The sequence below is a fragment of the Phocoena phocoena genome, chromosome 12 (assembly GCF_963924675.1).
Source record: "Phocoena phocoena chromosome 12, mPhoPho1.1, whole genome shotgun sequence".
Classification (NCBI taxonomy): Eukaryota; Metazoa; Chordata; class Mammalia; order Artiodactyla; family Phocoenidae; genus Phocoena; species Phocoena phocoena.
The window spans coordinates 74,796,361-74,868,449 of NC_089230.1; positions in this window are offsets into that span (position 1 = coordinate 74,796,361).

Sequence of the window (72,089 nt, forward strand, 5' to 3'; positions counted from 1 at the left end):
TTAGGTTGTATGGAATTTAACAATAGTAATTCTTGTAATCTATGAGCATAGAATATCTTTCCACTTATTTCTGTCTTCTTCAATTTATTTCATCAGTGCCTTATAGTTTACAGTATACAGATATTTCACTTTATTAATTGTATTCTGACGTATTGTATTCTTTTTGATGCTACTGTAAATGAGGTTATTTTCTTAATTTCTTATTCTTATAGTTTGTTGTTAATGTTCAGAAATGCAACTGATTTTATATATTGATTTTGTATCCTGCAACTTTACTGAATTTATTAGTTCTAACATTTTCTTGGTGGGGTCTTCAGGGTTTTCTATGTATAGCACCATGTCATCTGCAAATAGTGACAGTTTTACTTCTTCCATTCTAATTTGGATGCCTTTTATTTCTTTCTCATGCTTAATTTTTTTCACTAGGAATTCTGGTACTATGTTGAATAAAAGTGGCAAGTGTGGACATTCTTATTTTGTTCCTGGTCTTAGAGAAAAAGCTTTTCACTGTTTAGTATGATGTTAGCTGTGGGCTTTTCATACATGGCCTTTATTATGTTGAGGTATGATTCCTCCATACACAGTTTGTTGAGAGTTTTTATCCAGAATAGGTGTTGAATTTTGTCAAATGCTTTCTCTGAATCTATTGAGATCATACGATTTTTATCTTTCATTTTGTTAATGTGGCATATCACACCAATTGATCCATGGATGCTGAACCATCCTTGCATGCCTGGAGTAAAGTCCACTTAATTATAGTGTATGATCCTTTTAATGTACTCTTAAATTTGGTTTGCTAATATTTTTTTGAGGATTTTTGCACCTATGTTCATCAGGGATATTGGACTGTAATTTTGTTGTTGTTGTTGCATCCTTGTCTGGTTTTGGTAATACTGGCTTCATAAAATGAGTTTGGAAAGTGTTCCTTTCTCTTCTGTTTTTTGGAAGAGTTTGAGGAGGGTTGGTATAAATTATTATTTAAATGTTTAGTAGAATTCACCAGTGAAAGCATCTGGTTCTGGACTTTTCTTTGTTGGGAAATTTTTTATTAGTAAAATCTCCGTACTAGTAATTGGTCTATTCAGATTCTCTATTTCTTCATGATTCAATCTTGATAGGTTGTAAATTTCTAGGAAATAATCTATTTTTTCCTATGTTGTACAATTAGCTTTTTTATAATTGTTCACAGTAGTCTCTTACAATCCCTTGTATTTGTGTAGTATCAGTTGTAATGGTTCCTCTCTCATTTATAAGTTTTAATGTTTGAGTCCTGTCTCCTGTTTTCTTGGTGAGTCTAGCTAAAAGTTTGTCTACTTTGTTTATCTTTTCAAAAAAACAGCTCTTAGATTCTTTGAACTTTTCTATTGTGTTTTAGTCTCTATTTTATTTATTTCCGCTCTGATCTTTGTTATTTTCTTCCTTCTGCTAATTTAGGGCTTAGATTTTTCTTCTTTTTCTAGTTTCTTGAGGTGTAAAGTTAGTTTTTTAATTTAATATCCTTTTTTCCTTAATTTAGGTGATTAATACTACAAACTTCCACTGTAGAACTACTTTTGCTGAATTCCATAAGCTTTGATACATGTGTTTCCATTTTCATTTGTCTCAAGATATTTTTTTGATTTATCTTTGATCCTTGGTTGTTCAAGAACATGTTGTTTAATCTCCACATATTTGTGAAATTTCCAGTTCTCTTCTTGTAGTTGATTTCTAGTTTCACACCATTGTGTTTGGAAAAGATTCTTGATATGATTTCAGTCTTCTTAAATATATTAGTACTTGTTTTGTTCTCTAACATATGATCTGTTCTGGAGAATGTTCCACTTGCACTTGAGAACATCAGTAAGGACAGTTACTTTAATGGATTTAAACACATATAATATATTTAAATGCATGTGTTTATAGTACCTAAAAAAACATTCTGGCCACCTTTGAAAGTGCCAACTCATTATTTTGAAAACTGGTAAATAAAGAATAATATTTTTTTAAAAAGAATGTGTATTCTGCTGCTATTGGATAGAATGTTCTGTAAATGTCTGTTAAGCCCATATGGTTAATGTGTAGTTTAAGTCAAATGTTTTCTTACTGCTGTCTGGGTAATCTATACATTGTTGAAAGGGGAGTATTGAAGTCCCCTGCTATTACTGTATTGCTGTCTAGTTCTCCCTTTAGGTCAGTTAATATTTGCTTTATGTATTAAATGCTCCTATGTTGCATGCATGAATATTTACAAATATGATATCTTCTTGATTAATTGACCCTTCTATCATTATATAATGGTCTTCTTTGTCTGTTGTTCCAGTCATTGGCTTAAAGTCTATTTTATCTTATATAAGTATATCTATTCCAACTTTCTTTTGGCTTCCCTTTGCATGGGATATATTTTTCCATTACTTCACTTGTAGTCTGTGTGTGTCTTTATGTCTGAAGACAGTCTCTTGTAGACAGAATATAGGTTTTCTTGTTTTTTTAAAAAAAATCAATTTAGCCACCCTAGCTCTTTTTATTGGTGAATTTAGTCCATTTGCATTTAAAGTAGTTTTTGATAGGTGTGGACTTCCTATTTCCATTTTGTTAATTGCTTTCTGGTTGTTTTATAATTCCTGTGTTCCTTTCTTTCTCTCTTATTCCTCTCTCTCTCTCTCTCTCTCCCCCTCTCTCTTTGATTTGGTGATTTTCTGTAGTGGTAGGCTTTGATTCTTTTTTCTTTATCTTTTGTATTTCCGTTATAAGCTTTTGCATTGTGGTTACCATGAAGATTACATAAAACATCTTATAACAGCCTGTTTTAATCTGATAACAACTTAACTTTACATGCTCTACATTTGTCCACTCCCTCCCACATTTTATGTTTCTGATATCACAACTTACATTTTTTTACATTGTGTATCCCTTTGCAAGTTGTTATAGTTAATTTTATTACTTTTGTCTTTTGACCTTTATACTAGAGTTATAAATGATTTACCCAAAACCATTACATTAGAGTATTTTGAATTTAAATATATATTTACCTTTACTCATGAGTTTTATACTTTCATATGTTTTCCTGCTACTAACTAGTGTCTTTTCACTTCAGCTTGAAATACTAACTTTAACATTCCTTGTAAGGCCAGTCTAGTGGTGATAAACTCCTTCAGCTTTTGTTTGTCTGGAAAATTCTTTATCTCTCTTTCAGTTCTGAAGGACAACTTTGCCAGGTATAGTACAATATTCTTGGTTGGCAGTCTTTTCTTTCAGCACTTTGACTGCATCATGCCACTCCCTTCTGACCTGCAAAGTTTCTGCTGAAAATCCATTTATAATCTTATGGGGACTCCCCTGTGTGTAACAAGTTGTTTTGTACTTGCTGCGTTTAAGATTTTTTCCATAACTATTGACAATTTAATTATAATATGTCTTGTTGTGGGTCTCTTTAGATTAATCTTATTTGGAACTCTGAGCTTCCTGGATTTGGAAGTCTGTTTCTTTCTCCAGGTTAGGGAAATTTTCAGCCATTTTTTTTCTTTGAATAAGCTTTCTGTCCCTTGTCTTTCTCTTGTCCTTCTGGGACCCCTATAATGCATATATATTGTTCCTTTTGATGGTGTACCAAAAGTCTCTTATGTTATCTTCACTGTTTTTCATTCTTTTTCTCTTTTTGCTTCTCAGATTAGATGAATTTCACCATCCTGTCTTCAAGTTCACTGATCCTTTCTGCTGCTCATCTAGTCTGCTGTTGAACCCCTCTATTGAATTTTTTAGTTTACTTATTATATTCTTTAGCTCTGTGATTTGCTTGGTACTTTCTAATATTTTCTATCTCTACTTTAATATTCTTACTTTGTTCATGTCCTCAGTGAACATCTTTATGACTGTTATTTTGAACCCTCTAATAGGTAAATTATTCATCTCTATTTCATTATTATCTGTTTCTGGGGTTTTATTTTGTTCTTTGGGATATATTCTCTTTCTTCATTTTTCTTACTCTCTGTATTGGTTTCTGCGCATAGATAAAGCAGCTACCTCTCGCAGTCTTGACAGAATGGTCTCATGTGGGAGATGAACTCCATCAATCAGTCCAGCCTGAAGTCTTGTTTGTCTCTTAAATTTTTGTAAATACAAAGCCACCTTCTTTGTTCCTGATGCCTCTCAGTATTTGAGGATGTGCCAAGACCCATCAGTGTCCCAAAGGGGAGAAACACAGCCAGCACTTAGATGCCAATTGATTAGAAACTGAAGTCTCAGACAGCAGCTTGGGAAGTATATAGTTAGGCCACACCCAGGAAGAAACCAGAAGGTTGGCCTTTTGCCTGCTCCCCCTGTGCTTGGTCCAGGTGTAAAGCTGTGTGTGCAGAGGTGCTTCTATACCCATTTAAAAATGCTTCTTTGCTGCAGTCCTGTGGCACTTGAGAATGCAAGCCCTGTTGGTTCTCAGAGCCAAGTAATCCAGGTGTGCATCCTTGGCCTGTGGCTAGAAAAACTGGGGAGCCAAATGTATGTACAAGCTTCTTCCAGAGAAACACTGGCATCTTGAAGTAGGCTAGAGAGAGTGAGCAGAAGGGGTTCCACAAGCTTCCTGGTCTCCAGGAAGGATGTCATTCAGTCCATAAGGTGTGTGCTAAATTAGAAATCTGATGCTCAGGCAGCAGCTTTCAAAGTACGCAAATAGACCTCTTTCAGAGACAGACTCATAGATGAGTGTTTCTGTTTGTCCCCTCTGTTCTGAGCTTGGGAAGATAGCCAGTTGAGAACTGTTTCTTTGTTTGCTGCAGTGCTGTGGGAGTTGTGAATTCAACCCCTGTTGGATATTAGAGCCAGGCAATCCAGGAGCCTGACTCTCACATGACAGCCACCTAGCCTCGAGTGCAGACATATGTACAAGCACCTTCCAGGGAGATACTGGTGATTTATAGTGGTCCACAGGAAGAAGGCAGAGGAAATATCCACTGGCTTCCCTGGTCACCAGGTAGGATGGCAGTCAGACCCTAGATACGTGCTAAATTAGAAGCCTTTCCATCTTTGTGCATGGAGAGTGATTTCATTTTCTTAAAACTGCTGAGAGATATTAATTAGTTTTCCCTTTATTTATGGACATTTATGTACATTTACTTTTTTCAAAAATCTGCAACAAATTCCCATATAATATGCTGTCTTGGGCATGTATTTTTCTCTCTTTCTCTCTGGTACTGCCGTAACTGGATCATAAGGCATATTTAATGTTAATAAACTATGAAAAATTACCCAATAAAGTAGTTCTGCCCATTATCTATTTACCAACATGTCATGTTACCAAATTTTTGAAAGATTTAAAGGTGTTATGAACTCATTGATTTAATTTGCATTTCCTTGATTACTGCTTAGAAGCATTTTCATATGTTTATGACTATTTATATTTCTACCTTTGTAAACTGCCTGGATTCTATTTGTTTATTTGGTATCTGATTTAGAAAGTCTGTTTTCCTCCTGAGACTAGTGGAGTATTCCTTGAGAAACCTGAGAATGTGTTACGTTCTCTCTTAGGCCCACAACTTTTGGGTATAGACAAGTGAGAATGAATTCTTTTGAACAATATTTTAAATAAGAATTAGGATGAGCTCTTAATTATAAATTTAAACAGCGCTATTCAAAGTGGAGCTGGCAGCATCATCCTTACAAAGAGTTTTCAGACACGTGCATTCTCAGGCCCTCTTCAGACTACTTTGTCAGAACTCTAGGGGCAGGTCCAGCAAGCTATGTTTTAATTTAACAAGCCTCTAGGTGACTGAGAAGCACTAAATTAGACCATTAAAAGAAAAAAAAAATCAGTTAGTGATTCTAAAGCTAGTTTAAGATTATATTTGTCTTATTAATGTTTTAAAATGTATTACTAGTATACACAACTTGAATGAGTCTCAGGAGAATTATATAGAGCAAAAAAAAAGTCATTCTCACACATACTGTATGATTCTATTTATATAACATTCTAGAAATGACAACATTATAGAAATGGAGAACAGATTAGTGATTGCCAGGAGTTAGGGAGGGTGGAGGGTAGTGAAGGGTTGGGAGGTGGGCTTGATAATAAAAGGACACAACCAGGAATCTTTGTTCTGATGGAACTTCCTGTATCTTGACTGTGGTGGTAGATATACAGACTTGGACATGTGGTGAATTGCCCAGAACTAATACACACACACACACACACACACACACACACAAATTAGTGCAAGTAAAACTGGGGAAATATGAGTAAGACCAGTGGATTACATGAATGTCAATATCCTAGTGGTGATATTGTACAGCTTTGCAAGATTTGCTGAAAATTGGGTAAAGGATTTAAAGCATCTCCTTGTATTACTTCTCACAACTAGAAGTGAATCTACAATTATCTCAAAATAAAAAGTTCAATTAAAAATGACAACAAAAGTTTTATTAGATTTAATTGCCATCAATTCCCTCCAAATATTCACAGGAAACTGGGGAAATGGCTCATTGTCATTTTCATTCAGAATTTGGCAAAATGTTCCAATTCTCTTAGTCATATATTTAAAGAATTAGATAAATTCATAAACATGCTGGGTGAAGAACATTTAATTTCATATTGAAAAAAACAAGAAAAAATCATTTTTAAACAAATATTTAATTATTCTTCAAACAATATATCACTAATGTTTTAATCTTATGTTAACAAAGACATGCTTAAAGAGGAAAAAGTATCATATGTTTTAATTTTTAGGATTGGGCCAATTTTTATTTGAATGACAATCCACTTTGGGATAGTAAAAAACTGAAGTTAGAGTGTAATTTATGCAGAACAGACTTAAAAAGAACCATGGGAACTCTTGACTACAGATTGGATTTTAGTTTTCAGATAATTACAAAATAAGGTTATTTAATAGTCTCAAACACCTAAACACTTGCGCTGGTAATTAAAGACTCCAAGAGGAAGAATGTTCATGGATCTTTGGTAAATCATTGCAATTTTCATGTTGACACAATTTCCCATGTAACCAACCTAAAATACTCCAGGCTATCAATTTTGTTTCTTTTTCTCCCCAGAGGTGACCTGGAGGTTCTCATGATGTACCTATAGGAAACCATTTCTACTGTCCCTTTCCTAGAATGTTGATCTTCTGAACCTTATTGACTTTGATTCATATATTTTAAAAAGATTATCTGAATTTATCCAAAAGTAAAATTTAGAATAGTTTGAGGATTAGCTATCTGGCAGGAATTATTATATATTCACTAAAATTCATATTCTCTTCAACTTGCTGGGCATACACCTTGTGTGTATAAGCAGTCTTCCTTGCAGTTAAGTGTGGCCATGTGATTAAGTTATAGGTATTGGAATGGGATAAAACTAAAGCTTCCACTTCCAAGCCTCATTCACAAAAATACTTCTAAGCATATTTATTTTTGCTTTATTCACCTTCTGGTTGCTTGGGATGGAGAGGAGTGCAGTGATCTTGTGAACTATCTGTTATGACCCAGTTCTAGTATCAGTCTTCCCTCTGTGATTGGCTGACATTTGTTGAACATTTATTTCAGTCTTGGGTGGTATATTTTAACACAGACTTTTCCCCTGTGAACTATTAAACCAGTCAACAAAAGTTGAAGGATGAAAGAGGATGGAGTTGTCTATGTTCTAATTAGAGTCTTTTCCTTTATTTGGCTGTCTTATTCCTGAATTGACCAGGTTAGGTTTCACTCCACTCAATATTCTCTTTCACCTGGGACTTAAAAGCTGACAAAAAATTTATCAGGACTGTGAGTAGAATTTATCAGATTTAGAATCCTTAAACCATGTGATTAATTCCAAAAATTGTTTAAGCATTTTCACAAGTTAAAATCAGTTAAATGTATATACAGCTAACATGATCTATCATTATAAATCATGTTTTATGTCTTTTCATATATTCATGTCCCCTGGTGTCCTGGGAGGTAGGCATGGATTGCTATCTTAGAAATGGATATTTGATGAATATAGCATAGAAACTGGAAGAAAGCATGAGCTGGTAGCTTTACGTTGGGATGACTTTCTTCTTGAATTCTATTCTCAGAAAACTTTTGGAAATATATTTTATGTGATGTCTAGTTTGAGGGAAACTGCATTGCAGTATTTACTCAAATAATAAGAAAAATCCATATTCTAGAAATTTGAGACCAACTTTTATTTGTAAGTCTATGTGTTTTTTCCCTGCATTTTGGGAATCTCTCCACTTGTAGGCAGCAGGAAGGTATCTAACATGGGCTTTGAGCTCCCCTTAAAACCATAGGGAAAGAAGCTGTCTTTTGTAATTCCTGCATAGTGAGCCATAAGACAGCAAGTTGCTGGTGCCAAAACCCCACACTCACTCACCTTAACCTGTCTCTACGAGCAGGTCAGTGAAGGGTTCCTGGAAGTATAATTTATGGTGCTTCGTGCAATGATAAGAAAAATGCTGGACTGAGTTCAGAAACAAGGGTCAAATGGTGACAATGAGAAAAAACCATTTCAAATTATTTTAGTTGTAGCTGATTACGAGGCTTCTGGGAGGGAATGCATATCAGGGAGAACCAAACAGTCATAACTAAGCCAAGTGTGTATGTATGTATGTATGTATGTATGTATTTGAACAATGCTTTCTTTGATCTCTTGGCTGGGTGGGGGGCATGGGCGGGGAATCTAATGTATTTCTTTCTCCTAAAATGTTTGGTTACAAAAACTGGGAAAGAGCTCCTTTTTGTCACAGATTTCCAAGGAAATTGGTAAGACTCAATTATGTGAGTTGATTAAAAGCACAAAATATATATTTATACTTTTGGCCAAGGAAAGAGTGACCCTCGGCTGTTTAGTTACTGATGTTAGCCTGATCTGTGCTTGTTCTGTCACATAGCAATGCAGTACAGTTTCATTCTCTTGTTTCCAAAATAATACAATCTTTCTGTATATTGCCACCTTATTACTCACCATTATCTGTCACCATTCAGATCCTTCCTTATTTTTAGCTAATAAAGTCTTTAAGATTCTTTAATAAAAGTAAGATAACAAGTTGAAAGGGGAAAAATAATGTCTCAAGTCTTATTTACCTAGGAAGAGACTGAAAGTCTCAGTAGAATTTCTAGGTGATAGAAAAATCTCAAATATTTTGAAAAATGCCTACATTACTAGTCTTTAAGTTGAAAGGGAAAAAAACTATATGTAGCCATACCTTTCTGAAATTAAAAGAAAATAGCTGTTATATGTCCTGGTTCTTCTTCTGTTCAGTTTGTGACAGCTGGATCACACTGCTTTCAGTCAGGGCAGTTCTCCCAACCTACTCTGGCAGAATTTTCACAGGCTTTTCTCTTATCTTAGTCTCTCTATGAACCTTACCTCTATTTCTGTTACTTTATCTAATTTGGGAGATAAGCAGGGTCAAAAACAAACAAAAAGAGCTGCCAAAGAAATAATAGAGGCTTTTGTCTCTCTCCTCAATGGGAACATTCCTACCCACTAAAAGTAATGTAAATTGAAATGCAGTGAGTCATCCTTCTGTTGTCATTTCCATGAGTATCACACCTGTTGTCCACCTTTGCAAGAAAGGTCACTCACTGAAAATAATGGTTCATGTTGCCCACCCCTGTTCAAGGACTTTCTAGCTGTCCATGCTCATCAATGGCATCTGTAAAATTAATTCCACTTGGTGCTTTCTACATCCTAGAGATCACTAGACCTGCCCTGCCTCTGAGCAAGGATCTTCTTACCTGACTTAAACTCACCTGAACAACTCAGGCACATGATGCTGACCCCAAGTGCCCTAGAAAGAGCCCTGAAATTCAGTATGTATAAAGCAAACCAAATTTGATTTGTTAGTAATAGAAAAGGCGACATCATTCTGCATCCTTCATTCTTTGTCAAGAAAGCTTGAACCTCCTCTGTTATTGTTTAACAGTAGTTTGATATTGTGATAAATTTTCATTTTATTTTGTTTATATGAATACCATTAAGAACTGTTGGGGAACATAGCAAGTTACCAAGTACTACATAGCCACTACTGTGTTAAATGTTTCACAGGCATATTTGACCTCATCCAAAGAGATAGGTGCTTTAATCTTCATTTTTCAGGAACAGAAACTGAGGTGTAATTAGATTAAACAAGTTCTCATCATGCAGCTAATAAGAATTGGAGGAGTAATTGAATCAAAGACTTCTATCCTTCAAAGTGTGTGTTCTTCTCCACTTTGCTATATCACCTCAAGAAAGAAGAATTATACTAATTCTGAATCTGCCTGATAGAATTTAAGCAAAGCAGCCATACACACTTATACTCTGATGATAAATCTAATTCAACAAATATTTACTGATGAGAGTTACGTACCAAGTGATTCCTTTTTTTTTTCTAAGTTCTTCAAGTATTTTTCCATTTTAGTTATGTGGAGACCTGTTTGGGAAGATAATACTTATTTCCCAAGCAGAAATAAAAGACAATGATTCATCTTTTGTCAATGTTAGAATGTTGGGCCTATTAGAAATCTTTAATATTTACATTCTGTTTCTTCTTTCAGGCTTGAGTTTGAATCTGAAGTAACATACTTCTCTTTGAAAAAGACCTTTTTAAAGACCGGGATTCCTAGTTGTTAGGAGAAAGTATTTTAAACCAGCATTGTTGAAATATTTTGAAACTTAACAAAACACTTAGATTCCATAATAGTGTTAAAATAAAATAAAACAGAGACCAGGCTTGCAAATCCCTCAAGACAAAACCATTTAAGCCATGTTAGCAAAACTAAATCTAACTTATTTCATGAACATAAATGAAACTTAGGCCATTTCTTATAAATGTTTTCCTCTGATAATCACAAAAGAAACTTAACTCATTTTCCTAAAATGTTGTAAGATAAATCACTTTTAACCAGTCCTCTGCCATCTGCAAATCCCCATTGTAATAGCCAATTATTGTAAGGGCTAAACAACTTCCTCATTTTCACTTTATAAGCCATCCTGCAATGTCATGCCTCTGAACTTAATTACAGTTTTAGTCTGAAGACTCCTAGTTCATGAACTGTTCTTATGAGCACAATAAACTCCTACTAATACCATTTTACTTATCTGGTTTTAATTTCTACTGTTTCTGAATTTTTGATAGTTTCTGGGGTCAGAAATGGGAACCAAAGGAGACCTCCCTCAGTGACACTGAGACTTATGTGCAACCATGTGCTGGTACCCGCAAAGCCCATTGCACTCACTGCTTTCTCACCAATCTCAGCGTCCTAGGATAAGTTTCCACTGGATTAAAAAAAAAACTCTGCTTTTTTTGTGTGATTTGAACTTCTGACTTTATTGTGCATATCTGAGTTTTATTTGTTGAAGCTTCTTAGTAAGTCATCCTTCTGTTCATAAGACAGAACTCAGTATTTCTGGTTTTGGGGATTAATATTTATATCTGTATATAGATATATAGATATAGATATGATTGTAGATATATAGATATATATGATTGTATCATGTGCAAATGAAGAAAATTTATTTTTCCCTTCTGATTTGGATGCCTTTTATTTCTTTTTTCTTTTCTAATTGCTGTGGCTAGGACTTCCAAACCTATGTTGAATAAAAGTGGTGAGAGTGGATATCTTTGCCTTTTTCCTGATCTTACAGGAAATGCTTTCAGCTTTTCATCATTGAGTATGATGTCAGCTGTGGGTTTGTCAAGTATGACCTTTATTATGTTGAGGTAGGTTCCCTCTATGCCCACTTTCTGGAGAGTTTCTATCGTAAATGGGTGTTGAATTATGTCAAAAGCTTTTTCTGCATCTGTTGAGATAATCATGGTTTTTATTCTTCAGTTTGTTGATGTGGTGTATTAGACTGATTGATTTGCATATATTGAAGAATCCTTGTATCCCTGGGATAAATCCCACTTGATTATGGTGTATGATCCTTTTAATGTATTGTTGGATTCAGTTTGCTAGTATTTTGTTGAGGATTTTTGCATCTATGTTCATCAGTGATATTGGCCTGTATTTTTTGTCTGGTTTTGGTTTCAGGGTGAGGCTGGCCTTGTAGAATAAGTTCAGAAGTGTTACTTCCTCTGCAATTTTTTGGAAGAGTTTCAGAAGGATAGGTGTTAACTCTTCTGTAAATGTCAGGTAGAATTCACCCGTGAAGCCATCTGGTCCTGAACTTTTGTTTGTTGGGAAGTTTTTGTTTTCTAGTTTTATTACTGATTCAAGTTAATTACTGGTAGCTAATCTATTTGTATTTTCTATTTCTTCCTGGTTCAGTCTGGGGAGTTAGTACATTTCTAGAAATTTGTCCATTTCTTCTCGGTTGATTTCATTGGCAAATAGTGGTTCATAGTAGTCTCTTATGATTCTTTGTATTTCTGTGGTGTTGATTTTAACTTCTCTTTTTTAATTTCTGATTTTATTGATTTGGGTTCTCCCTCTCTCTCTCTCTCTGATAAGTCTGGCTAAAGGTGCATTAATTTTGTTTATCTTTCCAAAGAACTAGATCATAGTTTCATTGATCTTTTCTATTTTTTTTGTCTCTATTTCATTTCTTTCTTTTCTGACCATTATGATTTCTTTTTGTTTTCATTTGTCTCCAGGTATATTTTTATTTCTTCTTTTATTTATTCAGTGATCCATTGGTTGTTTAGTAACATATTGTTTAGCCTCCACATGTTTCTGTTTTATGCATTTTTTTTCTGATTTCTTATTTCATAATGTTGTGGTTGGAAAAGTTATTTGATATTATTTCAGTTTTATTAAATTTATGAGACTTGTTTTGTGGCCAGCATGTGATCTATCCTGGAGAGTGTTCCCCATGCATTTAAAAAGAATGTGCATTCTGCTGCTTTTGGATGGAATGTTCTATTTATATCTATTAAGTCCATTTGGTCGAATGTATCATTTAAGGTATGTTCTTATAGACTTTCTGTCTGGATGATGTGTCCATTGATGTAAGAGTGGTGTTAAAGTCCCCTATTGTTATTGTGTTACTGTCAATTTCTCCCTTTATGTCTGTTAATATTTGCTTTATGTATTTAGGTGCTCCTGTGTTGGGTGCATACCTAGTTACAACTGTTATATCTTCTTCTTGATCTTTTGGTCATTATGTAATGTCTATTTCCTTTCCCAGGTCAGGGAATTTTTCAATCTTGATTTCTCCAAATATGTTTTCTGCCCCTTCTCTCTCTCTTCTCCTTCTGGGATCCCTATAATGCAAATGTTAGTATGCTTGATGTCTCAGAGGTCCCCTAAACTATCCTCATTTCTTTTCTTTTCTTTTTTTCTGTTCAGTTTCCATTACTATGTCTTCCAGCTCACCAATCTGTTCTTCTTTATCTTCCATCAACTGTTTATTCCTTCTACTGTATTTTGTATTTCAGTTTTTTTATTTTTCAGCTCTGTCTGCTTCTTTTTATCTTCACACTATTTGATAAACTTCTCACTATAATCATCCATTCTTCTCTTGAATTTTTTGTTCATCTTTACAATCATTACCTTGAACTCTTTATTGGGTAGATTGCCTATCTCTTTTCACTTAGTTCTTCTGGCATTTTATCATGTTCCTTTTTTTGGAACATGTTCTTTTGTCACCTCATTTTCCCTAATTTGGTGTTTTTATTTCTATGTATCTGGTAGGTTTGGTTATGTTTCCTGATCTTGGAGAAGTGGCCTCTCTTAGGAGATGTCCTATGTGTCCCAGCAGCATACACCCCTCTGGTCACCATTGCTATGTGTTCTAAGGGTACTCCCTATGTGGGTGGCATGGGTCCTTCTATTTTGGCAGGCTGACTATTGTGAGCATTGTGGTAGGTATGACTGGCCCCTTGTCTGGTTTACCATGGCTATTTCTAAGTCTTTTATCATTCACAGACAATTATTGTTTTACACTTGATTCTCCTCTGAAAGTGTTTACAATCAACTACAGGCAAAAATGTTTCACCTTCAAGCAGATTCATGGAAAAGTCCCTGACAATTACTCTAAAATACAGGTTTCTATTAACTTTAGCTCAAAATGCTGAATTCAGTAAGAATTTTTAGAATTCTAATGGAAAAATTGATTGATTCATATAACTGTTAATCCCAGATCAAGAAAAACAAGAATTATTTACATAAAACTGAATGAACTGATAAAGATGTTTATAACTTTTATGACTTTGTTTGAAACATTGCTGGTACTTTGTTTTGTTTTCCAGATTTAAAGAAACTCCTTTTCTCCTTTCTTTTAAGCTGTCTGTAACTTACAGCAATTTGGTAAAATATACCTATACAAATAAAGATTGAAACATTTATCTTTTTCTCCCTGTTTCCTCTAGAATTCAGAAACAATTATTAAATATTCTTATTTTCATGACAATATAGGTATTTACATAAGTTCATAAATAATCTGTTCTCCCTATAACAGGACACAATTGGGCAAGTCCTTAACTTGGCTCCTCTGCCTAAAGAGACTTTTAAAGTTCTCATCTGAGATTTATTATTACTTGAGAATTTTAAATACTGAAGGTTAGCTTTGTGGAGTTAACAAACATCCTTGGATACTACCACAGCTTTGTTTGGAGTATTATATTCGAGAATATACAGGTCATCACTGTTATTGCTACATTCATGTAAATAACCAGGCCGTATTTAATGCAGCCAGACTTATTTTATAAACAAATTAGTCTCACTGTAATTATCTTTGATAAAAATACCTTTACAAAATGTAAACAAAAATATATAAATATAGACAAAAATTGTTTTAATAGAAAACTATAGTATACCTGTTATCAGATTCCAGTCCTATTAATTGTCTTTGAGGTATTGTTATCTACCTGTCAACTTCAGAGAAATCATCATAACAGATCATGTATGGACAGCCCCTTCATGCTTGCTGCTGTATGGGACACTCAAGAGAGTTCACCAGAACATCCAATGACACCCTCAAAGACAGTCAAACTGCAAATCTAGAAGCTCCTTCAGATTGAAACTGCCACCGCATTTCACCATCTAAAATGCTTTGAACTCAAATCCAGACATTTTTCTCAATTGGCACCTCTCCAAACTCAGACACTGAGTTTATATTTTGCTCCAACTATTAACCTTTGTTTTCCTTTGGTTTCCATAGAAATTCTTCTTAGTAAATTACCTGATGGCTCAATTCATATAGAAGCCTAATTTAGGTGGAAGCCCACCTGCAACACCACCTCCTGAAGTAAAACATCCTCATGTCATCCTTCCCTAAGTAATCATGAGGATATGTGATTGCTAATACATGTTGTGCTATGTAAATAACTCAGAAAAAAATGGAAACCCAGTTGCATGTTATCCCCCAAATGTAGGTTAACTTAGAAATGTGAAACCTTAATATGATTATAACTCATTTGATTTATTTAAATCTTGGCTCCTGTGAATGTGCTCTGGGTTATTTTAAATCCTTGGCTATTATCCTCCTCATAGTCATCGTATTAACAACCTCCCTAGTGCATTGTATCCTCTCAAGGCTTTTAAATGCCTTTCAGCAGCCACTCACATCTCAAATGGTATTCATCAGGATTAGACAAGTCAAAGGACTCACTGAACCAACCACATGTATCTGTGATGATGATGTATCTGTTGGTAACAGTGGCTACATGACCATTTGTCTCAATGACTATGTCGATAGTGGTATCTGAGAGTAACACTATACTAGTTGGTCATACAGTCAGCTTTAAGAGAGAGTGACCAAAAGGGAGGAGTTGATAAAATAAAATAAAATGGAGACCAGGCTCAAAAATCCCCCAAGAAGGTAAAATCGTTTAAGCCACATAAACAAAACTAAATCTAGCTTACTTCATGAACATAAGCAAAACTTCACTTTTTTTATTTCTTGGATACGTATTCATCTCATAATCATAAAAGAAACCTAACTCATCTTTCTAAAATGATATAAGATCTGCACTTTTAACCAATCCTCTACCATCTGGAAAGCCTCATTGTAATAACGAATCACTGTAAGGGTTAAATGATGTCCTTATTTTCACGTTATAAGCCATCCTGCAGTGTCATGTCTCTGACCGTCATTCCACTGTTGGTTTGAACGTTACCAGTTTGTGAACTGTTCCTACATGCATAATAAACTCTTACTAACACTATTTTACTTATCTGGTTTTAATTTTTACAGTTTCTGGATTTTTGATAATACTAATGTTACAACATATTTTACTTGAATGTCTTCTAACCATAAGCTACATTAAAAGTCCCTTTTTCCATTGAGATGTAATTAATTTGTTTTTGAGTTTTTCTACTCCAGCTTTTGAATTTTCTGCAATCTCTCTGTAGTTTTTCTCAATTTCTAAAATATGTTAAATGAGATTTATGAGAAGAATCAGAGGAAGAATAAGTAAAGTTAATAAGCAGGAGAACAAAGGCAGAAGGAAGAGAAAATTTCCTAGGAAACAAAAGAAATTTTTTAAAAAGGGGAAGTGGGAGTAAAGAAGAAACAAAGTAAAGCTAGAGTTCCAAGCAAATGGAACGTTAGGGACAGCTTACAGGAAACCCTTCCTTGCCTTTGCTAGCATATTTTTGTGCACAGATGAACATTTGGAGGTTGATCAGTGGACACTTCATTTTTGCTCGTTCTTTCTATGGACCAGGTAAATGGGTCGTGGCCCACTGGTACTTGATAACATTGGTAGTACAGGATCTCCTCCTTCAAAGAGCTCTGCTAGGGCCTTTCTCTACTTGAGGTGCTCATGAGCCAACCTAGAGGATGGTGTAAAGGAAAATTATGAACACCTCTCTGCTATTTGGGAACCTGAATGCAATCATTCACTTATGCATTCCCTCAATCATAATTACTCATTCAAGTAAGTGTTTATTGAAACTAAAGGCTCTGTGCTGAACACTACAGGAAATAAAAGGAAAGTTACACACAGGCTCTTGCCTAAATTCTTTCATATTGAATGCCTTCTGGGGTGTTCCACAAGATCTTCAACCTCAGTATATACAAAACTAAGCTCAGCATGCTCTTCATATCACATTTGCATCACTAACCACCCAGCTCTTCCACCTGCAACCAAATCTATTCTTCCTCTAATATCTCCTGTATTTGTTATTGATAAAAACCATCCAAACTAGAAACCTCAAGTCTTTCTCTGTCCTGTCAGCTTCCTCATCCTATTCTCTAATCAGTCATCAAGTACCTTCAACTCTTCCCTTGATTACACCTCCTTTTCTCTACCTCCTTTTTATCTCTCACTTGGACTTAACTGAGATAGGCTTCTGTCCAAATTTTCCATCAGTCCCTTTTTATTATCCCTTTTATGTGCACTATAGTCTGAATGCTGCCCCTAAAATACAAATAGTATATTACTTTCTTACTAAAAGTTTTGCAGTTACTCCTCATTGCCAAACAGGGAATAAAGCTCCTTAAATTATAGAGAAATAACCTTCATATCTATTCTGTTAGCTCTCTATGTATCTAATCTTTCTAGTTTCATCTTGTATGTTCTTTTCCATGAGCACTTGGTTTGTTCTATGTTATATTTTTCTTGAAATATTTGTTAGGAGCCTTTTTTTTTTTGTACTTCATTTTATAGGACATAGAAAACTATTGGATTTATTTTAGTAAGAAAGAGATAAGATCAGGATATGATTTATAAGGATAAATATAGTAACAATTTGAACAATGAAAAAAAGAAGGGGGACTGGCTATAGTAGGTGGTTACTGCAATGGTGATGAGGATCTGAGCCTGGGTAGTAGAATAGAAAAGAAGATGCAATGAGATAATGTGTGAGATAAGATTGCATATGAATATATATGAGCTGTTATCATTCATCTTATCAGCCTGGTTTCTAGGCATTACACAACGGACAACTGAAGGAATAGAAAGAACAAAGAGTTTTAGATTTTTCTTAAAAGTCAATGTGAGGAATTCAGTAGAGAAGTGAAAAGTAAATATGCAGAAGACTACAGTACAAATAAATCAGAACCACTGCTATTTAACATAAGAGTAGTATAAAAATATTACTAAAACACTGGTGTATCTTTTGGTCACTATGTATTTAAGCCATCTCCTGATTTAATAGTACAGTATTAATTTGTTAACAAACATTTTATAAAATTTTCAAGAGTGAGTAAAATCTAAAGTAAAGGGTCACTTTTGTAGGTTTTTTTGTATTTGTTTTTGTTTTGTCCTTTTTCCTTTGAAGCCATGTGTTCTGCTCAGCTCTGTATGGGGCCCTGCAGAAAAAAATAAACAGAGATAATCCCTACCCTCAAAGGAAATTACAAACTTGTTGAGGGTTTATAACCAGCAAAACAAAAATCTAAAATTTAATCAATTAAATAGAAAATTTAGGTCCCAAACACTTTCCTCTGAAATGTGTATAACCAAAGCATGAAAAAAGGGATATTTAATTTGTTTTGCTTAATTTATTGGTTACCTACTAGAACCAATGGAGCCCAAACACAAAACAAAAAGAAAGTATTCATGGGAAATATTCAACATGCAAAACATGCTTGCCAAGAAACCAGACAACCCACACATAGCCAATAAAAGTGAAGTCTTACTTCATACTCTGAATGTCTCCAGACTGAAACTGTGTCAGCAAGAGAACGTTTCACAGCTGTAGGACCTCTTCTTTGAGAGATGTTTTTCTGCCAGTCTCGAAATTCTGCAACACAAATCATTACTTGGAGAATCACACCCAGACTTCTTAAATAATGAAGGAAATGAAGAGGAATGTTGTTATTTTAAATTTTCGGGGAAGAGGAGGCTCTGTTGGGCATACAACTACTTTGCAGCCCTTCGAGTTGTATAAAGATCACCTTCAGAGCTGTGGACAGGGTTCATGCAGTCTAATTAGGAAGATTAAAACCCGAGAGATCTTTGAGCTAGAACCCTAGCAAGGACAGATAACTCTGTACAGTTTGGCTTTCAAATCTTTAGTCTAAATAACTGTCAGTAAAAAAATCAGAATATTTTAAAGTGCTATGCCATAAACTATAGATATGGGATTTTTGCAGTTCTACAAAATTCAGGTTTTTTTTTGTTTTTGTTTGTTTCCTCATATATAACATAATCAGAACCATCACATACTGACTTGAGGATGAACGACTAATGTCATTTAATGCAATTTTGACAGTAGTTTCTATTCTGCTTTGTCCTTTAATGATGATTAAATGTTTTTACTTCTCTCTCATGTTTAAAATGTTTCCCGAGGTGGGCCTAAAGAGAGAGAAGTATGGAGTAAAGAGGCATTTATTGGGAAATAAATTTTTATGAAGAGTCATAGAGATTTAAATTTTAAAAAAAGTCATATTTATATTGAAATTTCCAAAATGAATTTTGCCACTGGGTAAAATGTTCATAATAAAATGTGCCCTGGATGCACTTGAGTGTGTGCTGGGTATAGTGACTTGCATCTTATCAATAGAGTATAGGAAAGGAAAAAAAAAAGAGACTTTACAGTGCAGAAATCTAGCAGACACCACTTTAAGCAAATCATAAAGGTTAACACCATCAGTAGTAATTCATGCTGATATCATGTACCCCTTGGTATGATGTGATGAGAAGTCGGCTCATCTTGTATTCTTAGCCTAATCATGAGAAAAACATCACACAGCCTAAATTGAAGGATATTCTACAGAATAACCACTACTCCTCAAAATTGCTATGGTCATGAAAAACAAAGGAGGACAGATTGGAGGAGACTAGGAGACCAGATGACAATGCATTGTGACATTCTGGATCGGATCCTGGAACAGAAAAAGGACATTCATGGAAAAACTGGTAGAACCTGAATGAAATCTGAAGTTGAGTCAAAAGTAATGTACCAATGTTATTCTTAGTTTTGACAAATGTATTATTCTTATGTAAGATGATAACCTTAGGGAAAACTATGTTAAGGGTATATGGAAACTCTCTGTACTGTCTTTGCAACGTTTCTGTAAATCCAAAATTATCCCCAAATAAAACATTTATTAAGCACACACATATACACATACCCCACAATCAAGAGTTAATTACAATTTAAAAAAGAGTAAGAAAGACTAATTACAGCAATAGTACCCTTTTTTTCATGGACACACAAAATAGTATTTTACTAGTTTATTGATATTTAAACCTAGGCTTGGTGTTTTAAGTCTAGGCTCTGAGATTTTAGCTGCATTAAAATTTTAAGCAGTCCAAATGAGACTTTTTTTTACCTTATATATGCAGAAAAACAATGGTAATGACTCATGAAAGTAATATTACTTAGTTTTTCTTCCAAGTGTTATTTATTGAATACTGGCAGGACATAAGGAACTCTTAAAAGCATTACATTTATACATAGAGGTGCTGATACCTAGAAAATTTATTATCAGACCTGGAACCAGAGTACAGTCCTTCTGAGTCCTGGGCTCTAATTCTTTCAACCACACCTTGGAGCCTACTAGACATCTCCCACAATTCCAAGGGGCGTGTGAGATATTACGTGGGAAAAACATTTTTCTCAGTGAAATTTTGAGATGGCAGTCAGAGGGCAGCTTCTATACCAAAATCCTATTAAATGGTCAGAGATTGTGGAAATTTTTCCATCCTGACTTGTAGAACTCAATGTCTGCATCTTTGATGGGGATTTTGATTATCCTTTTTACCACTCTACCTAGTGTAATTGCTGGGATGATCAGAGCTGTGAATTAGTATAATAACAAAATTGCTTGCAACGTTCTTTTTCAGGTTGATGTAGAAAGCTTCTGAGATGGCATCTAATGATCTTCATATAATCCTTCTGTGTGATACCCAGGCAATTAGTGTAGGCTTGATTTAGTGACTTGCTTCCAGTGAATAGAATACAGCAGAAGTGAGGGGCTGTCACTTCCAAGATTGGGTTTAAAAGATTGTGGCTTTCATCTTGCGGGTGCTTGAACTCTCTCATTCTCACTGGAATCACTCAGAGCTGGGGGAAAGTCACCTGAAGTCATGAGGTAGCCCTATGGAAAGACCCACCTGGTGAGGGCCCAAGGCCTGTAACAATGACATGAGTGAATTTGAAAGGGGTTCTTCTTCAATACCTCCCTACCCAACTTAGTTGTGACTGCAGGCCATGAGGAAGCTTGAGCCATAGCTGTCTAGCTAAGCTATTCCTGAATTTCTGATCTGCTGAAACTGTTATATTTTTTTACTTTATTTTTTATTGAAGTATAGTTGATTAACAATGTCGTGTTAGTTCCAGGTGTACAGCAGAGTGATTCTGTTATATATATGTGTGTGTGTGTGTGTGTGTGTGTGTGTGTGTGTGTGTGTGTGTGTGTGTGTATATATATATATATTCTTTTTCAGATTCTTTTCCATTATAGGTTATTACAAAATACTGAGTAGAGTTCCCTGTGCTATATAGTAGATCCTTGTTGCCTATCTATTTATTATATATAGTACTGTGTATATGTCACTCCCAAATTCCTAACTTATCCCTCTCCCCAGTTTCCCTTTTGGTAACCATAAGTTTGTTTTCTGTGTCTGTGAGTCTCTTTCTGTTTTGTAAATAAGTTTATTGGACCTAGAGATTATCATACTAAGTGAAGTAAGTCAGACAGAGAAAGACAAATATCATAGGATACCACTTATATGTGGAATCTAATGTTTTGATGAGATGAAAACATGTTTTATACCTAAAACTTTTTCTTGAAAAATTTAGTAACTCACCTGACTTATATTCATTTAAAAATATCAAAGGATAACACATAAGTATCTCCATTTATAAGAAAACCAGATTAACACATTAATTGGCACAGCAGCTCATGTGATACTTTGAAAAATGCCTGTTCTTTCTGTTTTCTCTATTATGATTAAATCATTTTTGTACACATTCAAAAATTTTTGATATTATTTCTTTTGTATTTCACATTTCTAACTCTTGGGTTTAAGGCCAGATAAAATGTCTCAGTACTATTTATATGTCATCTACCTATTTATTTATCAATCTATAAATATATACAAATATAAATATGTACATACATATTTATCTATCTATAAATATGCATGTATATGTATACATGTATAGTATGCAAGTAAGTGTATGCATATATTTATTTCTTCATTGCCTTTGTGATTGTAGCACATTAAAATTAACCAAAAAAATCAAACTGAATCTTTTATTACTATGATTTCTAAGTCAGACTCACATATAAGAATCTTCTGGAAACTTTCTTTAATGATACATATTCAGTGTGGAGAAGGTGGGTATGTGACCTTGAACAAATCTTCCCAGATAATCTTGCTGTTCAATCTCAAGTAGATGAATGTGGCTCTAAAGGAATTTTCTGTTTCCTCTGAAATCAGAGATTTTTATGAATTTGTTTTCTTGAATTCAGAAAATACACCCTGGGTGTTATTATTATGAAACAATTGTGATGGGATGTACTGGAGACACTGAACATAGATTCTGCACTCATCTAACTCACAGACTGATGGACGGAACAGAAAGAAAGCAACTTACCTACAGTTTTGTGCTTTATGTATAGCATCTTTCAACTTATGGTCCAAAAGAATAGTGACTCAGGTCTGCCTACCCTGACAGTTGGCATGAGCAGGGAAGTATGAACATTTTAGTCCCTGTCACCACATTTTGGCTAGATTACTGTCTTAGTCAATTTGGGTGGCTATAACAATATATAGCCTGGGTATATCACAAACTGGGTAGCTTACAACAGGACAACAGAAATTTATTTTGCACAGTTTGGGAGGCTGGAAGGCCAACATCAAGGTGCTAACATGGTAGGTTTCTGGTGAAGGCCATCTTTCTGGTTGCAGACTGCTGACTTCTTGCTGTGTCCTCACATGGTTAAGGGGCATGCGATCTCTCTGGAACCTTTTCTATAAAGGCACTAATCCCATTCATGAGGGCTCCACCTTCATGACCTAATCACCCCCAAAGGCCCCATCTACTAACACCTTCACCTTGCACATGAGAATTCCAACATATGAATTTGGGGGAGACACAGACATTTAGACCATAACAAGTACTATGATTTTTTTCAGGTTTGCCTTTCATGTTGAGATGTTGGCCATTATTAATTCTGTTATGGTCAACAGGTACAAAAGCAAGGAGAGTTTTAAGAAGAGGCATTATGATGGCAATGGAAACAAAAATGAGCTCATTGGAAGTGCAAAGTTATTTGAGTATAGGAAAAATTCAGAAGGACAAACAAAAAAAAATCATTGAACAAGTGATGTATTTATCTATGCAGTCAATAATTCCTTATCTCAAGAAAAAAGATAAGGAATGGTTACAGGTGAAATAAAAAAAGTATTCATTTAAAAATATTCACTGTGGTTAGAAAGATCAGCATCAATATGGAATGCCTATTGACCTGATACTATCTCAAGAGAGGATAAGACTTTGATAAGGTAGAGATGAAAGAGCTGATGATGAAATTTTTTTTCTGGAAAAATAGAATGATTCACAAGCTCAAAGCCAGTTGTCTTTTCTATATATCATCAAATTATGTGGTGGTGCCTACTAGCTGCTGAGGAAGAGACTTGCTATATACTTCATCAAGAGAGGCATTACCCACATCAACAGATTTTCGTATGGATGCAATAGCTTATTTTGAGAAAAAACTATGGCCAAATATGCTATCAGCAGAAGGAGAAGAGTGTGCCTTGTTTCAAAGCTTCAAAGGACTAAAATAAGCCCACACTCATGTCCTGGAGATGCAACTGGAGGCTGTAAACCAAAATCCCTTTCAGACACTGTAGGCTTAAACACAAAGGTCTGTTGGAAGCCCTGCTTTGTGAAGGAGGGTAGGCACAAGTTTCAGAGAAATATAGTTTGAAGAAAACAAGACTAATCTTTAGACTACTCTCGCATTGGGAGGTATTAAGAGTCCCACTGAAACCCCCATCTTGTAGCTCAGACCCCAGCATGACCAGTGGTCTCTTCTTGAACACTTTGTCCGAGATTCAGCTCCCTAAGCCTCTCCTGATGGCTCCACATCCTTGTAGCTAAACTCTGACCTGCACTTGATAAACTCCGTTATCTGTTGCACTTCACCTTGTCTTCTAGTTTTGGGGTGTTTCCTAATTCTTGAATCACAGATCCCTTAACAATGCCTTTAAAACTAATGGAATATGTTTGAGGAGGGTGAACCTAGTGGTCTCTATTCTCCATTGGATCATAAAATGTCCACTAGATAAAAGTATACTTTGCATAGTTGAAGTCATGGTTTCTATGAGTCATTAATGTGTTGTAAAAAGCAGTAATTTCTCATATCATATACAGTGAATGCTTATCACATATGATCTAAGGAGATTATGTAAACAATATAGTGTTTGTGTTATAAAAAGATATAATGGTATGGATGTAATAATCTCGATGAACATACAATTTAGCTGTGGTCATGTGTACATTTTTTATAAGAGTAGGAAACATGAAGATAAAATGCAAAAGCCATAGAGTAAGTCTTTTAACTCACAAACAGATGTGACATTGTTTAATCTACAAGTAGCTTGGAAGGAGTGGGTGGGTGTTTATCATATTCCTTTTAAAGTTTCCAGCCCAAGTTGTAAGGGACTATGTAAACCTTCTACATTTTTGTCAGTAAAAATTATTTTATCCCTTGCTAAAATTCAGTCGGTTCAAGGGTGAAAAAAAGCAGCTGTTAATACCATGTAACTGCTTACTCAGTGGTTGAGGATACAGCATGGTGAAGGGCCTCTGCTGTGATGCAGGGAAGGCCCAATACTTGAACATGAACTAGCACAAGTATTTGTGATGACTAATGCACTTTTACTCATTTACTATCCTAAAGTAAAAGTGATTTACACTAAATTACCCACATCGACCATCTTTAGCCAACCAAGTTTGAGCCTTACTAAAATTTCAAGGAAGAGTAATAAATACCAAAGGTTTGGTCAACAACTCTTATGGAGGAAAGAACGTCAACAGGATCTGTTGAATGAGGGAAAAACCGAGTTGTGGTAGATGTGTTATAACTTTCATCACTTCCTACAATTCCTACATTCCTGTAGTCCATCCTGTGAACTGTAGCCTCCTTGGTCTCCTCAGCTCAGGGAGTCTGTATGGTTCTAAAGATGTACCCCACTTTGTGTTGCACCCTGGAAACTCTTCCAAGACCCTATGTGGGGAAACCCTACGCCTCACCTGCTTCCGTTCCCTTCCCTCAGGGATCACTATTCTTCACTGCCTCATGCTTAATGTGTTCAGAATTGTTATGTCCTATATTTTGATTGTTTTTTGGTTGATTCAGTTAGGAGGGTAAATCCAACCCCTCTTTATGTTGGTCAGAAGTGGGAGTCTTGTTTTCTTTGAGTTCAACAGTTGGATTCCCCTGGTTTGCACTAGTTCTCAGTCAGCTGCCAGTAATGATCCATTTCGAATTTTTATGTTTGGAATGAAGTAGAGGTTGAGATTCATTTTCTTGTTCTATAGATAATCCTGTTGTTCTAGCACCATTTGTTAGAAGGTAAAATACTGCATGGTTTCACTTATATGTGGAAACTGAAAAAAAATTTTATAGCCACACTCATAGAAGTAGAAAGTAGAAAAGTAGTTGTCATGAGTTGGAGAGTGGGGATGATGGGGGAGGTTGATAAAAGCTTACAGATCTTTCAGTTATTAAATGAATAAGGTCTGAGTATCCAGTGTATCACATGGTGACTGTAGTTGTTAACACTCTATTGTATAATTGAAATTTACTAAGAGAGCAGAACTTAAATGTTCTCAACAAGAAAAGAAAAAGGTAAATATGCAAGGTAATGGATGTATTAATTAACTAAATGGGGGAATCCTTTCATAATGTATACATATACTAAATCATCACATTGTACACTTTAAACATCTTACAATTTTATTTGTCAATTATATTTCAATGAAGCCGGAAAAAAGAAGATTTTTTCCCATTGAATTTATTTGGCATCTTGGTTGAAAATCAACTGACCAAACATATGTGGGTTTTGTTTTACAGTTTTTAATGTAGAACTATTATACATATTTCATTAGATTTATTCTTAGACACTTGAGGGTTTTGATACTATAATAAGTAGTATTTTAAAAACTTCATTTCCATTTGTTTGTTGTTAGCATGTAAAAGTACAATTCAATTAGTCATACTTTAGTAGTTACACTGATTTCTCTACACATATAATAATGTCATCAGTGAATAGTGAGTTTAACTTCTTCCCATGTCATAGATTTTCCTTCCATTTATTTATTTTTCATGGACAAGAATGGAGAATCCTTATCTTGTCTCAATTTTAGAGGAAAACTATTTACTGCTTCACCATTGCATTGAATATGACGTTAGCTGTAAGGCTTTTTATAGATAACATGTGTCTGATTGAAGTTCCATTCTCTTCCTAGTTTGTTAAAAGTTTTTATCAGAGCTGAGTGTTGAATTTTGTCATATATTTTTCTGCATCTATTAAGATAATCTTATCATCTATCTGTTATCTACTAAGATAATTCTATATTCTCTTTTATTCTGTATAAAGTAGTCATTTATACTGATTGAATTTTCATTGTTAGACCAGTCTTGCATTCATGTGATATACCTCACTTGATCATGAAGTATTGTTCTTTTTATTTGTTGCTGGATTTGATGTGCTAATATTTTGTTAGAATTTTGCATTTATTTATGAGGAATTAGTCTGTAGTTCTTCTTCTGGTGACTTTTGGTATCAGAGTAATACTAATGTTCTAAAATGAATTGGGAAGTATTCCTTTCTATTCTTTTTTTGTGGAGGAGTTTAAGTAGGATTTGTATCATTTCTTTCTTAAATACGTGATAAAATTTATCAGTGAATACTTCTGGGCCTAAAGTGTGCATTGTGGGAAAGTTTTTAATTATACATTTAATCCCTTTAGCAGTTATAGGTTTCTTTAAGTTAAAAAAAAATTTGTATTAGGTGTGATAATTTGTATCTTTAAAGGAATTTGTATATTTTATCTAAGATGTCAAATGATATCTAAGATGTCAAATGTATCTACTAGAATCTGTAGCAGTAATCCTTGATTTCTTGAGATCGACAGTTTGTGTTGCCTGTACTATTTTTCTTGGTCAGTCTAGAGATTAGTTAATTATATTAGCCTTTTCAATAAAGTAACCTTTGTTTTTGTTAATTTCCTCTGTTATTTATATGTTTTCTATTTCATTACTTTCTTTTCATGTTTTTGTTATTTCCTTTCTTCTACCTACCTTAGGCTTAATTTGCCCCTGTTTTCCTAAATTCGTAATTGGAAACTTATTTTGCTGACCTCACACATTTTTCTTTTCTTTAATGACTATTTTATAAAGCTATAAATTGCCCTCTAAGCACTACTTTAACTGAATCTGACATATTTTATATGTTTTGCTTCCATTCTTTTAGTTCAAGTATTGTGTGTTAGTTCAAAGAATTTTCTAATTTTATGTTTCTTCGATACATAGATTGTTTAATGTATATGGCTTAATTTTAAAATATTTTGGAGATTTTCCAAATCAAGATGACTTGTTATTTATTTCTAACTTAATGTTACTGTGGCTGAAGAATATACTCTGTATAATTTCAACCTTTTTATATTTGAGCTTTATTTTATGGCCCAGCATATGATCTAGTATCAATATTACATGTGCACCTAAAAATAATGTGTATTGAGTGTAATGTTCTATAAGCATCATTTAGTTCAAGTTGGTGTTTAGTGTTGTTCAAATGTTCTATTAAGTGCATGGGCCTTTAGAATTGTTATGTCTTCTTGATGGGTTAGTTCTTTTATCATTTTGGAATACTCCTCTTTATCTTTATCTTTGCTTATCTTTTCTTTGTCTTTAAGTCTTCTTTGACTAATAGCAATAAAGCCATACCGGATTTATTATGTTTAGTGTTTGCATGTACAGCTTTTTCTACACCTTTACTTTCAACTGTTTAGTCTGTCTTTATAAGTATCATGTGTTTCTTGTAAATAGCATTTATTGGGCTTTACTTTTTCATCTAGTCTGACAAATATTGATATTGTAGTGTTTAAATATATAAAACTGCTATTTTTTTCTACTTATCCATTATTTAATTTGTTCCTCCTTTCTTACCTTTCTTTTGGTGAATCAAATATTTTTCATATTGAATTTTACCCTCTTTTAGCTTTTTGTGTATACCTCTTTGTGTGTGTGTGTGTGTGTGTGTGTGTGTGTGTGTGCTTAGTAATTACTCTATAATATAAATAAGTATCTTTAATTTATCACAGTCTACCTTCAAATAATTGTATACTTTTTCATGAATCTTAAACACTATAATCTCAGTTTTTGTGTTCTAATTACATTATATTTTATTTTGCATATGTTATAAATACCAAATATATTATTATTTTTCTTTTAGACAGTGAAAAGGTTTTAAAGATATAAGGGTATATATAGCTTAAGAAAGGTATTTATGTTTCTCATGCTCATCATTCCTTCCTGTAGATCCAGGGTTTCATCTATTATTTCCTTTCTGTCTTTTTTTTTTTTAAAGCATTTTACAGAGAGCATTACAGAGAGTGAATGTCCTTTTTTATTTTTCTCTTTATATTTCAGTGTAGATATTTTCTGTTCTCCCAGCCTCCAGTGAACTGATCTTTTCCTCTGTACCCAATTGTTAAGCCATGAATTCTCCATTTCCAATAACATTTTACATTTCTATCCATTCTATTAGTTTTTCTTCAGAGTTTACATTCCTCCAATAAAATTCCTCATCTCTTCACACATGTGGTCCCTCTTTCCCACTAGATGTTTTAGTATTTTTATTGTAATTATTTTATAATCCCTCTTTGATAATTCTAACATCTGCATACTGGCATGAATCCAGAGATATCTTTGTGTTTTAGAGTAAAGTCACTATCTTTCTGAACCATGGGGATTTTGTCTCTAGTTTATAGTGCAGCTGCCAGCTCTTTTTGCATTATAGATAATCTCTCTGCCCTCCCACTCTGCCTTTAGTTTGCAGGGGTTGCTGCAAGCTGCCTTGGAAGGATTTCTCTCTGCACCTCTTACCTCCAGCCTTCTGAGGGTGCCTGCCTTAGTTTCAGTGGCCCACACACTGGAAGATCTCTCAGGAGGATCCTCAGCCCTGCTGTCAGCCTTTCAGTGTAGTACACGTGGAGACCTGTGGGAAAGAGTCTTTGGGTGAGTGCAGATTTGCTCTCTGACTGGGTCTTCTTGGAATTGTATCTGCCAGGCCAGCCTGCCCATGGTCATTAAAAGTTCATTAAAGTTTTGGCTTGTTTCTTCCTCCTTATATCCTTTTATTAAGAATTTTTATTGGAATATAGTTGATTTACAATATTGTGTTAGTTTCTACCGTATAGCAAAGTGAATCAGTTATACATATATCCACTCTTTTTTAGATTCTTTTCCTATATAGGTCATTACAGAGTATTGAGTAGAGTTCCCTGTGCTATACAGTAGGTCCTTATTAGTTATCTATTTTATAGTACTATAGTAGTGTGTATATGTTATCTGTTAACGAGAGATTTCTTCTCCTTCCACTCCACCAGAAATGAGAGCAGGCATGTGTCTCTTCTCTCCTATGAAGGGCTTGTTATATTTTGGAGTTGAGTTCAACTAGGGTCCTTTGTCTCCTCAGCGCTCTAGTGGATTAAAAACACCAACAGTGCGGTAGCTTATTCAGCTTGTTTTGGTGGTCATGCCAAAGGCAAAAGTCCTTTGTGATGTTACTATCAAAAAAAAAAACCAAAACAGAAGAAATCCCTCAAACAGAGTTATAAAATTGTTTCCAGGGAAAATAGGTGCTTTCTCCAATGTCAGTGGGATGCCTACTATAGCAAGTTTGTCAGTTCATTAAATATGTCAGAACAGAGGGAGGGAGTTGCCTGAAATCTAGAAAAAGAAAAGGCAAGAGGTTCACTGCCCCGGTGCTGGGGAACAGGGTATAGAAAACAAGGCAGTTTTGTCCAGGTGAGCAGCTCCGCCAAGTGCATACAGCTTTCTTAATCCATTGATTGGTGTAGTATTTGATCAAAGTACTTATTAATTTAATGAATAATTTATCAAATATTGATTGAGGCATTTTACATGGATTTTTGTTGGAGAGATAGGCATATAAACAGGCAGGAAAGAATACATTTCTGTACATATTATAATAGAGGTACAAGTGCTCAATGCATGTTAGCTATTTTTACTACTAATTTTACTGCCAAGGCCCCTGAAGATACCGTAAACTGGGGTAGCAGAGAGCTGCTGGAGAATTTCTTAAACCACTCTTTCGAATGAAGACTGAGTCACGTTGGTGCTGGTTGAGCACATACAGTTAATATTAGGACCCTGGGTTAGATAGATATTCTGGGACAGGAGTACAGATGAGATAGCAAGAGTTTCCAGACGCTGGATGATGGTCCTCAGAGATGCGATGCCAATGTCACATTTGCAGTGGAAACAAGGCAAGAACAGGTAAGGAACTGAGTGAGAATTTTTAAGGAGGATAAAAATACTACTTGTAAAATTATAGAGAATTTGACCAGATCTAATAGGCATAAGACCAGGCATATGTGCAGAAGACAGATGTGACTTGTGTTCTGATAAGTGTAATTTTCTGAGAATGGGGAGTTTCATGAAGCTAGCATATCTAAGCAGTTTTCCCAGTAAATCCCATCTTTAAAAGCTCATGTCCATTGGAGCTAGGAATTTTTCTAAACTTCTTAAATGGAAGAGGCTATTTTGTCTAGCTGATACAAATATTTTATTTCAAGTCAATTAGAAAAATTACCAAGTATCTAATAACACCAGGCACTCTACTGGGCACTGGTGATATAAAAATAAATAAGACACAGTCCCTGCACTCAGGGATCCCACAGGTTACTTGAAGAAGAAACCATGTAAATAAATAGTATTAATATATATTGAATTTCTTTATGAAGGACAATCCTATAGTTGAAATGAATGCATCAAGCTATTGTGATAACAGCATTGCTTAATTATTTAACTGATTTATTAATTCAGCAACCATTTATTCAGTAGCTATTATGTCCCTACTTTAGTGTTGATGTGAAGTGTATTTCAGCCCACATTAATCCACCTAAACCCTTATGTCCACATTTCACTTGCAAACACTTTCATATGTAGTATTATTCATCGCATTCATTTGCATTTGACTTCATTTATTCAGTGAAATGGATTACTAGTGAAATAAATTTTTATATCATCTGATCTGATATATATTGCCTTTTTCACTAGTAGAATTAAAAATGATTAACAAAACAGTGAATTTTCTTTTTTACTAGTTGGTTATAGGAGATTATATTTAATGTCACAGAGAATTTATACTTAGGCAAGATTGAAAGCATGTTTTGAGGCATGTGAAAGGAGGCTTAATGGATATTTGAAACAGAAAGAAAAATATGAGAAAAATAATATAAGCTTTGCCATATTATAAAAAAAACTTTAGTGAAATAAATTTCACTAGGAAACAAAAGACAAACACCTGTGTTCTACTCTGACTTGACATGGAGAAACACAAAGGAAATTGAAAATGTAATTTATCTTTGGAATTGCTAAAAAAATATTGAACCTAAATAACTGACAAGAGAGAAGCTAGAGCTACTGTCTTTTCGAAGTGCACTTCTTATGATTTCAGAGCAATTTGAGAAGGTCAGGGGCTCTCATTCTCACTGACTGCAAAGTAATAGAAGACTGCCTCTAATTGTGGGATTAAATGAACATATGGCCAGTGACTTTCCAGAAGAGAATTAGATAGAATTCTTAGAAGATAATTTTTATCCAAGGTGATGAAGAAACCGAGAGCTACTTTTGCTTTTTATTTAGGAAAGTTGGTATATAAATATATATATATATATACACATACATAATATAATTATATATAATATATAGTGATTATGTATTATATTAGGTTATATCATATATATGCTCTCAATTATTTAGATTTTTCTTGGACTTTAGATATAGTTTTTGAAACTGATTAGAAGATTTAAAACACCACTTCAGCAGTCTACTTCTTGTTGTTATTAAAAGATATGTCTCAAGGGCATTTTTATCCCTTTAATATTCACAGCTATATTGACACCTGTGACTCAGGTGTCAGATTCAACCCTGAGCCTGAATTCAGCTGACCTTCACATTTTTGAAGGCTATTATAGACCCAAAGATAATTTCTATGAGTCTGGCTTTTATAATTTTTGGAATAAAACTAGAACCTTTCTAAAGATTAATAATTAGACATAGGAAGCATTCTAAAGAATGGCAAACCAGTTAAATAAACATTTAAAAGTACAGTAGATAACAAATGCTTACCTTTGGAAGTTCAGAGTCCAAAAGAAGCGCTAAATCTAAACACCACCTGGGAATTCAAACTCATGGAGCCCCTAGTTCAAAAACAGTAAACCTAGGAAGTAGGTTTATCTTTTTCCCTTCCCAGTTCCATTGAAACAACAAAGTTGTTTCACAGGGAAAATAAATCCATAGCTGCATGGCAAATAGGAAGTGATACTGGCAGCAACATTGAAACTGTGAATGATTTCCGGAGAATAAGCTCTTATAAATAAATAATCCAGACTAGGAGAAAGCATACAGGGGGTCCAACACACTCAAAGGAGACGTCTTGGATATATTGGGAAAAGCTCCAAGTTCAGTTAGAAGGCACGGGGATGGGGGAGAGCAGTGAAACCGTCATCAGCGTAAGTATTTAATAATCTGTAGGCTAACAAGACTCATGTGGCTTTTCTCCACTTCCCCACAGAGTGGAAAATGCCTCTGACAGCAGAGGCATTTCTTCCCTAGCTTAAGCCAGAGAACTTCTTCCTAAAGAAACTGCATAGGACAGGCTAGCAATTCAGTGTGATATTTGTCTCTTGACACGAGGCACAGCTGACTTTTAGGCACATCAAGCTGTGCAACCATACAGAGAGAATGTAAGAGGAAAGCCCTCTCAAACCAGGAGAAAAATATACTGAAATACTCCATTCTCAGAGTAACATTCTTGTTATTTTGGCATTTAGGTAGCCTGCCTGCTTACCTTCTGGCCACACATCCTAAAATGATTCCTACCAATTGACACACCCTCACCTATTTACATAGACAGGAAAGCAGCCTGGTCATTTCCAGGGAAAGCCCTTTTTGGGAAATAGATCCAGACCTTTACAGAGAGTGTGTGACAGCTACCTTAATTCATTAGTCAAGTCCTTTATTCATAAATATGAATCACCAACTTAAGATCATCAGAGAGTTTAAGAAAACCAACAACCTAAATGAAAAGAAACAAGCGAAAGAAACAGAACAAATGACTATAGAGGAAAAAGAAATATTCAATGGACGTAAGAGAACTTGAAAAATAGTCTGTTTACATTCTCAGAAAGATTTGTTTGGATATTAAATATATTTTTAAAAGGAAGAAAAGAAAGAAAGGAAAATCAGACTATTAAAAATAAGCAAAACTTTTTGGAACTAAAAACATATTTTCTGAACATTTATAAAGGAAATCAAACATACCAAAATAATGATCTATTCTGAAAGATAAAGTTGATAAACTCACAAGACATCGCACAAAGAAAATGAAAAGTATGAGTAGAATAAGGATGAGTCACTGGAAATTAGTTCAGGGGCTCTGATATTTTTTCTAGGAGTTTTAGAAAAAGGGTCTGGGGAAAATAAAAATGTAGAAATGATTTAACATTAGAAAAAATTTTGTCCTAGTCAAAGAAAGGTAGTGCAAGTTTTCAGAATGAAAGACTCACCTACACATGATATTTTAGAACTCAAGGGATAAAGAGAAAGTTGCAGAAGTTTCCAGAGAAGAGAAAAGACAGGGTACTGAATGATGCTAAATGCTGATTTAACAATAGGAACTAAAGAAAGGCAATGTTTCCTGACTTTGAGGAGTTATGAGTTGGCCATATGAGCAAAGGAAGATTTCTCAGCAAAGTATTACAACAAAATCAGTTAAGTACTTGTATTAGCTTAAGTATAAAACACCACTAGAGTTCTGGCCTTTAGGTACTCAGAAGAGGCTTCACAGAGAGGATGCTGTCTGACCTGGGTCTTGAAGCATAGTAGGAGTTCACCTTAATTGTCAGAAAATCAGAAACAAATACAATAAACTGCTTACCTTCCTGACTGGGAATCTTCTTGTCTTTTGATTTGATATCCAAGTTTTCTTTTCCATTTCATTCTCATTACCATGTTTATGTTATCTTTTCTCACTCTAAGCTACTTTAAACTTCTTATAGTAAGCAGATCACATAGCTTAAATAAATAAAAACATTTGGTTTCTTAACTATAAAATGCAAGTAGGTTGAAAGTTTTGTATTTTTCAGGGAACTAAATAAAAACAATCACACATGATTTTTAAGTTTTCATGGGAAGGCATGCTCACTCTTGTGGCAGAGACTTTAGTACATAGGTTTGATGATTTAATGACTTAGATGAGATAATATTATTACTGGACGCATTGATCAACCAAGGCTCTTCAACAAGGAATGAAATCTTCTCTAGATTAAATATTTAAATATAGGGCTTTCTATTTATGCCAGAACAGGAGAGAGAAAGATAAAGAAGGGACATCTTGTGTGAAAAGGATTAAAGGGGGCTGCAATGACCATTCTCTGGTAGCCTACCTTGTCATTTGAATGTTTATTAGAAAATGGAAAATAGGATGGTGAAATCTGAAAACAATATGGTGTGTATTTTTCATTTTCAAGGCCCATGGATTTCCATAAATTATTTTCAGATAAAGATGTTTTAAATTGATGACACAAAGCAGCGGCAGTCTTAGTGAGTCAGTAAATTGATGAGCAAGCTTTACTGAGTACACCGTGTACGCAGGACCCGATAGGGGCTATTTTAGGGAAAGCATTGTCAATATTAATGCTGATGACTCCCTTTGGGAATAAATTGGTGACAGTGAGTTTCCAAAATAAAGCCAAGCCTGTTTTAACATTTTCATGTTATATGTTCTTTTCAAATTATTTGGAAATTAGGGTTTATATTTTAATAGTGCAGTTGACCTTGGGGTCAGAAAAAAATAAACATTAATGTTATATTACTACCTGTTTTTCTCCACATAGCATTTAGAATAAAATAGGACATTTGGAGACCCTCTGCACACAGATATAGAGTTGGACTTGTTAAAATTGACTTTCATGGTCTTTCACTTTGTTGGTTTATGACCATTCGAAAAGGAAAAAAAAGCTGGTGTTTGGGGGCAAAGGTGCTTTGTAGCTTCATCCTTTATCCCAGAAATCAAGAATATTATTTTTGAAATATAACTGTAGTAGTCTGGCCATCAGGAAACCTTGAAAGCTATCCCGGAGGCTGTTTTCTGTGTCTTTGGCAAAAAGCAGGGAGTCTTGTTTGAGATGGCAAGAAAAGATTTACATAAGGCATCTGATTCTGAGAAAAGGGATTACTTAAAGGTACAAGAGAAGTGTTTGGAACCCAAACAGGAATTTAGAAGGCTTTTTCAGTGTTACCATTTGAAAAAACCTTGTTGTTTTCAGGTTGATAAGGTATCTAATCATTTGGACAGAGAGCTCAATCCCTTCTGCTCAGAGATTCAGAAATCTGACCTACAAAGAGCCTTGCTCCACCAATAGGAGGTAATGTTATGATTTCGTTCCCCTACAACCACCTCTGAAACTGTGCTGGCAGATTTCCCTCCTGTGCAACGAGGCTGCTGACCTTGATGGTCTCAAAGTCCTCTTTCAGCTCTAAGGGTCAGAAGGTTTTTCAGCTCGCTTTTCATTTTCTCCCACATAGCCCATATTTACTAACATTTTAAAAACGGATATACATTCTTCATTAGTGTGTTTGCACAGCTGCCTGAATGCTTGTATGTTTATTTGTGTTCCTATTGTCTAATTTATACTAGAACTTCTAGGGAAGCAGGGACCATGTCTTATTTGTTTGATCTCAGCACCCAATCCATTGAAACATGTGTTGTAGGAAAAATGATGAAAAAGTGTGTGTGTGTGTGTGTTTATAGATAGATCAATGGTATGGTTTTCAAGTTCGGAAACACATAAAATGTATGTGAATGTGGTTATGGGAGACTGGCTGGAAGTACACAGAAACAGAGAATGGGGAAAGAGGGGACACTTATTCTAAATCAAGATTTCCATTTTCCTAGACTTTACAGTGTCTTGATGTTTTATCCAAATACGCCAAAGTAAAGGAAGCAGAGCATAAATCTTCTCCCTACTGACATATTCTGGATTTATGTCATTTGCTATTTTTCCAAAAAGTCTGAAAATTTCCAAGGGTAGAGCCATTAATCTGTGACTAAAGAGACAGATGGACTAAAGAAAAAGAAGCCCTGCTACATCTCCTAGAAAAACAATTATATAGGGGTACAGAGAAGGCCTTCAATTGAGAACATGTCCATTCACAAGTCCATGAAAGCAAAAGAATGTAGAATTCCAGTCTTAGCCTACAAATTATTTTGTGGAGTTACCATTGCAGTACTTGAATTTGATTAAAAAGTCCATGATTTACCACTAGGCTTAGAGTACCATGTTTGTTGGACTAAAAATCATGTGAGAGAAGATCAGAGGGTCAGGTCTAGTTAATTTCTCAGTTTTATGATTCCTTTTCCCTCCAACGTTGCTGTATTATCTATCACTGTCATGTTTGGTCAATACAATTATAACTGTAGTAATGATGCATTTGGCAACTGAGATAATTCTTATCTCATTTGAAGGGTAACTCAGATGACTGTCTTGCATTCTTATCATCAGTTACTTCATGTCTTACCCCAGGGAGCATGCCATCTATGAAGCATCTTCTGCCATCCTCCTTTCTATGGTCCCCCCTCCAGTCTGGAACAACTGCCAATCACTTGGCAATTGTCTGTCATTGTAGCACCTCCTATTTTCATATATCTCAGTGGAATGACCTCTTTGTCTATCTTTAAGTTTCTTGAGAGTTCAGCAGCGTGGTGTGTTCATTTGGGACACATCATCTGTCCCTGGTTCCAGGATGTTCATATGGAAGATGCTCAAAACATGGTACATAAATAACTGACAGTCTAGATGAAAGGATAAATTCTATGTGCTACCTCGATAGTGATCTAATTTGATGTAACTCATACTGGGATACTCTTAGAAATGATACCTTGGGATACCTTATGTTTTAATTTTTTTCTTCTTACACTAGTTTGTTGACTCAAATCCCTGTCAAGATAACTGGGAAATTTACTCACAGAAACAAGCTATTTCCATTTATAAGAACTCTATCAGAAGGATATGTGGCTACAACCTAAAAATAGCAACAAACTTCCAAACCCATAGAATGTACAACACCAAGAGTGAACCCTAAGGTAGACTATGGACTTTGGGTGATTATGATATGTCAACGTAGGTTCACTAATTCTAACAAATGTACCACTCTGGTCAGGGATGTTGATAATGGGGGAGGCTGTGCATGTGTGGGGGCAGGAAATCTCTGCATCTTCCTCTCAATTTTGCTATGAACCTGAAACTGCTCTTAAAAAATAAAGTCTTCGCGACGTCCCTGGTGGTGCAGTGGTTAAGAATCCACATGCCAATGCAGGGGACAAGGGTTCAAGCCCTGGTCCGGGAAGATCCCACATGCTGCGGAGCAGCTAAGCCCATGCACCGCAACTGCTGAACCTGTGTGTCACAACTACTGAAGCCCACACACCTAGAGCCTGTACTCTGCAACAAGAGAAGCCACCGCAATCAGAATCCTGTACGTCGCAACGAAGAGCAGCCCCCACTCGCTGCAACTAGAGAAATCCCGCGTACACCAACGAAGACCCAACACAACCAAAAAGAATAAATAAATTAAAAAAAAAAAAAAGTCTTCAAGCCTTTGGATGCCCACTGTACTCTAAGCTTTTTGAATCTATCCATCAAATCCATCAGTGTGTCTGAACTCCTCTAACACAGAGCTTGGTACATACTAGAAACTCAATAAAAAACTGTAAAATGTGTGGCAAAGACTATGTAGCAATTGAATGAGTCTGGAGATTAAATATATACAGAAAAAAAGTTTTAAAAATATAGCAATAAACACTCTACTTAAGATAAGGCATATTCCACCATGCCTCCACCTCACAAAGTCCAATGTGGAGACTCATAGCTGTGCTTCCCAACCTCACTCACAATTCCCTGGGGTGTGTGTGGGTGTGGGTGTGTGTGTGCGTGTGTTTCCATATTGACATCTAAGAGGTCTCTGCTGGCACATCCTGCCTCCTCCATTACTGAGTGATCTGCTCGACTTGAATACTGGCTGATTTTCTTTCGTTGTCATGATGATATCTCTCTGTCTCCCTGGGTGGGATCTCCTGTGTGTCTCTGAACTCCACTGTCCTCTATGCTGGGTGAAATGAATTCTTTCCCAGACACCTAGGACATTGGGGATACCCAGGTATCTATAGAAGTTTGGGAATTTTTTTCTAATCTGTCCTGTAATTTCTGTACACCTTATGAGCACTTTCACTCATGTCAATGCCCCAGCTTCCATCACTCTGAGGTCCAGTATCTTGTATTCTCTGCTCTGTCACCATAAGGCAAAACTTCTGGCATCTATCAGCCATAGGTTATGAGCATCTCTGCTACCGGGACATATCTGTAAAAGAAACCAGTTATTATCTTTTTGAGCACTTTATTCAACAAGTAAACAATGATGAAGTCTTTAGAAAAACAAAGAATTAACAGCAATCACATATCCTAGATTCTCTGATTCAGTTTATGTTTCAACTGTTTTATTCTTCTGTCCCACAAGTGAGCTGATACTTAGAAAAAATGCATTGGTTTATTCCATGAACATGGTTACCAGATAATCATAGGTTATACCAATTTTGAACCTAATTGAGAAGTGAGGTAAAAATGAAGTAGCCAGATGTTTTAAGAAGGAAAAGATTATTGAATAGAAATATCCTCCAGATTTGGTTTCAAAGGCAGAGGGAAAGTAAGTGGGACAGTCATCATCATTACCAAATAATACATGATTGCCAGATTTCTCAAAGCTTGCCAAATATTGATTGGAAAAAAAGTTTTTTGAAGGGCAAAATCAAGTAAACTACTCTCAAATGTTTTAAGATATTCACGAGCTAAATTTTAATGCAAAGAACAGATAGTTGCATTTAATGTTTAGAACAGATATATTCTGGGGCGTGGGATGGTGTTTTTGAAAAATAATATCACCTTTGGAAGAAGAGATGTTAGTATTTTCAAAATATGTTCTCCTACTCAATTAGTTTTGACCATCACAACTATTTTATGAGCACCCACTGGAAACAAAGGGTCAACCAGGGTCTTATGCAATTATAGTCCTGAAGCTATGGACGTGAAATAAGGAAAAACATTCTGTAGTTGATTATGCATCCTTGGTGTCCAGTGTTGCATTCGGGTGGTTTCAGTGGGCTCCATTTTAAACAAGCAACAATTCGTACAACCTTAATATCATCCCCTGATACTCAATTGAGATAAGGTTGGGTTTGGAGATTGGCTTAAGGGAATTACCTAGTTTATTTTGTTTTGCTGTCTTTCAGGTATCCTACTTCATGCTAAAAAATGTTAACATTATAACCTAAACTGAAGTAAGACACTAACCCATGTTTAGCTGCATTTGAGTCTTTGCTGTAATAAATCTGAGTCTATGGTGTAATAAATGATTCATAGTTTTGGTGGAAGGGATTTCCAGCTAGACTACAGAATATAAAAGCAAAATGTATGAATTCTGCCATCAGAAATCTTTATCATTTAGCCTATTTAACCATGCTATCATGATCTTTAAAGAAACTTTCTAAACCATAATCCCATGAAAACCTAAATCTTCCCAGAAACTCACAAACTACAAAAATTGGATATATGCCAAATGATATCCTGGATACTGGAAAAGCAAATTCCCATAAAATGTTGTATTTACTTCTGAATTTTAATTAAGTGATAAGGAAGCCACATAAATAAAGACAAGCTATCTCATAGGCTGATGCTTCAGGTATAACAAGTATTTCATGGTTGGCTTCTCTCTCTTTTTGTTTTCATTGACCTAAATGCTAAGTCTATCCAATTCTTGTTTCTATCATTCAGTGTTAAATAATAATGACTTTCGTCAGAGTTGAAAAGATAACTGGCCCATAAATTAGAAAATCAATTTAAATTCTTTATAGCTGTATGTAATTCATTTATTCGTTTAAAATATATTTATTTGGAAAATAGTTGTTTTGCTAACCACCTGCCAGGCATTGTGTAAGTTATTCAGACAGAAGCGAGTGAAAGAGAAAGACTGCCTTCCCATATGGAGTATATAGATCAGTGAGATATGGATTAGTGAGCATGTAGAAGAACTAAATAAGTAAACCAATAACAATAATAATAAATTCTCTGGGAGGGGGGAAACTGCTGACAGTATCAGTGAATATTTCTCTGAGGTAACAAACTGACACCTAAAGGAAGATTCAGCCATGCAAACAAATAGGTAAAGAGGTAAAGAGCATTCTGGACAGAAGGAATAGCATAAGCAAAATAATTCGCTCATGGAAGAGCTTAGATAATTTCAAGAACTGAAAGGAGGCGGATTTGATTGGAGTAGAGAGTAGGTGGGCCACAAGGTAAAATGGTGGAGGACTTGCAGGACAAGACAAGGAGTCTGGAAACCAGTCCAATAATTTTAAGCTGGAGAGAGAGATCAGATGTGCTTTCACTTTATGGAACTGCTGTGTGAGAAATGAACTGAAGGAAGCAAGGTAAAAACAGAAACAAAGATAGCAGGGGTCACATTTAGTAGGCTGAGAAAAGAGTCCACTCAAAATGTGATAATGGCTTGGATGAAGATAATATAATAGAGAAGTAAATAAGAACAGATGTGAGATATATTTTGGATACAGAACTGGTAGGATGTGCTGATTGATAGAACATGAAGCATAAGGAGAAGGGGAGGAAGGCATGAAGCATGTCTACTGGGAATATGGGTTGAACCCTTGAGTAGATGGTGGTGCAGTTTACTAAGGACCTGGGAGGAACAGATTTGGGGATGAGGACCCAAGTCCACGTTTGGATTTGGTGGGTTTAGGATGCACTTCAGACATCCGTGGGCACTCATATATGTCTTGAGCTCAGTGGAGAAGTCTAGGTTGGAACTGTGTATTTGGGTAGTTAACATTGCATGTTCAAGCCATAGAACTGAATGATGATACCTAGAGAAAAGGAAAAATGTAGGGTGAGAAAAAGAGCAGACCAGGAATTAAGCCCTGAAGAATTACATTTGAAAGCTGAGTCAAGGAGTAGAATCTGGAAAAAGAGACTTAGGAGTCTACGAAGAGATAGTATGTTTAAAGAAGGAGGGAATGACTCATGATGTGGAATGCTGTTCATTGCTCTTTAAAAAAAATTTTTTTAAAAGCCTTGGATTTGGATTTGGAAACAAGAAGGCTTTAGTGATCCTGATAAGAGCGGTTTCAGTGGCCTGCCTGGAACAGATGCAAGATAGTGGTAGGAGAGTGGGAAGTAAGTAAGTGGAGACAGAACACATTATAAACAAATTGTTTCTGGGAATAAAAACAATGGTTGCAGAGGTTTGCAGGGACAAGTCAGAGTATTTTGTTGTTTTATTTTAAATATTGGAGGTATAAGAGATTGCTTTGGAAGGATGCAGTGGAAAAGGGGAGACTGGTAATGCCACAGAGAGAAGAGATACTGAAAGAATAACATTCTTGATGGACTGAGAAGTAGATGAGGGCTTTCTGGAATCTTTGACAAAGGAAATAACACTTTACTCAATTTTTTCTACCTTCCTTTTTTCTCGAGTGATTATTATTTTCATCTTTTTATTCTCCTCCTCCTCCACCTTCTTCTTGTTCTTCTTCTCCTTCTTCTTGTTCTTCTTCTCCTTCTCCTTCTCCTTCTCCTTCTCCTCCTCCTCCTCCCCCTCCCCCTCCCCCTCCCCCTCCCCCTCTCCCTCCCCCTCCTCCTCCTCCTTCTTCTTCTATATATATATTTTTGGAAATATTTTTCTCCCTGTATCTTTAAAGAACCTGGTAGCTTCTACCTTCCACTCCCCGAATGAGTATTTAAGAATGAGCAAGTAAATGTACACCTTACCTATATAAATATGTACATTCTTGTATGTCAGGTAACTTTTGAGTCTGTCCATTCTATTTCTTTATTTTCCCTTAAAATTTGCACTACAACATTATTTGTTTATTATGCCATTAATGTTAATACTCAGGAAAAGATAGTTGGTTTGCTACAAATAAAAAATAATCCTGAAGAATGCTGACTTGTTTCTCAAAAAATGTTTCAAGAATAATTCAGTTAACAATAAACATTCGTTAATCTCTTTCTAAATATTAGGCATTGTGATAAATCATGGAAGAGATCCCAAATTATTTACCTATGTATGGCAAACACTAGGAAATCATATGATATTTAATAGCATGTATTTCATTTACTTCTGCTACTCCTCACTTTTTTTTTTTTAACATCTTTATTGGAGTATGACTGCTTTACAATGGTATGTTAGTTTCAGCTTCACAACAAAATGAATCAGTTATATATACACATATGTTCCCATATCTCTTCCCGCTTGCGTCTCCCTCCCTCCCACCCTCCCTATCCCACCCCTCCAGGTGGTCACAAAGCACCGAGCTGATCTCCCTGTGCTATGCGGCTGCTTCCCACTAGCTATCTGCCTTGCGTTTGGTAGTGTATATATGTCCAGGCCTCTCTCTCGCTTTGTCACCGTTTACCCTTCCCCCTCCCCATAGCCTCAAGTCCATTCTCTAGTAAGTCTGTGTCTTTATTCCTATTTCACCCCTAGGTTTTTCATGACATTTTTTTTCTTAAATTCCATGTATACGTGTTAGCATATGGTATTTGTCTCTCTCTTTCTGCCTTACTTCACTCTGTATGACAGACTCTAAGTCTATCCACCTCATTACAAATAGCTCAATTTCGTTTCATTTTATGGCTGAGTAATATTCCATTGTATATATGTGCCACATCTTCTTTATCCATTCATCTGATGATGGACACTTAGGTTGTTACCATCTCTGGGCTGTTGTAAATAGAGCTGCAATGAACATTTTGGTACATGACTCTTTTTGAATTATGGTTTTCTCAGGGTATATGCCCAGTAGTGGGATTGCTGGGTCATATGGCAGTTCTATTTGTAGTTTTGTAAGGAGGCTCCATACTGTTCTCCACAGTGGCTGTATCAATTTACATTCCCACCAACAGTGTAAGAGGGTTCCCTTTTCTCCACACCCTCTCCAGCATTTATTGTTTCTAAATTTTTTGATGATGGCCATTCTGACTGGTGTGAGATGATATCTCATCGTAGTTTTGATTTGCATTTCTCTAATGATTAGTGATGTTGAGCATTCTTTCATGTGTTTGTTGGCAGTCTGTATATCTTCTTTGGAGAAATGTCTATTTAGGTCTTCTGCCCATTTTTGGATTGGGTTGTTTGTTTTTTTGTTATTAAGCTGCATGAGCTGCTTATAAATTTTGGAGATTAATCCATTGTCAGTTGCTTCATTTGCAAATATTTTCTCCCATTCTGAGGGTTGTCTTATGGTCTTCTTTATGGTTTCCTTTGCTGAGCAAAAGCTTTGAAGTTTCATTAGGTCCCATTTGTTTATACTTCCATTTCTCTAGGAGGTGGGTCAAAAAGGACCTTGCTGTGATTTATGTCATAGAGTGTCCTGCCTATGTTTTCCTCTAAGAGTTTGATAGTTTCTGGACAAACATTTAGGTCTTTAATACATTTTGAGCTTATTTTTGTGTATGGTGTTAGGGAGTGATCTAATCTCATACTTTTACATGTAGCTGTCCAGTTTTCCCAGCACCACTTATTGAAGAGGCTGTCCTTTCTCCACTGTACATTCCTGCCTCCTTTATCAAAGATAAGGTGACCATATGTGCGTGGGTTTTCCTCTCGGCTTTCTATCCTGTTCCATTGATCTATATTTCTGTTTTTGTGCCAGTACCATACTGTCTTGATTACTGTAGCTTTGTAGTATAGTCTGAAGTCAGGAAGCCTGATTCCTCCAGCTCCGTTTTTCGTTCTCAAGATTGCTTTGGCTATTCGGGGTCTTTTGTGTTTCCATGCAAATTGTGAAATTTTTTGTTCTAGTTCTGTAAAAACTGACATTGGTAATTTGATAGGGATTGCATTGAATCTGTAGATTGCTTTGGGTAGTAGAGTCATTTTCACAATGTTGATTCTTCCAATCCAAGAACATGGTATATCTCTCCATCTATTTGTATTATCTTTAATTTCTTTCATCAGTGTCTTATAATTTTCTGCATACAGGTCTTTTGTCTCCTTAGGTAGGTTTATTCCTAGATATTTTATTCTTTTTGTTGCAGTGGTAAATGGGAGTGTTTTCTTGATTTCACTTTCAGATTTTTCATCCTTAATGTATAGGAATGCCAGAGATTTCTGTGCATTAATTTTGTATCCTGCTACTTTACCAAATTCATTGATTAGCTCTAGTAGTTTTCTGGTAGCATCTTTAGGATTCTCTATGTATAGTATCATGTCATCTGCAAAGAGTGACAGCTTTACTACTTCTTTTCCGATTTGGATTCCTTTTATTTCCTTTTCTTCTCTGATTGCTGTGGCTAAAACTTCCAAAACTATGTTGAATAAGAGTGGTGAGAGTGGGCAACCTTGTCTTGTTCCTGATGTTACTGGAAATGCTTTCAGTTTTTCACCATTGAGGACGATGTTGGCTGTGGGTTTGTCATATATGGCCTTTATTATGTTGAGGAAAGTTCTCTCTATGCCTACTTTCTGCAGGGTTTTTATCATAAATGGGTGTTGAATTTTGTCAAAAGCTTTCTCTGCATCTATTGAGATGATCGTATGGTTTTTCTCCTTCAATTTGTAAATATGGTGTATCACGTTGATTGATTTGCATATATTGAAGAATCCTTGCATTCCTGGAATAAACCCCACTTGATCATGGTGTATGATCCGTTTAATGTGCTGTTGGATTCTGTTTGCTAGTATTTTGTTGAGGATTTTTGCATGTGTGCTCATCAGTGATATTGGCCTGTAGTTTTCTTTCTTTGTGACATCCTTGTCTGGTTTTGGTATCAGGATGATGGTGGCCTCATAGAATGAGTTGGGTAGTGTTCCTCCCTCTGCTATATTTTGGAAGAGTTTGAGAAGGATAGGTGATAGCTCTTCTCTAAATGTTTGATAGAATTCGCCTGTGAGGCCATCTGGTCCTGGGCTTTTGCTTGTTGGAAGATTTTAAATCACAGTTTCAATTTCAGTGCTTGTGATTGGTCTGTTCATATTTTCTATTTCTTCCTGATTCAGTCTTGGCAGGTTGTGCCTTTCTAAGAATTTGTCCATTTCTTCCAGGTTGTCCATTTTATTGGCATAGAGTTGCTTGTAGTAATCTCTCATGATCTTTTGTATTTCTGCAGTGTCAGTTGTTACTTCTCCTTTCTCATTTCTAATTCTATTGATTTGAGTCTTCTCCCTTTTTTTCTTGATGAGTCTGGCTAATGGTTTCTCAATTTTGTTTATCCTTTCAAAGAACCAGCTTTTAGTTTTATTGATCTTTGGTATTGTTTCCTTCATTTCTTTTTCATTTATTTCTGATCTGATTTTTATGATTTCTTTCCTTCTGCTAGCTTTGGGGTTTTTTTGTTCTTCTTTCTCTAATTGCTTTAGGTGCAAGGTTAGGTTGTTTATTCGAGATGTTTCCTGTTTCTTAAGGTAGGATTGTATTGCTATAAACTTTCCTCTTAGAACTGCCTTTGCTGCATCCCATAGGTTTTGGGTCATCGTGTCTCCATTGTCATTTGTTTCTAGGTATTTTTTCATTTCCTCTTTGATTTCTTCAGTGATCACTTCGTTATTAAGTAGTGTATTGTTTAGCCTCCATGTGTTTGTATTTTTTACACATCTTTTCCTGTAATTGATATCTAGTCTCATAGCGTTGTGGTCGGAGAAGATACTTGATACAATTTCAATTTTCTTAAATTTACCAAGGCTTGACTTGTGACCCAAGATATGATCTATCCTGGAGAATGTTCCATGAGCACTTGAGAAAAATGTGTATTCTGTTGTTTTTGGATGGAATGTCCTATAAATATCAATTAAGTCCATCTTGTTTAATGTATCATTTAAAGCTTGTGTTTCCTTATTTATTTTCATTTTGGATGATCTGTCCATGGGTGAAAGTGGGGTGTTAAAGTCCCCTACTGTGAATGTGTTACTGTCGATTTCCCCTTTTATGGCTGTCAGTATTTGCCTTATGTATTGAGGTGCTCCTATGTTGGGTGCATAAATATTTACAATTGTTATATCTTCTTCTTGGATCGATCCCTTGATCATTATGTAGTGTCCTTCTTTGTCTCTTCTAATAGTCTTTATTTTAATGTCTGTTTTGTCTGATATGAGAATTGCTACTCCAGCTTTCTTTTGGTTTCCATTTGCATGAAATACCTTTTTCCATCCCCTTACTTTCAGTCTGTATGTGTCTCTAGGTCTGAAGTGGGTCTCTTGTAGACAGCAAATATATGCATCTTGTTTTTGTATCCATTCAGCCAATCTGTGTCTTTTGGTGGGAGCATTTAGTCCATTTACATTTAAGGTAGTTATCGATATATGTGTTCTCATTCCCATTTTCTTAATTGTTTTGGGTTCGTTATTGTACGTCTTTTCCTTCTTTTGTGTTTCTTGCGTAGAGAAGTTCCTTTAGCAGTTGTTGTAGAGCTGGTTTGGTGGTGCTGAAATCTCTCAGCTTTTCCTTGTCTGTAAAGGTTTTAACTTCTCCATCAAATATGAATGAGATCCTTGCTGGGTAGAGTAATCTTGGTTGCAGGTTTTTCTCCTTCAACACTTTCAATATGTCCTGCCACTCCCTTCTGGCTTGCAGAGTTTCTGCTGAAAGATCAGCTGTTAACCTTATGGGGATTCCCTTCTGTGTTATTTGTTGTTTTTCCCTTGCTGCTTTTAATATGTTTTCTTTGTATTTAATTTTTGACAGTTTGATTAATATGTGTCTTGGCATATTTCTCCTTGGATTTATCCTATATGGGACTCTCTGTGCTTCCTGGACTTAACTATTTCCTTTCCCATATTAGGGAAGTTTTCAACTATAATCTCTTCAAATATTTTCTCAGTCCCTTTCTTTTTCTCTTCATCTTCTGGAACCCCTATAATTCGAATGTTGGTGCGTTTAATGTTGTTCCAGAGGTCTCTGAGACTGTCCTCAGTTATTTTCATTCTTTTTCTTTATTCTGCTCTGCATTAGTTATTTCCACTACTTTATCTTCCAGGTCACTTATCCGTTCTTCTGCCTCAGTTATTCTGCTATTGATCCCATCTAGAGTATTTTTCATTTCATTTATTGTGTTGTTCATCATTGTTTGTTTCATCTTTAGTTCTTCTAGGTCCTTGTTAACTGTTTGTTGCATTTTGTCTATTCTATTTCCAAGATTTTGGATCATCTTTACTATCATTATTCTGAATTCTTTTTCAGGTAGACTGCCTATTTCCTCTTCATTTGTTAGGTCTGGTGGGTTTTTATCTTGCTCCTTCATCTGCTGTGTGTTTTTCTGTCTTTTCATTTTGCTTATCTTACTGTGTTTGGGGTCTCCTTTTTGCAGGCTGAAGGTTTGTAGTTCCTGTTGTTTTTTGTGTCTGTCCCCAGTGGCTAAGGTTGGTTCAGTGGGTTGTGTAGGCTTCCTGGTGGAGGGTAGTAGTGCCTGTGTTCTGGTGGATGAGGCTGGATCTTGTCTTTCTGGTGGGCAGGTCCACGTCTGGTGGTGTGTTTTGGGGTGTCTGTAGACTTATTATGATTTTGAGCAGCCTCTCTGCTAATGGGTGGGGTTGTTTTCCTGTCTTGCCAGTTGTTTGGCATACGATGTCCAGCACTGTAGCTTGCTGGTCGTTGAGTGAAGCTGGGTGCTGGCATTGAGATGGAGATCTCTGGGAGATTTTCGCCGTTTGATATTATGTGCAGCTGGGAGGCCTCTTGTGGACCAGTGTCCTGAAGTTGGCTCTCCCGCCTCAGTGGCACAGCACTAACTCCTGGTTGCAGCACCAAGAGCCTTTCATCCACACCGCTCCTTAATTTGGGATGATTCATTGTCTATTCATGTATTCCACAGATGCAGGTACATCAAGTTGATTGTGCAGCTTTAATCCGCTGCTTCTGGGGCTGCTGGGAGAGATTTCCCTTTCTCTTCTTTGTTTTCACAGCTCCCAGAGGCTTAGCTTTGGATTTGGCCCCGCCTGTGCGTGTAGGTCGCTGGAGCGCATCCGGTCTTTGCTCAGACAGGACGGGGTTAAAGGAGCTGCTGATTGGGAGGCTCTGGCTCACTCAGGCCGGGGTTAGGGAGGGTCACGGAGTGCGGGGGCGGGCCAGCAGCGGCAGAGGCCGTCTTGACGTTGCTAGCCTGAGGCGCGCCGTGCGTTCTCCCGGGGAAGTTGTCCCTGGATCCCGGGACCCTGGCAGTGGCGGGCTGCACAGGCTCCCCGGAAGGGGGTGCGGATAGTGACCTGTGTTCACACACAGGCTTCTTGGTGGCGGCAGCAGTGGCCTTAGCGTCCCATGTCTGTCTCTGGGGTCCGCACTTTTAGCTGCGGCTCGCACCCGTCTCTGGAGCTCCCTTAAGCAGCGTTCTTAATCCCCTCTCCTCGCGCACCAGGAAACAAAGAGGGAAGAAAACGTCTCTTGCCTCTTCGGCAGCTCCAGACCTTTCCCCGGACTCCCTCCCGGCTAGCCGTGGCACACTAACCCCCTTCAGGCTGTGTTCACACCGCCAACCCCAGTCCTCTTCCTGCGCTCCGACCGAAGCCCGAGCCTCAGCTCCCAGCCCCGCCCGCAGACGAGCCTCTAGGCTGGTGAGTGCCGGTCGGCCCCGATCCTCTGCGCTGGAATCTCTCCGCTTTGCCCTCCGCACCCCTGTTGTTGTGCTCTCCTCCACGGTTCCGAAGCTCCCCCTCTCCGCCACCCTCAGTCTCTGCCCACGAAGGGGCTTCCTAGTGTGTGGACACTTTTCCTCCTTCACGGCTCCCTCCCGCTGGTGCAGGACCCGTCCCTATCCTTTTGTCTCTGTTTATTTTCTTCTTTTGCCCTAACCAGGTACGTGGGGGGTTCCTTGCCTTTTGGGAGGTCTGAGGTCTTCTGCCAGCGTTCAGTAGGTGCTCTGTAGGAGTTCCACGCGTAGATGTATTTCTGGTGTGTCTGTGGGGAGGAAGGTGATCTCCGTGTCTTACTCTTCCGCCATCTTCCCGGAAGTCTCACTCCTGACTTCTAATACTCTTATTCTTTTTTTAAAATTTTATCATATTTTTAATATACTTTTGTTTTTTAATTTTATTGTTTTATTGAAGTATAGTTGACTTACAATGTTGTGTTAGTTTCAAGTGTATGGCAAAGCAATTCAGTTATACATATATCTATATCTATTCTTCTTCAGATTCTTTTTCTTTATAGGTTATTACAAAATATTGAGTATAGTTCTCTGTGCTCTACAGTAGGTCCTTGTTGGTTATCTACTTTCTATATAGTCGTGTGTAGATGTTAATCCCAAACTCCTAATTTATCGCTCCCCCACCCCTTTCCCCTTTGGTAACCGTAAGTTATTTTTTCTACGTTAAATCTACTCACTGAAATAGGGTATGTGTCTGAATTTATTTGTATGCACTTTTTAATTTGTATGCTCATTTACTCACTCTTTCATTCACTTTTGTATATAGCACTAACCCATAAATGATTTAACATTGCTTACAGAGTGACTTAAATTGTAATAATTCAAATAATATTAAAGTATATAATAAAATATCTTATATTTTAATAACATTAACAATTGCATACAAAAATAGAGACACATACCCTATTCCTATGGGTAGGTTTAAATTTGGTGTAGGGATTTTAATTTGGAGGTAGGGGAGTAAAGAACAGTAATAACTATAGCACAAGACAAAGCTTTGTATTTGAGAAGTATGTACAGTATTTTTTAAAAGTGTCTAAGGAGGGAGAATACAATGTTTTTAATGAAAGGGGAAGTAGCATTTTGAGAGTTGAGATAAGCCTAAATTGACTTACAGGATTAAAACACATTTTTAAAATTAGCACCATGCTCTAACCAACTGAGCTAACCAGCCAGCTGATAAAACCAAAAAATTTTAAACCTCATTGAAATAGTATGCAATCCCATGGTGGAGAAATTGTATTATGGAAAAAAAACCCATACAGATGAAAATAAAAATTCATATCATTTAATAAAATTATTAGAATTTTACCAACTGGAGGAAGAGCTGGGGAAGGAAAGACATTTTCAGACTAAGAGAACATTGTGGCAAAGTCAAGAAGCGGGGAGAGAACAACAGGAGTTGGGAAAAATGGGTGATTTAACAAATAGTGTGGTTGCTCATGACTGGAAATACAGATTTGGTTTTTAGCATGGAAGCCTTGAATGCTCATCTGAAGAATTTTAATGGACTTCTGAAGGATCAGGACAGGATATCCTGTATTTGGTTTTTCATTTTAGGATGCCTAATGTGGTGATGGCACATGACAAATACAAGGGGGAATGGATGGTGGAATTAGGAAACCAGTTAGGCTTCCTCTGGCAAAAACCCAGACCTGAGCCATTGGCTTCATAGTGGGAATGAAAAAGTAGAGAAGACTGAGTGACACACTGCAGAATGAAAAATTTTCTAGATCTGGCAAGTGAATATGGGAGAAAAATAAAAGGTTACTCCAAAGTTTTGAACTTGAGTGCCAGGCAGGTTGGTAAAATGGAGATAGGAAAGTCAGAAGAACTCATTGCAGTGACAGAAGAACAATGAGGTTCATTCTGAGCTTGTGGAGTTTCTGATGTCAGAGTCTGGCAGGGAGTTGACAATATGGTGAGAAGGGCAGGGCTAGAGATCATGAATTTGGGCACCTTGGTATCAAGGTGGTAGATAAAGCCATGGAAGGATTAGCATTATGAGGAAATTACACAGCTGGAGAAAGTAAAAAAAAAACATAAATAAACAAAAAGTTAATGTTTCATTGTATTTCTTCCCTTTCCTTTACAGTCCTAAAAATTGACATCTCGGGACAGACTGATTTTTTTAACAGGGGGAATTGATAATATGCATGGGTGGACAAAGAGATCTTGGCATGTATGTATTAGTATTAAGAGTATTGATTGCAAATGTGGATCCTGGAAACAAGCTTAGTGTAGAAGACAGCTGTTATTTTTTTTAATTTATTAGAAATAATTTTAATGTGTGTAACTGTTTGAATATAGTAAATTGTAGTTGAGGTTATGGGATGTATTGGGTTGGCCAAAAAGTTCATTTGGGTTTTCCATAGCATCTTACAGAAAAGCCCAAACGAACTTTTTGGCCAACCCAATATTGTATAAAATTACTCTTATATTAAATACCAGTAGAACTTAGGTTTCTTTTTTAAAAACTAACTAATGGGTTCTAAAAATGAGAATTGGGAGGGTCTGAACAGCTGGAAAGCAGATGGGGGTTAGGGTGGGGTGAATAGAAAAGTCATTACTAAGAGGCATGTTTAATCTTATGGTCTTCTGTTTGATTTGGTGACTTTATAGTGAAATTTGAGACATCGTTTTGGCAGCTTACTGGATTTGGGTTCTGTTGTAAAATTTATGGGTAGTACAATGTGGCTTTGCAGAGAATGATAGAGTCTGTTGTCATAAATTCTCTTCCTAAGAACTTCTGTTACCAAATTGTGCACACATAACAAGTTTAATAAAGGATGCTAAAGCATTTAAATTGTGGTATTCCTGCAGGGTCTTTTAAAGGTAACATTACAGAGAGAGCTTCCTGTGCATCTTGTAGAAAGTAGTCCCTATATCACCTGTTCCATTAGTTTCTATGCTCTTTGTTTTCTCCCTAGTACTTATCTGCATACATAATATTATAGCACACATTGCTATGTCCATTTGTTCATTCACTGTCGACTGCCCTAGCTCCTAAGATCACTGACATAGCCACTTGGCACTTCTTGTTCATTGTTGTGAGTGTCTCATTTTGTGCCTGATCCAAAGTAGAGCTCAATAAATACCTGTGCACTGACTAACAGCTGACTGAAGGATAAGAGATGGTTGTTTTCTCTATTAGTAAGTATGGACCTTAAGAAGAGAGATTGTTCCTTGTTCTCTCCAATTTAACCCTTCCCTTATCCCTCCCTTCTCCCTTCCTCATTCATTTACTTGCTCTTTTATGTGTGGGACAGGATTCCCAGCATGTTGAACAGTGCCTGAGACACAACACTGGCTCTTGACAAGTATTTACTGAATTTGTGAATATATGTATTCATTCACTCCTTCACCTGTCAAACCCTGTGTGTATGTGTACATCTTCTTTATACTAGACATTCTTCTGGGTCCTAAGTGTGTAAGGAATATCTGTACTAAAAAAACCCAACTCAATTACAGGCTAAGGAGTAGAGTAACTGCTCTGTTAGAGGGGTGCTCTTGGGGCTTTATGAGCAGAGAAGAAGGACACCTAATCAGACAATGGGGAGGAAAGGTGTATGGACAGAAGGGAGTATCAGTGAAGGCTTCCTTGAGCTGAGAATTTAAGGAGACTCACAGACCTCATAAAGGCCCATAAATATAAACCAAATTGAATTAAATGCATATTATCTTTGAGCAATTGAGGAAATTTTAATACTGTGGTTTTTCAAATGTGGGTGACATGGGCTGAAGTAGATATATCAGTATAAATTGGAGAGCTTTCTAAAAAGAAACATCTCCTTCCCTTTCTCATATCTGAGATACTGTCATGCAGAAGGCATATATTTTGACGAAGCATCAAAGATAATTTTATACAGTCCCTTCCCCCCACCTCCCCCTGGTAAACCAACCCTAGCCTAATAGATTGGTATTAGCCTAATACTGCCATCTGAGATAGTGATTTTTATATCCTGAAAGAATATAAAATTTTTGTATTTTTTTCTGCGTTATTCTTACTTAATAGGTTGAATATATTTATAGATTTTAAAGTGTTACTTTAAATACCTCTCAATTTACATGTCCTTTAGGAAGAACTATTCCTTTATTTAGAATAAATTTGACATAAGACATTTTAAATGGTAGTACATATGAGAAAGATATAAAAGTTTCCTATTGGAATGATGTAAGAGGGAAATATAAGTGGGCCATGTGTATATTTACTTACATATATACATATGTTTAAGGTCCATCAACAACTAGCAAACAGATGTCTGTGTTGAAAACTCTTCAAGCTGATGTTATGTTTACTCGACTGATGGTTTCTGTTTTCATTCAAAGCTCTTAGCACATGTTTATTGAACCTTACAAAATGACACTGTACTTGTGTTTATTCTTTTCTCCTAAGATTCATTTTTGTTATTGTTCAAAGACTTTTTGATGTTCCAACAGCCCCTAATTGATGGCAGTTGAATACATTGTTGTTAACTAATTATGACTAATTCTGTCCAAATTTTAATTTACTAGCTAAAAGATTCAGAGGAACATATTTAACTTGCATATTGAAAAAGAACAGGGTCCTCAGTATTCTTAATGACTGGGAGAAAAGGAGGTCCCCTTAAACCTTTAGAATGAAACTTTTATGTATACAATTTTGAAGGTGGAACTTTTGGAGAAATATTTCATTCCTGTTGCTATTAAGATAATTATTTTCTCTGCTTTAAATTAAAATTTTTTCAGAGAAAGTGAAAAATGTGGAGTTTCCAAATCCAAACTTGATTTGAAATGTGTAATATATATAACTCACTGTGATATACACATGAATAAATGTTAATTATATTTTCATATCTAGACCTCCAACAGTATCTGCTGCTAACCTTCTTTCTCAGTTGGTGGTGGAGAATGATATCTTGATTAGATTTTATAATTTCTTTCTTTTTAAATTAATTTTATTTATTTTTTTATCCAGCAGGTTCTTATTAGTCATCAATATTTTACACATCAGTATATACATGTCAATCCCAATCGCCCAATTCATCACACCACCACCCCCAGCATCCCGCCTCTTTCCCCACTTGGTGTCCATATGTTTGTTTTCTACATCTGTGTCTCAATTTCTGCCCTGCAAACAGGTTCATCTGAACCATTTTTCTAGGTTCCACATATATGCATTAATATACAATATTTGTTTTTCTCTTTCTGACTTCACTCTGTATGACAGTCTCTAGATCCATTCACATCTCAACAAATGACCAATTTTGTTCCTTTTTATGGCTGAATAATATTCCATTGTGTATATGTACCACATCTTCTTTATCCATTCATCTGTCGATGGGCATTTAGGTTGCTTCCATGACCTGGCTATTGTAAATAGTGCTGCAATGAACATTGGGGTGCATGTGTCTTTTTGAATTATGGTTTTCTCTGGGTATATGCCCAGTAGAGGGATTGCTGAATCATATGGTAATTCTATTTTTAATTTTTTAAGAAACCTCCATACTGTTCTCCATAGTGGCTGTATCAATTTACATTCCCACCAGCAGTGCAAGAGGGTTCCCTTTTCTCCACACGCTCTCCAGCATTTGTTGTTTGTAGATTTTCTGATGATGCCCATTCTAACTGGTGTGAGGTGATACCTCATTGTAGTTTTGATTTACATTTCTCTAATAATTAGTGATGCTGAGCAGCTTTTCATGTGCTTCTTGGCCATCTGGATGTCTTCTTTGGAGAAATATCTATTTAGGTCTTCTGCCCATTCTTAGATTGGGTTGTTTGTTTTTTTAATATTGAGCTGCATGAGCTGTTTATATATTTTGGAGATTGATCCTTTGTCTGTTGATTCGTTTGCAAATATTTTGTCCAACTCTGACGGTTGTCTTTTTGTCTTGTTTATGGTTTCCTTTGCTGTGTAAAATCTTTTAAGTTTCATTAGGTCCCATTTGTTTATTTTTGTTTTTATTTCCATTACTCTAGGAGGTGGATCAAAAAAGATCTTGCTGTGATTTATGTCAAAGTGTGCTCTTCCTATGTTTTCCTCTAAGAGTTTTATAGTGTCTGGTCTTACATTTAGGTCTCTAATCCATTTTGAGTTTATTTTTGTGTATGGTGTTAGGGAGTGTTCTAATTTCATTCTTTTACATGTAGCTGTCCAGTTTTCCCAGCACCACTTATTAAGGAGGCTGTCTTTTCTCCATTGTATATGCTTGCCTCCTTTGTCATAGATAAGTTGACCATATGTGTGTGGGTTTATCTCTGGGCTTTCTATCCTTTTCCATTGACCTATATCTCTCTTTTTGTGCCAGTACCATATTGTCTTGATGACTGTAGCTTTGTAGTATAGTCTGAAGTCAGGGAGTCTGATTCCTCCAGCTCTGTTTTTTCCCCTCAAGACTGCTTTGGCTATTGGGGTATTTTGTGTCTCCATACAAATTTTAAGATTTTTTGTTCTAATTCCGTAAAAAATGCCATTGATAATTTGATAGGGATTGCATTGAATCTGTAGATTGCTTTGGGTAGTATAGTCATTTTTACAATATTGATTCTTCTAATCCAAGAACATGGTATATCTCTCCATCTGTTGGTATCATCTTTAATTTCTTTCATCAGTGTCTTATAGTTTTCTGTATACAGGTCTTTTTTCTCCCTAGGTAGGTTTATTCCTAGGTATTTTATTCTTTTTGTTGCAGTGGTAAATGGGAGTGTTTCCTTAATTTCTCTTTCAGATTTTTCATCATTAGTGTACAGGAATGAAAGAGATTTCTCTGCATTAATTCTGTATCCTGCAACATTACCAAATTCATTGATTAGGTCTAGTAGTTTTCTGGTGGCATCTTTAGGATTCTCTATGTAGAGCATCATGTCATCTGCAAACAGTGACAGTTTTACTTCTTTTCCTATTTCTATTCCTTTTATTTCTTTTTCTTCTCTGATTGCTGTGGCTACGACTTCCAAAGCTATGTTGAATAATAGTAGTGACAGTGGACATCCTTGTCTTTTTCCTGATCTTAGAGGGAATGCTTTCAGTTTTTCACCATTGAGAATGATGTTTGCTGTGGGTTTGTCATATATGGCATTAATGATATTGAGGTAGGTTCCCTCTATGCCCACTTTCTGCACAGTTTTTATCATAAATCGGTGTTGAATTTTGTCAAAAGCTTTTTCTGTATCTATTGAGATGATCATATGGTTTTTATTCTTCAATTTGTTAATATGGTGTATCACATTCATTGATTTGTGTATATTGAAGAATCGTTGCATCCCTGGGATAAATCCCACTTGATCATGGTGTATGATCCTTTTAATGTGTTGTTGGATTCTCTTTGCTAGTATTTTGTTGAGGATTTCTGCATCAATATTCATCAGTGATATTGGTCTCTAATTTTCTTTTTTTGTAGTATCTTTGTCTGGTTTTGGTATCAAGTTGATGGTGGCCTCATAGAATGAGTTTGGGAGTGTTCTTTCATCCGCAGTTTTTTGGAAGAAGGATAGGTGTTAGCTCTTCTCTACGTTTGATAGAATTCACCTGTGAAGCCATCTGGTCCTGGACTTTTGTTTGTTGGAAGATTTTTAATCACAGTTTCAATTTCATTACTTGTGATTCATCTGTTCATATTTTCTATTTGTTCCTGGTTCAGTCCTGGAAGGTTATACCTTCCTTAGAATTTGTCCATTTCTTCCAGGTTGTCCATTTTATTGGCATAGAGTTGCTTATAGTATTCTCTTAGGATGCTTTGTATTTCTGTGGTGTCTGTTGTAACTTCTTTTTCATTTCTAATTTTATTGATTTTGAGTCCTCTCCCTCTTTTTCTTGATGAGTCTGGCTAAAGGTTTATCAATTTTATCTTCTCAAAGAACCAGCTTTATTGATCTTTGCTATTGTTTTCTTTGTTTCTATTTCATTTATTTCTGCTCTGATTTTTGTGATATCTTTCATTCTGCTATGTTTGGGTTTTGTTTGTGCTTCTTTGTCTAGTTCCTTTAGATGTAAGGTTAGATTGTTTATTTGAGTTTTTTATTGTTTCTTGAGGTAGGCTTGTATAGCTACAAACTTCCCTCTTAAAACTGTTTATGCTGCATCCCATAGGTTTTGGATTGTTGTGTTTTCATTGTCATTTGTCTCTAGGTATTTTTTGATTTCCTCTTTGATTTCTTCAGCGATCTCTTGATTATTTAGTAACGTATTGTTTAGCCTCCATGTGTTTGTATTTTTTATGTTTCTTTCCCTATAATTGATTTCTAATTACAATTGTGGTGTTGTGGTCTGAAAACATGCTTGATATGATTTCAGATTTCTTAAATTTACTGTGGCTTGATTTGTGACCCAAGACCCTGGGGAATGTTCCATGCTCAGTTGAGAAGAAAGTGTAATCTGCTGTTTTTGGAAAGAATGTCCTATAAATATCAATTAAATCTATCTGGTCTATTGTGTCATTTAAAGCTTCTCTTTCCTTATTTATTTTCATTTTGGATGATCTGTCCATTGGTGTAAGTGACGTGTTAAAGTCCCCCAGTATTATTGTGTTACTGTTAATTTCCTCTTGTATAGCTGTTGCCTTATGTATTGAGGTGCTCCTATGTTGAGTGCATGTATATTCATAATTGTTATATCTTCTTCTTGGATTGATCCCTTGATCATTATGTTGTGTCCTCCTTGTCTCTTGTAACAGTCTTTATTTTAAAGTCTATTTTATCAAATATGAGTATTGCTACTCCAGCTTTCTTTTGATTTCCATTTGCATGGAATATCTTTTTCCATCCCCTCACTTTCAGTCTGAATGTGTCCCTAGGTCTCAAGTGGGTCTCTTGTAGACAGCATATATATGGGTCTTGTTTTTGTATCCATTCAGCAAGCCTGTGTCTTTTGGTTGGAGCATTTAATCCTTTCACGTTTAAGGTAATTATCGATATGTATGTTCCTATGACCCTTTTCTTAATTGTTTTGGGTTTGTTTTTGTAGGTCCTTTTCTTCTCTTGTGTTTCCCACTTAGAGAAGTTCCTTTAGCATTTGTTGTAGAGCTGGTTTGGTGGTGCTGAGTTCTCTTAGCTTTTGCTTGTCTGTAAAATTTTGATTTCCCCATCAAATCTGAATGAGATCCTTGCCGGGTAGAGTAATCTTGGTTGTCGGTTCTTCCCTTTCATCACTTTAAGTATATCATGCCACTCCCTTCTGGCTTGTAGAGTTTCTCCTGAGAAATCAGCTTTTAACCTTATGGGAGTTCCATTGTATGTTATTTGTCATTTTTCCCTTGCTGCTTTCAATGATTTTTCTTTGTCTTTAATATTTGCCAGTTTCATCGCTATGTGTCTCGGCGTGTTTCTCCTTGGGATTTTCCTGTATGGGACTCTCTGCGCTTCCTGGACTTGGGTGGCTATTTCCTTTTCCATGTTATGGAAGTTTTCAACTATAATCTCTTCAAATATTTTCTCAGGTCCTTTCTCTCTCTCTTCTCTTTCTGGGACCCCTATAATGCAAATGTTGTTGTGTTTAATGTTGTCCCAGAGGTCTCTTAAGCTGTATTCATGTCTTTTCATTCTTTTTTGTTTTGTTCTCTTCTGTGGCAGTGAATTCCACCATTCTATCTTCCAGGTCACTTTTCCATTCTTCTGCCTCAATTTTTCTGCTATTGATTCCTTCTAGTGTAGTTTTCATTTCAATTATTGTATTGTTCATCTCTGTTTGTTTGTTGTTTAATTCTTCTACGTCTTTGTTAAACATTTCTTGCATCTTCTTGATCTTTGCCTCCATTCTTTTTCCAAGGTCCTGGATCATCTTCACTATCATTTTTCTGAATTCTTTTTCTGGAAGGTTGTCTATCTCCACTTAATTTAGTTGTTTTTCTGGGGTTTTATCTTGTTCCTTCATCTGGTACATAACTCTCTGCCTTTTCTTTTTTTTTTTTTTTTTTTTTTTGTGGTACGTGGGCCTCTCACTGTTGTGGCCTCTCCCGTTGCGGAGCACAGGCTCCAGACACGCAGGCTCAGTGGCCATGGCTCACAGGCCCAGCCACTCCATGGCATGTGGGATCTTCCTGGACTGGGGCATGAACCCATGTCCCCTGCATTGGCAGGCGGACTCTCAACCACTGCGCCACCTGGGAAACCCAGCTCTCTGCCTTTTCATCTTGTCTATCTTTCTGTGAATATGGTTTTTGTTCCACAGGCTGTTACTGTGGAGTGTCTCCTGCAGAGGTGGGAGGTGGCTCTGTCTCACCGTGAGGACAAGGACACTGGCAGCAGAAGTTCTGGGAAGTACTCCTTGGCATGAGCCATCCCCGACTCTGCCATCAGCCCCCAGTTTCTTAATTTTTTTAACTTAAAAGTTTTATTTCAATCCTGTTCATTTTGAATTTCCAAAGTCAAGTCTGACTTAAAGGCCCTCTTATCCTTTCCCTCTTTCACAAGCTCCATCTATTTTCTCCAATTGCTTCCTCTCTGCCCCTGCTCTGTGTGCGAGTGTGTGTTTAGAAGTAAATATGGTTAAGGATGTGGTGAGGGTGATATGGAGGGGAAGGCATTCTGGTCTTACCATAGAATCCCCTCTTCCATTTCAAGTTTATCTGCTGTCCTGGGGCCTAGAGATTGCCAAAATTATGCTTAATCTAGTAATTGCTTTTAAGTAAAGCTCAATATATGGAAATGGTTTACTTGAACTTTTAAAGTTATAGAAATCCGACTTCAAAATACACCTCTTGTTTTTCTTTTGATATTTTTCATTCTTTTCAAATTCTTCACTTCATATTCTTTCCTTCAATGACTCAGCACTGTTTGTGCCATAAGAAGAATCATCTTGTTTTATGAACTATTTCATCTTGTGCTTCCCTCAATTCTGCCTTTAGTTGAAATAAGTCTTTTGGGAAACTCTTGTTTCTCCCTGGTAGATTCTACCAATTGTACAGAGTGAATTATGCAAGTAGCTATAGAAATTATTAGTAATAGCATGTCAGATTTTATGTGTCACAATAAGGATGACATTTTTCTTAGTAAAAGCCTTCAAATAGTGTATTTGATACAGCCTGTCAAAATGTTTGTGTCTGTGGAGACGTTTAGAACATGGCATACCTATTTCTGAGTGTATATTATTAGAAGAATCATCTGCTGAATGTGTGATGAAAATTTAGTCCGGCCAGGAAATTGTGTGTTCAGACTGACATGCCACCTCCAACTTACGTCACCATTGGATTCAAATCACATAGGTTTGGCACAGCTAAGTGACCGTCTTTAAAATATTCATGCCATTCTCATCCTTTGGGTCATTGTGTTCCTATTCACATTCAAATAAATTCCTTATTAATTATATAGTTTGCTTCAATAGCATTTTTGGTGTACAGATGTATTCATGAATATTATGCAGTCTTTCCTAGAACAGCTAGATGGTAGAGTTAGCCAAATTCCCTTGGCTAATTAATGCTTAGATGTGGCTTTTATCACACTAGAGCAGAACTTCTGTGACCTTGGGGTAAGTCTCTTCAGCCCACAGTAGATTGGATGCTGTTGAAGAACCACCAGAAATAGTTCTCTGCATGGATGGAGCTTCTACTCTGAAAGAAATAGTACATATAGATATAAACAGAGATTCCAATTAGTACTAATAAAGTGAAAATTATATTGGTGTGGGCTAAGAGATGTTGAGTAATGAATTAACTTCAAAAGTAATAGGAGAGGCTTCCCTGGTGGCGCAGTGGTTGGGAGTCCACCTGCCGGTGCAGGGGGCGCGGGTTCGTGTCCCGGTCCGGGAGGATCCCGCGTGCCGCGGGGCGGCTGGGCCCGTGGGCCGTGGCCGCTGGTCCTGTGCATCCGGAGCCTGTGCTCCGCAGCGGGAGAGGCCACAACAGTGAGAGGCCCACATACGCAAAAAAAAAAAAAAAAAAAAAAAAGTAATAGGAGGTAATAACAGCATTTGAAGAACAGATTGTGTTGGATTAAGAGTTTTTTCATTGAAGGAAAAGTTATGGGTTGGGAGGAGGGAAGAAGGGCTTTGATAGACCAGTGACCTGTGATGTCATGGAGGTGAGGAAGGCAGAGTTAGAAAGCTGTGATCCTGGATACAAAGTGGAATCTGTGGGGTAGGGTGCTGTTGTACAAGGAGTGGAAACCGGCAAGGGTAAACGGCAGAGAAGTGAATCTGGGAAGATGCCGAGCAGTTGGAAGAGACCCATGAAACACACAATCGGTGGAGTTTTTTATTCTGTAAACAGGTGGGTTCTTGAGTCACAGAGCAACATGATCAAACCAATGTTTACGCAAGACGAATGTCACATGAAGGAAAACAGAGATTCTAGAGGCAGAGGATCTCTTTACATGATGATGGTTATTTTTCTTTTTTAAAAGCCTTTAATTTCTAACACATAATAGGAAAGTTTTACAGGTACATGTGGAAAATATGCATGATCATAACTGAGGGTGCAGAAAACCTAAACAGATAGTTCACTGTCTGTTAGCTGGTATATAAACCAAAATTAAGTGGAAGTCACAGCTGTTGTTTTAGGATGTTTTACAGTTTTAGGCATTTAATTTTTTTGAAGTAGAATTTTAAATTATGTAAAATATTTACATAGTTCCAAGTCAAACTAGGAAAAATGCACTATAGTCTTGTTTCTTTCCCTGATCTATTAATCCTTTCCCCCTACTCCCTGAATAAGCAAAATCTTATTGCTTTTTGTTACATGGTATCTATTTTGAAAATTTAATAAAAACATATATATGTGTATACATACACATATACAACCCCGTTTTTCTTACACACATAGTGTCAGTCTATAAATATTTAGTCCTCTTTTCCACTTAAAATGTATTCTAGAGCTGTCTATATCTATCTATCTATCTATCTTTCTATCTATCTATCTATCTATCATCTATCTATCTAGGATATAGACATTTATCTTTTTTCTTTAGAGCTGCATAGTACTGCTTCGAGTGAATGTACAATAGATTTTTTAACCAGTTCCCTATTGACAGATCTTTAATTAATGCCACAACTAATAGCCTTGCTTATGGAATATTTTGTATATTTGACAGGACCTACAAGTGAGATCTGAAAGTCAAAGGCTAATACATAGATAAATTAGCTAAAGATTTTCAAATTCTTCTACATAAGAATGCATCATTTTGTATTACTGTAACAGTGAATGAGAGCATTTATTTTCTAAGAACTGCCTCTATAGAGCATTTTCTCAATCTTTTAGATTTTTACCAATTGGATAGTTAAACATGGTATTTCATTATAGTTTAATTTGCTTTCTATAATTTTAAGTGAAGGTGGGCATTATTTATATGTTTAAGAGTAATTTGCATTTTTGCATGTTAATCATGTTTTTATATAATTTCTCCATTTTTCTATTGGAGTATTGGTCTTTTAATTCCAAGTTTTGTAGTTTTTCATAAATAAGGTATTATCCCTTTATAATTTAGTACACATATTTTTTTCCATTTTTTATTTATTTTTTTCGGTTTTTGCTATATTGTCAATAATTTCTTGTTTTGCTCTGGCTTTTGAATATTTGCAGGTTATAAAGTAATTTACCTGTGCTTTCTTCTAATACTTGTATAGTTCTAAATTTGAATTCAGAGCTCTGATCCATTTGGAATTTATCTTGGTTTTGGTGTAAGATAAAGCTGATTTTTTATATAACCATACAATTGTTACCACATGAGTTATTAATAAGTCCATATTTTCCTCCACTGATTGATATGCTGCCTTCGTTGTCTACTAAGTGTTTGTATGTAAAAAGTCTATTGATTCTTCTTTTTGTTTCATTGACCTTTCTATTCGTGTACAAATACCACTATTTTCATTTTAGTGGCTTTACAATATGTTTGAAATTTTGGTATAGGTAGACTCTCTTTTCATCTCCTGTGTGTTTTGCTTTTTACTTGGGAGGTTTTCTGGCAATTTCTACTGGTTTATTATATCATATAATCTTTGTAATAAATTTTTCTTCTCTAAGAAAATTGATGGCATTTTTTTGTTGTGATCACTTTACATTTATAATTTTACCTATGGAAAATAAATGACATTTTTTATGATGTTGAATTTTTCTATTCAAGAGCATAGTATATCTTTCAAGTTGTTCTTTTGCATCTTTGAGAGTATCTTATATTTTTCCTGATATAAGCTTTAAATATTGTATTTAATTTATGCTTAGTTATCTCATTTTTATTTTCAATATATTAATGGGATCTTCCATTATATTTATGCACAATAATTATTTTTTGTAACTATGAAGGCTCTTAAATTCTCTACACTAATGTTCTATTCTTCTAGTCTTGTGGCAGCTTTTCCATTGGTGCTTTTGTTGTTTTTAGATATCTCATCATGCCATGGACAAATGGAGATAGTTTTCCTCTTCTTCTTAAAAATCTTATGCTTTTAATTGTTGTTTCTTTTCTAACTGCTTTGTCAAGTAAATCCAATACAATTAAATAGTTAAATAGTAGCAGTGATAGGAGGGTTTTTTTGTTCCCTTTACATGAATGCTTCTAATTTCCTCATTGAGGTGCTAATTTAAAGCTGAAATGCACATCAGCCTTTAAGGAAACTACTTATTTTTTAAAAATCATAAATTAGTAGTTGATGTGTCAAATGCATTTTGCTAAAAATATCATCTCTATTCAGATGAGTATATGATTTTTTCTTTATATATCTTGATTTGATGAATTACATTAAAGGATTTCCTAATATTGGAACCCTCTTGCTTTCTTGAATAAACTTTACTTATTTCTCAAATGATTACTTTTTAATTTTCATCTTTCAGTTTTCTTTTAAAATCTTTCTTTTATTATTAACTTCATTTTTTATAGTAGTTTAAAGTTCACAGCAAAACTGAGGGAAAGCTGCAAAGATTTCTCATCTGCCTCCTGCCCTTATACATGCACAGCCTCCCCGTTATCAATATCCCTCACCAGAGTGGTAGATTTGCTAGAACTGATGAACCTACACTGACACATCATAATCACCCAAAGTCAATAAGTTTACATTATGGTTTACTTTTGGTGTTATACATCCTATGAGTCTGAACAAATGAATAATAACATGTATTCATCATTATGGTATCATACAGAGTATATTCACTGCCCTAAAAGTCCTCTGTGCTCTGCTCTACCCCCATCCCAAACTCTGACAATCCATAGTTGTACATATTCCAGAATACCATATAGTTGGAATCAGAGAATTTGTAGCCTTTTCAGATTGGCTTCTTTCACTTAGTAATATGCATTTAACATTCCTCCATGTCTTTTCAGACATGGTATGACCATAACAATTTTCCATTAGAGAAAGAATATAAACAATTTTGTCCTAGTGCCTAATATAGAGTAAATGGAGAAAGAGAAATAGTCTATTTGTACTATATACCCAATATTTTATAGTATTTGTATAAAAATTAAGCAAGAGAATATATTAAACCAAAATTTTATTTTAGAAATCATCAGAAAAATTGCTCAGTAATTTATGTAATGACTGAAAGCAACTTTCAAAGCTACTAAATTAAATCCAAACTCTAGTGATTTGTGTGTGTGTGTGTGTGTGTGCACACGTGTGTGTGCCTACGGTGTTAGTCTATTTATCTGCCACACATATGGGTTACTAATGTCCTAATGCTTTCCTATAATTTTGGGTTAAATGAAACTGATTTTCCCTTTGATACAGGAAGGATTGTTCAGTGATGCAGGGTGAAAAGTTTGGCAAAGAAATGAAAAAAAAAACATTTAAAACATTTCAATGAAATGAAGAGTGAAATCAGTCTACCACATCAACACTTTTTATTACTTTGAGTAATTTGTACGCTGTTGAAATGTTATTTTGAATGCACATCATTTGAGTTAGTAATAACTGCATTCCCACAATTCACATTTTGTGAGTAATTGTGTGTCCTTCTACTTTAGCTATTTCTTTACAAATGTGCAGTAGTCATTCTAAAAAAATGTTTGTAAAAAAGACTGCCACTAAAGTTAAAAAAATCTAAGTATTGAATTTATTGATATTCAAACAAAAATGATAAAATACATCTCTCTTGGATTGAAAAAGTGGGAAAAATATTTATTAATTTCATTCTCTCTGTATCATCTTGATAATATCAAAAGACTAGGGCACTAAACTGAGGGCACATTTGATGTAGCAAGGTTAGGAGATCTAGGAATCTATTTCTCAGAGGCATTCTTTGAAGAAAGATTCTGAAATATTTGGTTTTGTTTGTGTGAATTTTGAGTTTTCTGCCAAATCTCTACTCACTAATGAGCTGTCACCTTTCAACAATGAGTTTCAAGTGTCATTTGTCATTTGAGTGGCAATGATTTCAATATTAATATTATTTAAAATGAATATTTTTCTTAATTTGTACAGAAGTATAACCTTTATAGACCAACCTAACATTAGCATATTACATGCTAGCTTATCTATCTGTTTTTTCTTTAAATGCAAAATATGCTATTATTAAAAATTGTTTTTTGATAATGTAAACATACTAATTGTAATCAGGTTTTTATTCTGTGTGTGTGTGTGTGTGTGTGTGTGTGTGTATTTAAGATGCCCTTAATATGAATGAGAAAAAAATTGTATTGAAAGGAGACAATTATTCTCTTAGAATAATTTCCTTGAAACTTTCATGATTCTGGTGTTGACAAGTGAATTTAAATATGAACATTCCTTTTCAGTGTAGTTACCTCTTAAGTCTAGTGTAATAGTACAGTGAAATCCACACTAATTAAACACTTTATTCCCAAAGGGATAATATGTCATTCCAAGCAAATACTAAAGGATCCTTCCTGATTTATTGTAATCCAATTATATGCTAAGTTTTAAAGCCTTTTTTCTTTAGCAGTGGTTTGAATAACCAACAATTTTCTTCACATTGTTCTTCTGGCTTGTTTTATATCCATTTTAATAAATATGCACTGTGGTGAATAATTTAGAAAAAGTGTTGTTTGAAGTTTAAATCATCCTATAAAGAATTACATAGGAAATATAAAACCATACATTATAGTAGAATCTTGATATTAAGTAATTACTAAAACTTTATTCAGTAAGAGGAATTGAATTTGAAGTAGATTGTTTTGGCTATCTATCACCACATAATGAACTACTACAAAATTTACCAGCTTAAAATAGCAACTTGTTTTCTCTCGTGGTTGTGTGGATTGACTGGGGTGAGTTTAGTGGTGCTTGCTAAATGTCTCTCATGCAATTGCAGTCAGATATCAGCTAAGGCTACAATCATCTGAAGTCTTGACTGAGCTGGACATACAAGATGGCTCACTTACATGGCTGGCAGTTGAAGCTAGCTGTCTTCTGGTGCATGTACATGTGAGCTCTTCATGTGGCTTGGGATTCTTACACCATGGCAGCTGGGTTCTGAGATGGAGTGTTCCAAAGGTGAGCATTCCAAGAAGCTCATCTTCAATAACTTTAATTTATATTTCAATCACACATCTTAATTTCTTATGAGATTAAGGCTATTGAAAGAAATGAGTGTTATTGAAGATGGAGAAACCAAAAACTCTGAAGATAGGATTTGCGGTGGTTGTCCATAGGAACAATAAACTTATCTAGGAAAATGGGAGAAACTGGAATTGAAAGAAGGATATGGGTCAGTTGAAGATTCACAGATCTTTTGAACTCTAAAAGAGTTTACTATTTTACTTCTAAATACATCAAAACCACTTCTTAACACCTTGTTTTAACCTAGCATCCAATCTCCTTCCTTCCTTCTTTAATACTTGCTCTGTGGCTTCAGTGAGACATCAAGTACCTTAATCCCTTCATTCATTTTTCCTCAATTATGGCTTCTCATGTCTTTGTAAACCAGCTTAGACTTTGTGAATCAGTATAATATTTCAATGATTTACTCACAAAACTCCTAATTTCCTGGCTGTCTTTTTTTACTACAATTTCCTGCATCAAATAAACTTAATCTTTTCCCTTCACAAAGAAAGTCATGCAAGCATGCAAGAGGTAGCCTTCAAAAATATATTTTCTTCAACGTGAGCTGGACTTTTATTTCCATGGAGTAGACTACTATCTCATTGTTAAGCTTCCTGTCTCTTCTTACAGTAACCGTTCCAAATCTTTATTGTGTCAGCATTACCATTCAATTCATATTTTATAACTTTCAGAAAAAAATAGCCTCTTACATGCAACAAAACAGGCCATCCTACAGCCCGAACCTTACACCAGCATATGCATAAACATCTGCATCCTTCTTTCTCTTGTGTCTCAGAATAAGATTTTTCTAGTCAAGGAAAATTCTTCCATCTAGAACCAAACCCCTTCCTTCTCCTCTGAAACTGCAATCTTTCTACTTTTCTCTCCTGGATTTTTCTTCTCTTATGGACTACTGCTTTCTTTCTCCCAAGGATTTCTGCGTTAGCCCCTTTTTCTTCATACTCTTACTGGACTCCATGAACAACCTTAATTTCAATGACAATCCACTTGTATATAGCTCTCTAATCTCTGCCTCTCTCCTGAATCCCTCTTCTTATTTCCAACTCGTATCTGAATGCTTATTGGGCATTTGTACTTTGATCCCATTATCCTTCAAGCTCAAACTATCCTAAGCCTAACCTACATGACCTCCAACCTTTATTCCAAACCCATTCATTACTTTCATTCCCCCTTCTCAGTGACTGACATCATCCTCTAACAAGTGCCTAGGTAACAAACCTTCCAGTTATTCTACTTTCCTTAATCTTGCCCCTAACCACAAATCAATTAATAACCAAGTCCCAATATTTCTGCCTCCTTAATATACCTTATATTTGTTCTTTCCTTTCTAAACACACTGCCACTGCATTCTCTCAGGTCTCTATCATTAGTTGCTTTCTGAAATTTCCTATTTTTTTCTACCTCCATCCTTGTTTGCTTCCAATCTATCTTCTACATGGTTGGGAGGATCTTAAAGGCCAATATAAAGGCATCTCTATTGCCTATAGGTTGGAGTCCAAGCTCTTTGGCATCTCATAGAAGGCCTTTCTTGTTGGAGCCTTCCCTTCCCTTCCTAGGATCACCTTCCACAGTCCCCTTTTAGCAGCTGTACTCTGGTCCAATAAAATTGCTAGAATACTGAACATCTTTCCTAAAATTTTTAATATGCTTTGTTCTCTCCAATATGAGTGGCTTCCTTTCTCCTCTTTTATTCCTGAGTGAATACTGACCATTTAAGACTCATTTCAAAGGTTGTCTCCTTTCTGAAGGCTTTGTTCTTATTTTTCTTTTTTTTTAAATTTTATCTTTTTTTTTTATACAGAAGGTTCTAATTAGTTATCTATTTTATACATATCAGTGTATATATATATCAATCCCACTCTCCCAATTCATCTCATCACCACTCCCTCCCTGCATTTCCATATGTTTGGTCTCTATACCTGTGACCCTATTTCTGCCTGGCAAACTGGTTCATTTGTACCATTTTTCTAGATTCCACATATATGTGTTAATATACGATATTTGTTTTTCTCTTTCTGACTTACTTCACTTTGGATGACAGTCTCTATGTCCAACCACGTCTCTACAAATGACCCAATTTCGTTCCTTTTTCTGGCTGACTAATACTCCATTGTATGTATATACCACATCTTCTTTATCCATTTGTCTGTCATTGGGCATTTAGGTTGCTTCCGTGACCTGGCTATTGTAAGTAGTGCTGCAATGGACATTGGGGTGCATGTGTCTTTTTGAATTATGGTTTTCCCTGGATATATGCCCAGTAGTGGGATTGCTGGGTCATACGGTAATTCTATTTTTAGTTTTTTAAGGAAACTCCAGACTGTTTTCCATAGTGGCTGTATCAATTTACATTCCCACCAACAGTGCAAGAGGGTTCCCTTTTCTCCACACCCTTCCAGCATTTGTTGTTTGTAGATTTTCTGATGATGCCCATTCTAACCTGTGTGAGGTGATACCTCATTGTAGTTTTGATTTGCATTTCTCTAATAATTAGTGATGTTGAGCAGCTTTTCATGTGCCTCTTGGCCATCTGTATGTCTTCTTTGGAGATATGTCTATTTAGGTCTTTTGATTAGGTTGTTTGTTGTTTTTAATATTGAACTGCATGAGCTGTTTATATATTTTTTGATTAGGTTGTTTGTTTTTTAAAATATTGAACTGCATGAGCTGTTTATATATTTTGGAGATTAATCCTTTGTCTGTTGATTTGATTGCAAATATTTTCTCCCATTCTGAGGGTTGTCTTTTCGTCTTGTTTATAGTTTCCTTTGCTGTGCAAAAGCTTTTGAGTTTCATTAGGTCCCATTTGTTTATTTTTTTACTTCCATTACTCTAGGAGGTGGGTCAAAAAAGATCTTGCTGTGATTTAAGTCAAAGAGTGTTCTTCCTGTGTTTTCCTCTAAGAGTTTTATAGTGTCCAGTCTTATATTTAGGTCTTAAATTTGAGTTTATTTTTGTCTATGGTACTAGGTCGTGTTCTACTTTCATTCTTTTACATGTAGCTGTTCAGTTTTCCCAGCACCCCTTATTGAAGAGACTGTGTTTTCTCCATTGCATATTCTTCCTTCCTTTATCATAGATTAATTGAGCATAGGTGCATGGGTTTATCTCTGGGCTTTCTATCTTGTTCCATTGATCTATGTTTCTATTTTGGTGCCAGTACCATATTGCCTTGAGTACTGTAGCTTTATAGTATAGTCTGAAGTCAGGGAGTCTGATTCCTCCAGCTCCGTTTTTTTCCCTCAAGATTGCTTTGGCTATTCAGGGTCTTTTGTGTCTTCATATAAATTTTAAGGTTTTTTGTTCTAGTTCTGTAAAAACTGCCATTGGTAATTTGATAGGGATTGCATTGAATCTGTAGATTGCTTTGGGTAGTATACTCATTTTCACAATATTGATTCTTCCAATCCAAGAACATGGTATATCTCTCCATCTGTTGTGTCATCTTAGATTTCTTTCATCATTTTCTGAGTACAGGTATTTTACCTACTTAGGTAGGTTTATTCCCAAGTATTTTATTCTTTCTGTTGCAATGGTGAATGGGATTGTTTCCTTAATTTCTCTTTCTGATCTTTCATTGATGGTGTATTGGAATGCAAGAGATTTCTGTGCATTGATTTTGTATCCTGCAACCTTACCAAATTCATTGATTTGCTCTAGTAGTTTTTTGTTGGCATGTTTAAGATTCTCTGTGTATAGTATCATGTCATCTGCAAACAGTGACAGATTTACTTCTTCTTTTCCAATTTGTATTCCTTTTATTTCTTTTTCTTCTCTGATTACTGTGGCTACGACTTCCAATACTATGTTGAATAATAGTGGCGAGACTGGACATCCTTGTCTTTTTCCTGATCTTAGAGGAAATGCTTTCAGTTTTTCACCATTGAGAATGATGTTTGCTGTGGGTTTGTCATATATGGCATTTATGGTGTTGAGGTAGGTTCCCTCTATGCCCACTTTCTGGAGAGTGTTTATCATAAATCAGTGTTGAATTTTGTCAAAAGCTTTTTCTGTATCTATTGAGATGATCATATGGTTTTTATTCTTCAGTTTGTTAATGTGGTGTATCACATTGATTGATTTGCGTATATTGAAAAATCCTTGCATCCCTGGGATAAATCCCACTTGATCATGGTGTATGATCCTTTTAATGTGTTGTTGAATTCTCTTTGCTAGTATTTTGTTGAGGATTTTTGCATCTATATTCATCAGTGATATTGGTCTGCAATTTTCTTTTTTGTAGTATATTTGTCTGGTTTTGGTATCGAGGTTATAGTGGCTTTATAGATGGAGTTTGGGAGTGTTCCTTCCTCTGCAATTTTTTGGAAGAGTTTGAGAAGGGTGGGTGTTTGCTTTTCTCTCAATATTTGATAGAATTCACCTGTGAAGCCATTTGGCCCTGGACTTTCATTTGTTGGAAGATTTTTAATCACAGCTTCAATTTCATTACTTGTGATTGGTCTGTTCATATTTTCTATTTCTTCCTGGTTCAGTCTTGGAAGGTTATACCTTTCTAGGAATTTGTCCATTTCTTCCAGGTTGTTCATTTTTTTGGCATAGAATTGCTTGTAGTAGTCTCTTATGATGCTTTGTATTTCTGTGGTGTCCATTGTAACTTCTTTTTCATTTCTGATTTTATTGATTTGAGCTTTTCTCAAAGCACCAGCTTTTAGTTTCATTTATCTTTGCTATTGTTTTCTTTGTTTCTATTTCATTTCTTTCTGCCCTGATCTTTATGATTTCTTTCCTTCTACTAACTTTGAATTTTGTTTGTTCTTCTTTCTCTAGCTCCTTTAGGTGAGAGGTTAGACTGTTTATTTGAGATTTTTCTTGTTTCTTTTTTAAAAATTTTTTGCGGTACACGGGCCTCTCACTGTTGTGGCCTCTCCCTTTGTGGAGCACAGGCTCTGGACACGCAGGCTGAGCGGCCATGGCTCATGGGCCCAGCCGCTCTGCAGCATGTGGGATCTTCCCAGACCGGGGCATGAACCCGTGTCCCCTGCATCGGCAGGTGGACTCTCAACCACTGAGCCACCAGGGAAGCCCGAGACTTTTCTTATTTCTTGAGGTAGGATTGTATTGCTGTAAACTTCCCTCTTAGAACTGCTTTTGCTGCATCCCATATGTGCTATTATTTTTCTTTCATTATTCTATTCCTTGATTAGTACTTACCTCCTTGTCACACCAATAAATCTGCTCATGTCCCACCAAAACAGGTCCTTGAGAGCAGAGATTTTGTTTTATCATCTAGTACTGAGCCTGGTACAATATATACTTGTTGATTAAATGACCCTCAGATGCCCTGAAGTGGTGTGAGTTTCAAGAAAATTTTACTTGAATAAAGTAAAAGAAAAAGAGCTATGTTATATCAATATTGTTTTTCTAACCCTTTTCTCCTTGAGAAGATTCTGGATCTTTGGGTTGGTAGATAAAGATTATGTAGTTTGATAAGTGAGTGGCAACATCAATGAGATTTTTGTTAGAGCTGATTGGGATGATTTAAATGGAAAGGGATTTTGAAAATAAATTTCAAATCTACTTCTAAAGTTTGAAATAATAAGCATTAATTCTTTTTTCTTTAAACTCGCATCATTGCAAAGGTCAATAACTCAGTAACTTAGGAATCAAATACCTGAAAGTAGACAATAAATGTTATTGATTGTATTGATTTATCCTTTATAGAGAATTTTATTACCAAAGCACTGATTTCTACAGTGAAATAGAAAGAGTTTTGTTATGGAACCATCTTCAATGAACAAGAAATAAACTTTACTAATCCAGATTTTAGCATCAGTCTGTAAGAGAAAACGCACTTGGCTTTAGCAAAAAAACTCTGTTTGCATTGTCAAAACCACTGAAAGCT